Here is a 71,556-nt window from a genome sequence, read left to right as displayed (position 1 = left end):
GGACTGAGAAGTCTTGCTCAGCAAGCCAGCTCACTGAATACTCGTGAGCTCCCTTGGAGATTCCCCCGCACATGCGCTTTCTGCCCTGTCCCACTTCAGATCCGTGGGGTACCCTGTCCAGTCTTTGCCCCATAACTACCTCCCAGGAATGTGGCTAGCAGAGGTGGCTGCGGTCCAGTCTATTAGTGCAAATAAGGAAAAGAAGGGACAGCTTCTCTTCTCACCCTGCAGGGTGAGTCTCTGGAGAAGGCGCAGCTGTGGAAGGGTCCCTGTGTGACACCTGTGTTCTCTGTCCTAGCAATGCTCAGTTATGTGCAGGAAATGAATGCAAGAAGGAAAACTCAGGAACTGAAAATAACCTGGATAATCTTGCAGAATCCTTTGGTCATTAATTTTAATCACTAGTCATTTTTAAGTAGATGGACTAAAAATGGATGTTTTCTGAGAGTGTAAGTGATCAATTTTGAGATTTTATTTGGTTTCATTTTCTCCATGTTGTAGAATCCAGTTTCTATGACAAGTAGTATAGCCCAAAGCCATATCGAGGAATAGAGGGAAATAAAGCTGTCTGGGCTATTCCAGTGAGCCTGATACCTCCTGACAGGTGGAGAGCTGGCGGGGTCAAGGCAGCAGTTTGCCTGTCCGTATTCCCCACTCTGGGATCTGTGCTGTCACACTGAGAGGTCGAGTACATTGGTGGTTCCTAAAATTACTGATGATGACCATGCCACCATGTCACAAGGGTCCTGTGCAGCTGTGGTGAGGCATTGAGTGCAGTGGGGTGAGTCCAGGGCCATCTTCTTTTTCCTGCCGGGTCACCCTAAAGACATCAAGATCCTTCATGACATGTCATGGGAGTCTCAGCCCTCACTCAAAATGAACACTGTTTGTTGCATGTGAATGAACAGTAATTGAGACTTTGTTTTATAGCCTGGAATCTTTCCTGTATGGTCTCCACACCCTCTTCAAAGGTGACTTCAGAATAGCAGCACAGGATGAGTGGGTGTTTGCTGACATGGACCTACTGCATAAAGTTGTTGCTCCCGCCATCAGGATGTCCCTGAAGCTTCACCAGGTAAACACCCATTTTTAAAAGTATCAGCCTGAAACATTAAGAAAGAAAATCAGCTTTAAGAAATATGGTCCCCTTCCCTGGCATGACATTTATGAGTAGGTTTATTAAGTCAGTGGTCCCCAACCCCCGGGCCGCAGACTGGTACCGGTCCATGGGCCATTTGGTATCGGTCCGCAGAGAAAGAATAAATCACTTACATTATTTCCATTTTATTTATATTTAAGTCTGAACAATGTTTTATTTTTTTTTAAAATGCCCATATTCCCTCTGTTACATCCGTCTAAGACTCACTCTTGACGCTTGTCTCATAAGTTTGACAATTATATTAAAAAATACCACAGTTTTACCCGGTCGCATAATTTTATTTTGTGCATTTATCTGTCTCACCCTAAAGGCTGGTCCATGAAAATATTTTCTGACATTAAACCGGTCCATGGCCCAAAAAAGGTTGGGGACCACTGACTTAAGTGACCAGGTATTGAGTCTGTTCAGATAGTCCTGACAATGGCCAGTGGCAATGCGACCTCCAGAGCTTCTGGGAAGTGGTAATACTCCACAATAATGGAAGAGGGGAATTGGCTGAAGAAGATGACCTATCAGAAGTGCCTAAACTGTCATGTAAAGTCCTGAGAACCAAAGCCATGAGCTCTTTCCTGAGCATTGTCCAGTGGTTAGGACAACAGGACAAGGAGGCATCCTCAGAACAGCTCAGGATTCAAAAAAAGAGCAGGGGAGAGTGAGACGTGGAAGCGGACTGAGCCTTGCAGGCTACTAGTCATGTTGCCACCTGCACACTTCCCCCAACCTCAGATCTCGGTCCTCACTTCCTTGCCCAGGACCAGTTCACTTGCCCCGATGAGTATGAAGACCCCGTGGTCCTGTTTGAGGCCATCCAGTCCTTTGAGAAGAAAGTAGTCATCTGCCACGAGGGCGATCCAGCCTGGCGGGGCGCAGTGCTCTCCAACAAGGAGGAGCTACTGACCCTGCGGCACGTGGTGGACGAGGGCACCGATGAGTACAAGGTCATCATGCTCCACAGGAGCTTCCTGAGCTTCAAGGTGATCAAGGTACAGTGGCCAAGATTTCCAGGTTGTCAGGAGTCTTCCACTTGGGGACATGAGAGAAGAAGTAGGATATTTTTATCCACATACTCAAGTCTCTGTGCCAGCGTCATCTGTTCAGAGACTCAGTCTCAGAGGGGCGCTGGGCTACGTTCCCCAGCCAGGGCCAGTTCCCGCCTCCAAGAACTTGTAAGTAGGTGAGGGCTTTGGCAAAAAGTCCTGGTAGACACATTGTCTAGGTGGAGGTCCCCATCCACTGATTTGTAAAGACTTTCTAATTCTCTCAAATTCCAGACCTTTCTCTAATAACCTATTCCTAGACCTGAGAACTTTCTTCCCAATGGTTGTCTTTTCATGAGCTGCCAACCACTGGGCTAACACAAAAACTTACATCCTTTCTGTGTACTTTATGTTCCCCATGAAAATGGCACCATGCCCTCCCGTAGGCCTGCCACTTAGCTTCACTGCAAAAAGAGCTTCCAGCCAAGGGCTGCCGTCACGGGTAATCAAACCCAGTGCCCTGCTCATTCGCTGCAGGTTAAATCCAGCTTATGGAACACACATGCCATCTGCTTTTCTCCCCCATTCCTTCTGACCTGTAGGTCAACAAAGAATGTGTTCGAGGACTTTGGGCTGGACAGCAGCAGGAGCTCATATTCCTTCGTAACCGCAACCCGGAGCGTGGCAGCATTCAGAACAATAAGCAGGTCCTCCGAAACCTGATTAATTCCTCCTGTGATCAGCCCCTGGGGTACCCCATGTATGTCTCCCCGCTCATCACGTCCTATCAAGGGACCCACAGGCAGCTAAAGAACGTCTGGTGTGGACTTGTCACTTTGGATGGTGTTAGGACATGGTTCCCAACCAAGTGGTTAAGGTAGGTCTCAACACCACAGCCTTTGTCTGGATGCTGGGGATGAGTGGCGGCTTGGAGAGCTCTGGGTTTCTGGTTGGGGTTTCCCTGGCCATTGCTACTCTCATATGATTAAAGCCCCCATGTGTCATCTAAAAGATTGCTTGTTTCAACCAGTAGTTGCAGGGGAGATTCAGCATTTTTTTGCCTCACCCACCCACCCATAGTCTGAGCACCTGGCTTAGTTCTCACAGAGCTGAAGAGGTTCTGGGTCTTTAGAACCAGATGTTCCACTTCTCTCCCAGGGAACCTGGAACTCCCCCTGCTCCTCTCTCAACCACAAGTCATCTTTCCTGGTTGCAGTTGTGCATCTGGGTAGTTGGAGTGAATTCTAGGAAGTTCTATGTGAACGCGGCATAGCTCAGGCCTCAGTGCTGAGGGTCCTTATGGAAGGTTGAGACTGGAGCTTATTCACCCTGGTGCAGAGTTTTCATCTGTTAGATGCTGAGATTTGGGGACCAGAGCCCCTCTCTCCATCTGTACCCCAGGTATGCAGCTCACCTGTAGTGTGACTGCATCCCAGCTTAGATGTGGGTTTGAGGGTGTTAGGGGTGTCAGGAGTGCCCTGGCATGAATACCGGCAGCGTTTCTCCCTCACAGGATGCGGAAGGACTGCAACACCAGCCAGCACAGCGGAGGCAACATTGAGGATGTGGACGGAGGGGCGGCCCCATTTGCAGGGGGCAGCAGTGCCCCAAGTGGGGACAGCCAGGAGAGCAACACAGAGCATCCCAGAAAAGTGGGGACCCAGCACTGGTCACCCCAAGAAGGGGCATGGAGCACAGGTGGGTGCAGTAAGCCCTCATGGTTGCTGATAAAGACTCCTGTGGTCCCAGTGACCAACACCATGACTTGTGTTGTCATGGTAACCTCTGAGGGCTCTTTCTTAGAAGAAACATTAGCATTGGGATAAAGAATGCCCCCAATTCACTGAGTCTTACAGGTTTTTCTCAGAAAAAAACTATGAGGTGCAGCTTTTATCCTTTCTCTTCTGTCTATTCATACCTCCATCTGTCTGTCCATCCAGCAGTCACTCCTTCCTCTCACTGCTCATTCATTCATGAGTTTCACCGCATGCCTCTTGATCACGATGCTGTTTTCATCTTCCTGTAAGTGGACTCCACTGCTCTCCATGTCTGCGGTAGCACAGACAGGCCCCTGCCCTCCTTCCCGCCTCTCTTTGGTTCTCACACCTGACATTTCAGAGGATAAGGAAAGGGGGGGAAAGTGCCTGCAGAATGGAATCAGAAGGTACCTTAGCCCAAGTTGGGGCTGAATTTAAAGTTTAAAATCACACTGAAACTAAGTCTAGCTGGCCCTGGCCAGTTGGCTCAGTGGATGGAGCCCTGTGCACGAATGTCCCAAGTCTGATCCCGTCAAGGCACATGTGAAAAGTGACCATCTACTTCTCTCCCACTCCATCTCTCCCTTCTCTCTCTTCTCCCGCAGACAGTGGCTAGACTGGTTTGAGTGTCGGCCCAGACTCTAAGGATAGCTCAGCTGGACCAAGCATCAGCCCATCTAGTCAGGCGCATGTGGGAGTTGGTCTCTCTATCTCCCCTTTTCTCACTTTAAAAAAAAAGAAAAGAAACTCAGGCTGGCCTAGCTTGGCTTGAGCAGTGGAAGAGGTTCCTAGCTCCACCGGGAGGAGGGGGCAGAGATGGGTTAGAGAAGGCGGCCAAGGGCTTCTGATGACATGTCAGAGATGCTTGGCCTGGTCTCCATTAGCACATCGCACTTGGCCTGCCCTTCAAAGCCGTCCTTGGTTCCATCCTCTGACCTCAGTGCTTCCTCACATCCAGAAGCATCTGCGCAGTGCTCTACCTGCGGGAGACCCGCCAGCGCCACACCTGTGAGTCAGCACGGTCAGTCCTTGCTCCTGGCAGTGCTTGCCACCAGGCTGGGCAGTTAGCCAAACTAGTAATGATTTGTATAAATGGGGGTGTGATGGTAGGTAGGTGGGCAGATGATAGATGATAAATAGGGAGATACAAACACATGACAGATGGTAAATAGATAAATAGACAAGGAAGAAAGGGGGGAGGAAAATAGGAAGAGGGAAACGGAGAGGTGTGTAAGTAGATAGGTAGATGGGCTGCTTAGAGGGAAAAGGGCCCCCTTCCCTGGGCCCAGTGGCATCTGCCTGACCCTGAGCAGAGTGTCTGCCCAGCCGGGGCTCTCTCATTGTTTAGTAGTTAACAGTCATAATCACAGGAGAAACCACACAAGGGTCTTTTACAGATGGAAACTGGGCGTTTGCCTGTTCTATCCAGGTGGCTTCTCTGAACCAGACCGAGGCTGGGTCACAGGTGGTCTGGCGGAGGGAAGCTGGGTCACGGCGCGGTGGCAGCTGGATCACGGCACGATGGTCCAGTGGAGGGGCAGCTGGGTCATGGCGCGGTGGTGTGGCAGAGGGACAGCTGGGTCAAGGGCGGTCTGGCGGAGGGAGGCTGGGTCACGGTGCGGTGGCAGCTGGATCACGGCACGATGGTCCAGTGGAGGGGCAGCTGGGTCATGACGCAGTGGTGTGGCAGAGGGACAGCTGGGTCACGGGCGGTCTGGCAGAGGGAGGCTGGGTCACGGCAGTCCAGCAGATGGGTAGCTGGATCGCAGCAGTCCGGCAGAGGGAGGCTGGGTCACGGGCGGTCATAGCGCCGGAGGGAGGGATGGCACTCTAGTCGGTTCAGTTCAGGCTGGGTCACGGGTGGTCCAGCAGAGGGAGGCTGGGTCACGGTGGTCCAGCAGATGGGCAGCTGGATCGCAGCGGTTCGGCAAAGGGAGGCTGGGTCACGGCAGTCCCACAGAGGGAGGCTGGGTCACGGGTGCTCCAGCGGAGGGGCAGAACATTTTAGAGTTGGAGACAGACATGCTAGAGCAGCCTCGACTTAGTGAGAGGCTTCAGCTCTTTCTGATGAGTAAGACAGCAAGCAAAAGAAAATTTCTTCTCTGAATCCAGTGTTGGTAGTGACCGCCCCTGCACTTACTGCTGAGACCCCTGGCCTGGAGCATCACAGACTCATGCAGACGTCAGAGCAGGACCTTCCAGAGCCCAGCTGTTAATTTTTCATTAGTGCTTCTTAAAACTGTTAGCGGGGCAGTCTGGCTTTCCGTGCTTCTCAAGGTCAGGAGGCATGCCTGGCAACTCGCCTGGGCACCAGCCCTCATGATTGGGCCTCAGGCTCAGAGGCCATGTCTTTCTGCTTGGGGACTTTAGGAAGCCCCTTGCTGCTCCCACTCTTTGTGAGCCCAGCTTGTCTGCATGGCAGCCTGGCCACAAGTGAGAAAATGTAGTAACAGCACCCGTACCCCCCCATGCCCATTGCCCCCCTCCCCGTCCCGCCTTGTGCTCAACGTGCCAAACACCACCCTGAGCATTTATATGGCGTCACTCCATCCTCGCTGTGAGGCTAAAAGACGGGCACTCTCTTATCCTCACCTTGCAGCTGAAGAAACTGGGCACAAGACGTTATGTCAGTGCTCAGAGTCACCCAGCTGGTACGTGGCTCACCTAGGATTTGGACGCAGGCAGGATTAACCATGAACTTGTGATCCCAACCACACATGGTCCTGTCACCCTGTCCAGGGATGCTGCCCTTCCTCTTCAAGAGCTGCCTTTGTCCCTGAGCTGGGGATTCACAGAGGGGCCACCACGCTTCCTCGATCTGCCTGCCTGGCTGTATCCTGTCCCCTTGCTGGCAAGGGCTCCTCTTACAACTGGTCTTCCTTCTGGCCCACAGCAGGCAAAGCTGATTGACGCCCAGTTCTCCCTGAAGCAGTCAGCAAGATTCCATTATGCCTGTTGTGGGCAGTGGTAGGGACAGGGACAAGGGGCAGCCACAGGGCCCTCTCCTTGCTCAACAAGCTGATATGCCTGTGGGAAGAAGGCACTACCCTTGGGAGTTACCTTGAGACCATCAGCAGGGGGCAGAGAGTGGGGAGGGGAGAGGGAGGAGACGAAGCCCACCACTCCCTCCCACTTCAAACAGAGGAGAAACCAGACTGTGTCTCTGTCCTGCTTCTGCAGCCCTGACAGTGGGCAGAATCATACCCTCTGCCCACATAGCGCCGGAGGGAGGGATGGCACTCCAGTCGGTTCAGCTCATTCTTCTGATGGGAAGGGAGGTGGCCCCCGGAAGTCTGCAGTAAGGGCGGGGCTTCCTAACCTGGGCCATGAGAACCACTGGGAAAGCTAATATGGCCTCCAGGCTGAGATACTGTGGAGCCAGAGCCTGAAAGGTGAGTCCCCCTGTTGATCCAGCTCTGCAGTTGGTCCCTCATGTCCCTAACTTGTCAATCAATGTGCTGTGTGCTGAGCCTGTGGACATGGTCTAGCCATCATTTGTCACTTCAGAGAGGCAGAGCTAAGGGCGACAGCACCACGGACTGCCACGTGAGCCAGCAGTTAGGGCGGGTGTGCCAAGTGCGGTGCGGTGCGGGGGTCTGGAGGCCTAAGGGGAGACCTGACTCTGGGCAGGACACAACCCAGGCACAGTGACTGAGCGGGTCTGAAAGATGAAAGGGAACGACATTGTAAGAACAGGAGTCTTGTTTCACTCATGGTGCCCAAGGCTTAATTCCCACAACTGGGTTCCCAACTGCTCCCTCCTTTGGTCCCTGCTGAGTGCCAGACTGTAACAGGACTGGGGTCCCCCACCTATAGTGAAACACGTGTGTGTGCTGCTCCCCTGTGCCCAGCGGCTCACTGTCCCCAGTTCTGAGGAAGCTTTCCCTAGAAGCTCTCATACTTTGATAATGAAGTAATTTAAAGTTAAAATTATGAAACAGTGATTCTGAGCAGCACAGATATATTTAGCATGGTTTGCTCACTTGTTTCATTTGCAAAATTAATCAAGAGCAACAAAAGCAATAAGAAAACCTGCAGCAATGATATGGGGAGGGGAGGAGGTGGCCTCATCCTGCAGAGAACATGGACCTTCCCGTTTGTCACACAGACGGGCCTTTGTCCCTTTCTTTCTGGAATGTGCGGGGACATTCCCCACCAAGCTGGGTGGTCCTCTATCCAGCATCAAATCACGGGCCTGTGGGTGATTGTGGAGCATTTCTGGGCAGCAGTCAGCATCACAGTATAAATAACAAGCAGATGCTTGGCCTTGCAGAACTCTGAATAAACTAACAAGTCACCAACCATCGCTGTTCCTAATTCTCATTCACCAGGGTCCCTCTTTGCTGTCTTTTTCCCCTTCTATCAGAATAACTTATTCAACTACTCAGCAGGGGCCATTCAGATGGACCTGGCTCCCTGTAAGATCCCCATGAAGAGATCAGCCCTCACCCCAGGAAGGGTGGCACCAGGCTTGTGGGCTGAGCAGCACTGTAGGCTGCACCCCTTTTTCTCAGCAGCTGGGCAGGAGAGGGCCCAGTAGAACAGCAGTGTCCGCAAACGGGTACCACCATCACAGTGGCCCCAGGACACTACCCATCCAGCCAAGTAAGCCGCTGTGGCAGGAGTAGGGCTGGAGGGGCCCCTGGGATCTCCATGTTAATTCTTTTTTTTTTTTTTTTTTTTTTTTCCATTTTTCTGAAGCTGGAAACAGGGAGAGACAGTCAGACAGACTCCCGCATGCGCCCGACCGGGATCCACCCGGCACGCCCACCAGGGGCGACGCTCTGCCCACCAGGGGGCGATGCTCTGCCCATCCTGGGCGTCGCCATGTTGCGACCAGAGCCACTCTAGCGCCTGGGGCAGAGGCCACAGAGCCATCCCCAGCGCCCGGGCCATCTTTGCTCCAATGGAGCCTTGGCTGCGGGAGGGGAAGAGAGAGACAGAGAGGAAAGCGCGGCGGAGGGGTGGAGAAGCAAATGGGCGCTTCTCCTGTGTGCCCTGGCCGGGAATCGAACCCTGGTCCTCCGCACGCTAGGCCGACGCTCTACCGCTGAGCCAACCGGCCAGGGCTCCATGTTAATTCTTGAAGGAGCTCATGTCTCTTCTCAGAGGGTTCTCCTAACGACGTGCATAAGTTTTAGAATGACCAAATGCACAGTCGGTGATGTGGGCATTTGGGTGAGGCGGAATGCGGGAAAATGCCATGCGGTCCTGGGCACTAGCCCCGCCCCTCTATTTTGAGGGACAGAAGGCCTAATCGCAGAAACTTCAAGAGACACCGACAAGGCAGACAGTAGCACTGTGGTGTCACTAGCTGCTCCCTTCAAAATAATACTATATTTTAAAATTACACCCTTGTAATCATTGATGTTTATGTGAACCAATTCAGTATTTGGGGAGCGTAAGTGTCCTCCTAGCTGCTCAGTCTAGATCAGCGATTTTCACGCAGTGTGCCACAGGAATTTTTAAAACATGTTATACCTGACTATTTAGTCAGGGGCACTGACCTCTTTTCCCTTAGATTGTTAAATAAAAAAATGAAAACAGCCAACACAACAATAGCCATCCATGTGAATAAATCAAAATTGTACCTATTTTTTTGTGTGTGTCAGATCAGCAAAAAATATATATTTTTGGTGTGCTGCAGAATTTTAGTAAGTAGTTTATATGTGCCATGGATAGAAAAGGTTGAAAGCCACTGGTCTGTAGAGCTGCATGGGTCAGTCAGGCATGGACATGCAGTTTATGGTGTCCTTCTAAAGACGTGGACAGGACCAAATCTGTGGTGCTGTCCATCCCCTTAAACAAAATGGCCTTGTCTTGACAAGTGTCAGCAAGAGCTGCGGCCACAAGGAAGCCCGAGGGGAGGGACAGCTGGCACAGGGAGGGAGAGCCACACCAGGCAATGGTGGGGTCAGCGGAGTCAGGGGTGGCAAGGGACCCTGCCTGCACATGGGGACCTGGGAGGCCTCCTCACAGAGACCTGCTCTTAAGGGAAAAGTTCTAGAAAACAAAAGCCACAGCATGTGGCTCAACCCTGTATTTTCCTTTTCTTTTAAGGCAACAAAAGTGGTAAAAAAAACAAAACAACTAGCATGTTTTCCCATTATCACTGCATACGAGATGAGCACAGGGACTCTGGTCCTGAAGCAGGAACAGAGGAATAGCTCGAGGGGGGCCAGTCCTGATGCTGGTATCATCCTGCTTCTTCTGGGACCAGGGCTCCCAGGAATGTGGGATGTTAGTGTCAAGGTCAGGAAAGTCCTGAGTCAACAGGACAAGTCCATCACCCTGGTGCCTGGGGCCACTGGCCCTGAAGCTCTTGGCCCGACCTTGATGGCGGTGGGCCCACCAGGTCTCAGGCCCAGGCAGCGCTAGCCGCCTCTCTCTCTGGGAAAACACTGATGTTGGTGACCACCTGCTATGTCAATCTGTTCTGCTTTCTTTTAAAGGCAGGAAGAAGGGCAGGAGTCAGTCTGTACAGGCACACAGGGCGTTTAGCCAAAGGCCACCCATCTTGAGCTCATCAGGCCCGATCTTAGAAAGCCACCAGGCCTTCCTGCAGACGTCCACATCGGTCCACGGGTTGGCCCCAAGGCTCTCGGGCAGCCAGCTCTCCTTGCACACCTCGGATGTGTCCCTGCACTCCCAGCCCCCACCTGCCACCACCACCGGCCACCTGAGCGTCCGCGAGCGGGCCGAGGCACTGATCAGATCCAGCCTGGGCTCGTCCACCAGCTCCACCCTCAGCTTCCTGTTCGGCAAGCGGAGCTTCTCCAGCGCTCTTGTCATCTCGGGACTGTCTGCCGCGGAGGGGAGCAACACCAGTGACACCCAGTCGTCCAGCAGCGTCAACATCGTGATGGGCCCCTCAGCTAGGGCTGCCAGCCAGGCCACACGGGTAAGGGGCTAGATAGGGTGCATGTGGGATCCTGGTCTGATGACCACCCACCTGCCTGCAGACCCCTGCCACCCTCTCCGTAGTGACAGACAGGAGGTGGTCTGAGCCTGCTCTGACACTGACAAATAGGCAGCACACGCCCTGAAGGTAACAGGCACAGACAGGTATGGGGAGAGTTCAGTGGAGGCGCTGTCCTCAGCCCTGAGCTGGGATGGGGGTGGGGACGTCCTCATTCGTGCACACAGTGGGGGCACGTGTCCCTTCATTCTCTTTTCACATCACTCTGCCTGAGGAACAGGGAAGACACACGTCAGCACAGCAGGTCCCATCACCGATTCCAGGCCACAGGTGTGATTTCAAAGCTGCCGCTATGGCTGCCTACTTCTGTTTTGAAATATTAGAAAAAGAGAATTTTGAGGACTTCACTCAAATAGTCTGTCCCTCCTCCTGAGGCCCAGGCTAGCTGAAGAGAGGAACACTGAGAACCCGTTTGAACAGTAGGGGGAGCATTGGGCACACGGGAGACGTCCAGGCAGACGTCGCTGTCAGACGGGACCTCTCCCGTGCCTGTTCAGAATGTTCACAACTGCTCTGGTTCCCGTGCAGTTACTGGTGGTGAGAGGGGCTCTGCCTTTCTGCTGCTCCCAGGGGCCAGGCCTCTAAGAGGACGCTTCCCCAAGGAGAAGCAATGGCAGCGCCCTCGGCCACCTGGGACCGGGCTGGCAGGAGCCACCATGAGCAGGGTGTGGGTACAGCAGCCCCTCCTTCCGGCGTGGCACTGAGGCTTCCTGGGGACCTGGAGCCACACCAGCCAAGAACAAGGAGCCTGCTTACTCAGGATTGTAACTAAATTTAGTTAGATATATAGCCAGACTTCTCTTTCTCATTTCCTCAATAACAATGAACAGAATATGACACCTTTCTCCCATCCCCAGTCTGTGGTTAAGAACAATCTGTGGGTAAAGTTCTGGGATTCTGGCCAGTTCTCTCTCCCTCTCTCCTTAGGACCATTGCATCCAAAACAAAGAGGCCTCTGGATTCCTGTCCAGGGTTAAACCTCAGGACTTGGCATTTGTGACAGGGCCTACATGTCTATGAACCTGGGACATCCAGACACACAAACACCCTTCACCTGAGGTCACCTTTCTCCAGCCTGTCCAAATTACCTGAGAAAAGGTCCCCCATGTTAGAGGCCCTCCAGACCCCCAAGCTGCATCCTGTCCTCCCTTTCAGCCTCCATAATCTGAGCTCACACCCCTGCAGACAGTGGTTAGTTGGGGGTAGTCAGAAGTGGTCACACCTGTCTGCTGAACCGTTTGCTTCTCTCTTCTCTCCCAAAGCACTTCTCCGAGCCATGCGAGCCCACCGAAGAGGCCGAGCAAGGGCAGGCTCTCGGCCGCCGTCTGGCCGAGGTCATGGCGGAGGGCCTCAGGGTGGTCTGCAGGAGAGCCAGCCAGGAGGACATGGGCCTGGACGACACGGCCTCCCAGCAGAGCACCTCAGATGAGCAGTAGGATTGGAGGGGGGGGGGGCTCAGTCGGGAGAAACTGATTCCCCACGGCTTCACCCTCCTTTGCCTCCCTTCTGCTCCCCCAAAACTAACTGTCATCCCCACGAGGCCCTTTCTTGGACAAATGAGAGCTCTTGGAGAAAACGGAATAGCTTTATCTCAGGTTCTTGACAAATGTCTCACATGATGGGGAAAAAGAACAACTGGACGCCAGGCCTCCCGCCGCCCTCGGACCCGGGCACGAGGGAGGCACAAAGCACTTTCCAGAATGTGAAGCCTCAGACAAAAGCCATGTGACATCTTAAAACAACTACAGTAGAGCACATAACTAACTCTGCCCTGATGGGAATAAGACAATTGCATGTTAATACATTCCTGTCACCGTGGAAAAGCAATGAGCACCAATGATGCCATCCACGGGCCAGCCCAGTGCACTAAGGTTACGTCCACGCATAAAGACAATCTCACCGCTTTATCATATCTGCGCCATTAGGTAACTAGAAACTTGAGACAGCTTCACTGTGGGAAACGTGATGGTGCATGCAGTCGTCGTGCCTAGTGCCCTGTGACAGCCACAGAACCCGGCAGGCGAGCGAGGCCAGCTCACCCAGGTGGCCCGATGCCTTCTCCATGGCATCTGGGCGGCTTCCCTCACGCCCAGCCTGGTCTTCCCAGGACGCATGCTGGCTCCCCGGGCCAAGTGGGCCTGCCGGTCGCAGAACACCTGCACACGCCTTTCCTTTGGGAATTAAAATGTTTATAGTTATTTGTGTCCATTCTTTGTGTTCTGCTGAAACTTGTCATTTCCCAAAAAAAAGTAGGAGACAGAATCCTTTACTGTGATAACATCTGGGCACATTCTAAGACTTTTCCCATCTCAAGTTTCCCAATGGGTAGACCTGCAGGCTGGATTCTCTTCTGGCTAACGGAAGGCAGGGGAGGGGTCCCGGGACACAGTCCACAAGGAATATAAATATAGACCAGTGGGCTGTCCCTTTTTAAGAGACAACAGTAAGAAATACTTAATTGGAAACAGTTGTACAAATCACTTCAAGGTCTCTAGGATTTGAAAGTGTGGAGAGGGATAGATAATACAGAAAATTCCCTTGGAAGTAAAGGGCAATGCTTTTTAAATTTTTATTTATTTATTTATTTATTTAGGTAAAAAAAGAATTAGCAAGTAATAATAAGCGAGCTCCATAGTCAAAGACACAGCACATTCTTCTCAGTCGGAACGCCTGGAGACAGAGACTTGGTTGTTTCCGACTCACACACAGGTGTTTGTTCAGTGAGAAGCTGGTACGACCTTGATGCAGTGCTGAGTTGGCCAGACCACGTTTTGGCTGGAGCTCCTGAAATCCTCTTGGGCAGCATTACAGCCAAGCCCAGAGGACCCCATGGCAGCCCCGAGCTGTGAGGGAGGCCTCCCATGAAGTGTTCTCCAATTCAGAGAACAGTGACGTACGACTGACCATACTTGGGCATCACAAAGTAAGAAACAGAAAGCCACCATTTCCAGAGAGTGCAATCCAAAAGGGCTAATGACAGTGAGCATGCCAGTGAGGAGGGCAAGTACCCTGGGGCGCCTGCACCTCCTTCTGCTGCCACAGTTCCTGAGCTTCCCCAGCTGCTGCCTCTGCTTCTTATCCTGGTTCTCAGTGCAGCCTTCGGTGGCCAGGGGGAGAAAGAAGCTGAGCGTTCAGCAACAGCAGACAGAAAGTGACTGCATCTCTATGAAACAGTAGACTAGCGTACGTGTGCTGTGAGCTGCCTGCATGCCCACGCTTCCCTCCACGGTGCGCGTGCCTGGAATGGGAGATTGCTATTGGACTCACTCCACAGCTCTTCGTGACTGTCAATGATGCAGTCACATTTTTAAAAATTGTGAACTTTTATATTTACAGCTCATGAACTTGTTAACCTGGTCTTCAGCCAGTCAGCTGTTCATCATAGTCCTTGAAAAACACCACGTTATTAGCCCCCATTTGAAAAGGATCCTAAGGTGACTTTTCTTGCTGGAGTTGTTCACATGTCCTACCAGCCTACAGCTGAAGAGCATTTTCTGCATTTGGATATGGACAAATTCTCTCTGAAGATAAGAAAACGTCTCTAGTGCTTGGTTTTATGTCATGTGGCTTTCTGGCATTGATTCTTGATTTTGCACTGGATGTCGAAACCGTCTGTATCTGGCACATTCTTTTCTAAAATCACTCACTGCTCCAACTTCTCTTTGCTCATAAAATGTGCAATATGATGCCTGTTTACTTAGCCCTCTCCACTCGAGCCTCCTCCACCTTTCCCATTTAGTCCCAGGTCACTGAGCTTCAAGGACATGAGGGTCTGCCATCAGCACACAAACGTCACCTTCCCAGATACAACCAACCTTTTATGAACACAAACACAGAAAGAGAAAGAAGGGGCAAGGCCCGTTCCACTTCTGGAAAGCCATCACCCCCACCCTGCTTGATTTAAGGTCTGGGATGGATTGACTGAACTGCAAATTTACTGGGGACCTCTTCCTGCCAGCCAGTGTAATCAGAGATCATAGTCTATGTATTTTAAAAGACGTGTCCATCCTCCTACATTCAGAGGTGAAAAGAAACAGGTTTTATAATACTGTATTGGAGGTCCAATCTAGGGAGGAGGGGAAGGGACTTAGGAAACTCCCTCTCCAAATCAGTTCTGCTTAGTCCCGTCCAGCTCTGTTGTTGTTCTAGCTTAAATGCCTCATACAAGTAACACATGTCAACCTGTGCTTTTCAAAGTGAATTCTTCCCTGAAGGCTGGACTCCTACCCAGCAGTCTGTTAGGTATCTGGATTGGAACAACATGCATTTCAAACTCAGGTAGGACAGAGGATTCCCAAGCTCCACCTGCCCCACACTGCACCCTACCTCTCGAGAAGACCTCCACTCAGCTGGTGGCACCAGCGTGGACACAATGCTCAGCCTCCCCTGCACTAGGAGGAGTGGACCGCAAATGGTTGGGGAGTGGACCGCAAATGGTGTTCTGCTTGGGTGCCTCTTCCTGACCGCCCACTGTCACCTCTTCCTCCTCTAAACCTCAGCAAAATGCTGCTGCTGTGTATGTTTGGTCCCGAGATAGTTGTGAATTCAAGATTTCAACATATGAATTTGGGGGGACACAAACATTCAGCAGTAACATTATCCTTTAAATTTCATTTCTTAAAATACACAACTACACCTGACACCTTCCCACGTGCTCTCTATGTCTGTTGCAAAGTGATACAATAATTATTTCAGGACCTCACCACAGCCACACTAAACACTCTTTGGGGTCCACAGCAGCTTCAGTGTATCAGAGCTAACAGTCACCTGAGATCGGGGGGCACATGACACTGAAAAGGAGCGACAGTCTTGGGCTGCAGAGCCATACAGACTGGGGTTCAAGGCCTGCATCTCCCAGGACAGCCTGTTTCTTGACCACTGAAGAGAAAGTGGACAGAAGCTCCCAGCGCCATACAAATGCCAGGGCCGGCTGGAGTCTCTTCCACTCACTCCCAAGGGCAGCCACTGTGACACTTTCCCTCCAGAAACACATTTGGCTTCAGCTCTAAGTGCCCTCAGACTAGCTATTTTACCTGCTCTGAATGTCTTTGCTTTCCTTCTCATTTAAGACAAAGTATACTAAACAGTTATGGCTGAAAACATTGCACTCAGGACAAACAGCAGAATTCCTTCCCATGGCAGAGGGACGTGAGCCCAGAGTGCTCCCAGAGACAGAGCCCTGAGACTGGGCGACCAGACTCATCAGGCCTGGGCATGGGGCTGTACTCAGGGTGCTTCCCCAGCCACCTCCCTTTCTCAGTTCTCCTGGGGCTGAGTGGGGTCCCTCTGGGCTGTGGGAGTCAGATGAGTGGATTTATTTTAGGGTGGGGTTCCCAGGCATCGCAGTGGCCCACCCAGCACACTTAAGCTGGCACACACCTGTCCTCCTGTCCCATGAATGTGGCTAAAGTCACACCCCACCTGTCAGACCTCGTGAGCTCGGCCCCCTGAATAACCCAGCAGGGCAGAGACAGTGAGTCGGTGACACCCTCTTCCTCAGACTGAACAAGGCACCATTTGAAAGGACTAGCACATAACCTACCAGGCTTCTGGTGTGGTCCCTCAAAGGCTCGGCAGGTAAGGGCCCCCAGACTGCAAACCGTGGGCTCGGGGTAAACATGCATGCGTCCTGCTCTGCCCAGTGCCCGTGGCCAGCTCACCAGACCCCTGCTCCCACACACGCCAGCATTGGTCTGTGCTTACAGACGGGTACACTCAGCATTAACACCAGCCAGGTTTGTAGCTAATGCTAGTCGCTAAAAATTTCTGAAAATTCATAGATCTTCACCAGAAATGACCTAAAAACACCGAACTGTGCATCACTTCAGTACATCAACCACTTAAGGGCAGTTTCGGCCTCTGAGTTCTGGAATGTCGGTGGTGATCTCCGCCCTGGCATGGCTGCCCCTCGCCTGTCCACCAACAGCACAGCCCCCCCCCCCCACCAGCAGCCGTGCGGGGGGGGCGGGGGGCTGATGGTGGTGCCTCCCACAGTGCACCACAGCCTTCCTGTGATGACACTCATTTCCCCAGTGTTCTGGACGGGAAGCGAGACACAGAAAGGTTGAGAACTTGGCCAAAGTGGAGCTCTGCTCTGACCCCACCACCCACACCTGCAAGCACATGAGGCACCCCCATTCCTAAACTGAGAACCCCTCCACAGAAGGACTAGTGTGTCTGCATCCATCATGTTAATTTCTATTGTATCAAGTAATAAGCAAACAGAGAGAAATGGGTGGGGGGAGGGCCTGAAATGTTTTTCTTTCGAAATAATAATTTTTAAAAATCCAGGAACTGTCATCACTGGAAGTGGCACCTGGGAAGGGAGTTATTGCTCATGACATGCTGAACTAATGGGGCGCCGAGCTCCCCTCTTCTCCCCTCCCTCAAATACATTTATAAATTTCAATGGGGACAAATCCCATCTGGTACTCAGAGAACTGTGTCTCATTTCATACTTTACCCGAATCATACCTACAACTGCAAGAGGAACTAAACAGAGACCCTTGGCATAAATGAGCCACAGTGGATGATTATCTTGTAGTCAATCCAGCACTGAGGTGAATTTGATCTTTTAAACACTTTATGGCAGTGGTTCTCAACCCGTGGGTTTAAAAATGTATTGTATAATAAATATGTATTTCCAATGGCTTTAGGTGACCTCTGTGTTTTGGTCGTTTGACCCCCGCCAGGGTCGCGACCCACAGGTTGAGAACGGCTGCTTTATGGAAAACACCTGTCAGGCATCCGTGGAGCAGGCCACAGGCTCCGGAAGCCCACAGGCACGGGCCCAACAGCAGGGTGCTGATCTGCTGCTGCGGGATGGCCATGTGTCCTCGCGCAGGGAAGTGGGGACACAAGTCCCTTCACTGACAGCTGCTCTGCACATACGCCACAACATCCAGCAGGAGGTGGTTTCTGTTTTCCTTGGTGACCTGCGGGGAGAAGAGAGGGCCATCATGTCCTTCCTCTCATGATCACCTGACAGGTGACACTCAAGGACAGGTGACACCCAGGACAGGTGACAATCGAGAACAGGTGACACTCAAGGACAGGTAACACTGGAGGACAGGTGACACTCGAGGACAGGTGACACTCGAGGACAGGTGACACTTGAGGACCGGTGACACCCAAGGACAGGTAACACTCTGGGGGAGCCAGAAGGTCACAGAGTGAGGCACCTGGGAAGCCCGAGATGGGCCACCCGGAGCTAGCTCTCAGTAGTGACACCACTGGGCTGCTGACCCCACCACCGGACTTTGCACAGGCTTATGACTGAGGGTGCAGACCATGAAAGGATCTCAGAATTAAGCCCCATGAGAGGTGCCCTGGAATGAACAATGGGAATGCAGGAGGGGACACGGCCCAACTGTGATCAGGCCTGACCAGAAGGAACTGCCTGAGTGAAGCCAGGAGAACTCGCCTAAGGGTGGGCCTGCTGGGAGCAGTGTCACCCCTGGAATTCTGGGTGGCCCAAAGACCAGTCACCCAGTCATCTCACCATAGCCTTAGAAAGTGTCACCAGGAGCCCCTGACAGCAATCAGCCCCACATCTGAAAGATGAGGAGGCTGGAGCCCAGAGAAATCAGAGGTTTTCCTGAGCTCTGAGCTGGTGGGGGACGCAATGCAGACCACACTCAGGTCTTGGACCCCAGTGGGCCTGCTCTCTAATTGACACCATTACAAACACAAAAGTAACAACCTTGATTCAAGCTTTACTTGACCCATTTTTTACTTCTTTCAAAAACACAGTCCAGTGAACACCACCAAAGCACTCAGACCCCACCGGGGAGTTGGATGGGGGGCTGCTGTCCCCCAGCAGGGCGGGGCCATCACTTCTCCCTTCACCAGCGCCTTCTTGTTCTGCCCCTACAACATTCACCCATTCAACACTGATGGGTGCCGGTCACAAAGGGGGCAAGGTTCTGGGGTCAGAGGAGTTACTCTGGTAGGTCATCCTCATGGAGCTTGCAGACCAGAACCTAGGGACAGGCATAAACAGCAGCCAGAGCAATGAATGAAGGAACAAATGAACAAAAGAACAAATGAAAGGTGAGACCCAAAATTGGAGAGGCTTCCACAGGCAGGCATGCCTGGCCTTAGTTTTCACAGGGGGACAATGACAGAGGGGCCCCCAGACAGAGAGATGACCTGAGTGCACCTGGAGAACCCAAGTGGGTGAAGTATGGGTGGACCCTGCAAGGAGGGACGTGCCTGATCCCCTGCAGATTGCACACCCCGTGTCTGCAGAGGCCGGGCACGCAGTAGGTGCTAAATAAATGTCTGATGAGGAAATGCAGAAGTCTTCCTCCCCTTGGGCTCTGCAGCACCCAGACTGCAGTCGACACTAGTCTACGAACGAGCATCAGTCCAAGAGTGCAAGCTGGGCCCGGGATGCCTTCCTGTGAACCTGAATCCTGAAAGCCATGAGCCAAGCAGCAAATGCTACAGCCAATGCCCTGACCTGACAGTAGTCTCCAGGAACACTATCCACTAGGGCAGCTCTGGCTCCAATGAAATGAGGGCCACAGGCTGAGCCTACGGTTGAAGGGAAACCACACAGGCCTTACAAGGCTCATTGCTGTCTTCCCTTAATTAACCAAAGGCCATAATTATGGCTCTTAATTCAGAACAGTAAAACAGATTCGAGTTACAGTAACATTTTCATAAAGTAGAAAACCAAAATAATTTCTAGGAATCTGAGGTTTTATCACCAAATCATCTGACTCATCCCTGAACGGGAGGGTCACAGTCCAGCAGGGCTATCCCATTGCTCAGGCTTTGGAGTCAGGCTGACTGACGTGTAAGTCCCAGCTCTGCCACCTACTCAGTGACCCTGGACAGGGATGTGACCTTCTCTGATTAGAGATGATATAATATTCCTCAGCAGGTCACTGATGTCCCTAAAGCGCCAAGCACACACCCAGCGTCAGGTGCTCCGTGACTGGTGGCCAGCCTGATCTCTCAATCAATTCTTGGTAACCTCTAGGCATCACCTCTCCCTGTGCCCTCAGCAGACGACATTCTCCCCCATTTCCATCAAGAAAATATTTCAAAGGAAATGAAATGAAATATGCTTCCTAAATGCCAGTGAAATGAAAAAACTCTTATTTTTTTTCCTTGTTGTAAGAAGTGACTAGCAGGGATAAGAATATTGCCTTCGGGTTGGTAATTACAGAACTATGAAAGAGTACACATGACTCTTTCTAGTGACCTTGACCCGTTAAGGTCTTCCTCAACTGCCTCTACAACACTGACATTATCATTAAATGTTTTTGACAATTAGCCTCAGATAACCAAATATTGAAATAATAAAAAACATTTTACAGTGGCTATGCTTAGCAATAAACTCCAGAAGACATGAGAAAACAATTTAAGCAAACTTGGGGAAGGGAAACATGAAGGCCACTGTACCCAAACCTGCACCATGACAGAAGTTCCTCCTACATTACCAAGAACATCCTCCAAGGACATGAATGTCAGATCCATAACAGCCGCCAACGGAGGGACTGTGACCCTCCCGTTCAGGGATGAGTCAGATGATTTGGTGATAAAACCTCAGATTCCTAGAAATTATTTTGGTTTTCTACTTTATGAAAATGTTACTGTAACTCGAATCTGTTTTACTGTTCTGAATTAAGAGCCATAATTATGGCCTTTGGTTAATTAAGGGAAGACAGCCGCCCTGAGGCTGTATTCTTTGTGTTTGTTCTTGGTCTGCTCTTTGTCCAGCAATTCCTACTGTTCAGCCTCCAGTTCACAGATTCTTTCCTCTGTCCTCTCCATTCTGCTGGTGAGTTCATCCAGAGACCTTTCTATTTGGTTATAGAATTTTACAGTTCTAAACTTTTCAACTGATTCTTTCTTCATCTTCCATATATTTGCTGACACCTAATTTCTTAGCTGAAACTATTTTTCATTTGTTTCAATCATGCTTGTAATTTATTGCTGAAGTGTTTTTAAGGACTGCTGCTTCAAACATCTACTATATCATCTTGATTGGCTTGTAATGTATTTTTCTCATTCAAGTTGATTTTCTTGGTTCATGGTATGACAGGTGATTTTCAACTGTGTCTGTCCTGTTGTTCCTTGGGTCCTGAGGTCCCTAGCCAGTGTGCCTGCTTATCTCCACCATTCAGGTCTTCATATGGTTGCTTTATATGTAAGGTCCAAGGTTTTCACTGTACATCATAGGCAGAATCAGGAAAAGTGCATCTATTCCACCTTGTCTAGAACTGGAATTGTTCTCAGGTGTTCTGAAAAGTAATGCTGTTTGCCTGACACTATTGAGATCAGTGAGTCTAGATAATAAATAACTTTGAGTGGAATAATTCCCCCACATCATGAGTTCAGTACCACCTGCACAGGCCTGACATGCTCACCTGTCAGCAAAGAGAGGCTGCCCTCCATACTGCACACACCTATTTTCTCACCTGCAGTGCTCTCCCTCCATTTCCCCTCTTCCTCCTTCAAAAACCCACACAGGCCCATTTTCCTCAGACACCTCTCCCCACACCTTCTGCTCATACAAATCTCTCCCTTTCCTGCCCCTAGACTTGGACTGTCCCATGGTCGATTTTTCTTAGACAGGAACATGCCTCACATGTGCCTGCAACATGGATTACATGTTAGAGGCAAAGGATGTTCTCAAAAATGGACTCAAATGGCTTTACCATGTATCAACAAGAAAGAGGACCCAAGAAATATCTAGTCTAACCTCTACGTTTGCAGAAATGAAAAAGAGAAAGAAATAAGAGTTTTCACTTATACACTAGGAACAGAAAGACTACTCAAGCCCCAAAGGAACAGAGAAAGACAAGAATACCGAGACTGTCAGCACCCCCTCTTACACAATTAACCAAAAGATAATGTTCATTTACACATTGTTAGGAGCAATGATTATTTTGTCTCGAGAATAACATGCTATTATCTTAAGACTTTTTTTCTGGACATTAACAGTCATTTCTCCTCAATCCTATAGACTTCTAGATTAGTTTTGCAGTCAGCCAATCCTTCGGGTTGCACTAGCCTAGAAGCTCTCTGGCCTGAAAACGATTGTTTTTCATATTTCACTATTCATTGCCTCTATTTCCACAGAAACCCCAGAACTACAACCCAGAACTCAAGAATGAAAGCCACATAAAGTAACAGGTAGGGAAGGCAACATAAAACATCACCAAGAGCCTGACCAGGTGGTGGCGCAGTGGATAGAGCATGGGACTGGGATACAGAGGACCCAGGTTTGAGACCCCGAGGTCATCAGCTTGAGCGTGGGCTCATCTGGTTTGAGCAAAGCTCTCCAGCTTGGACCCAACGTCACTGATTCGAGCAAGAGGTTACTTGGTCTGCTGAAGGCCCACATTCAAGGCACATATGAGAAAGCAATCAATGAACAACTAAGGTGTCACAACAAAAATTGATGATTGATACTTCTCATCTCTCTCCGTTCCTGTCTGTCCCTGTCTATCCCTCTCTCTCTCTCTCTCTGTCTCTGAGGAAAAAAAACAAAAACAACAACAACAACAAAAAACATCACCAAGAATGTGACCCTGTGTGGTTCTCAGGGCTGGGCTCCCATCTGCTCCTTAGAGTCCTTTTCTGACCACTGCCTCCCTCCCCCATCTCAAGCCCCAAACTGCCATAGTGCCTATTTTCTTTTCATTTATCACTACCTAAAATAGCCTAATTATTTGCTCATATTTTTCTTATCTATCTCCTCCATTAATGTCAGCTCCGTGAGAGCAGTGACTCAGTCAGCACTGTTCATCACCAAGACCGAGAATGATGCCTAGCACAGAGCGGGAGGGAGGGAGGGAACAATTACTCCAGGTCCAACTGGTCCAACCCTAATGGGTGTTGTTACTCCGCATGTACCCCAGGATACAGTAGGTGGATATCCCCCTCAGGCCAGCTGACCATAGAGACACTTTGCCAGTGATATAAGGTGCTCTTTGGTCCTCGGCAGCTAGAACTTGCTCTCCATTCTCCCTGAAGCGTGTGGCCCTGTGGACTGACTGATTACTTGGCACCTGCAGCCCCAAACTGGGGCTAGAGACAGTGGGGTGTGGGCAGATTCCAGCCCAGAATGTGGCGATCACTGACACAAAGACACCTGGGGCAGCAGAGCAAGGCACTATTGGACTAAGGGGGACACGGAGAGACAAAAGGGAAAGAAAGGCAAGGATGCAGACCAGTGCCAGCAGTCCTATCAGAGTCCTTTGCACCTGCCTCAGACCCTGCCACTGATGACTATACCAGCTACTCATCTCTCCCTGTGCCCCCTGCGACCCTCCCCTACTGCAGGGGCCTACGAGCCGGTTACAACAGACTGCTGGACCCATGGCCCAGGGCCTCGGGAGTCCAGTCCATCAGCTTGGAGAAAGCCCTAGAAGGCCATGTCTCGCCAGCTCGCTGGTGGTGCGCACCTGCGGGACTGCAGACCTCACTTTGCAGAGCAGGCCTCCACAGCTGTGCTGTTTGTGTGGCTAAGTGACCGAGGGACTGAAGAGCGACGTGTGGTGCTGGCCACTGCCCTGGGCAGTGCTGGCAGCACCTGCCACCATCACAGGACTCCCACTGGGCAGCACCCTCCACAGCGTCTGCAGGCTGTGCTCTTCTCCACAGCCTCCTCTTCCCCAGTGGGTCAGGGCAAAAGGAAACCTTCACGTGAAACAGCACTTACCAGCTTCTGCATCCCAACCTGACCACTGGCCCGGGAAGAGAGACACGCAGGCACTGCCGGTACTGGAGAGGTCCTGTGTCTGGGGGGGGGGGGAGGAAGCCCACGGCCACAGCAGCTGAGACAGGCTGCCCCATTGGCAGGTGTGTTTTTACATGGAATAAAGGTATTATTTAAGTTCTATAAATTCCTAGAAAAGAAGACTCACCGGCACTCCATCATAAGAGAAAAAAGATAGAAACGCAAAGCCAAAGGGATACTTTAGAGCAGCGGTTCTCAACCTGTGGGTCGCGACCCCGGTGGGGGTCAAACGACCAAAACACAGGAGTCGCCTAAAGCCATCGGAAATACATATTTTATTTAAAAATGTATTGTATAATAAATATGTATTTTCCACAGGTTGAGAACCGCTGCTTTAGAGCCACCTGCTATTTTAGGCCAACTGCCCCATCTGCAGAAACAGAGGGCCAGCAGTACTTACACTGAACACCTGAACGTCGGATCTGTTTCGTACTTCTTCCACAAGGGCCAGCGGTTTTCCTTTCCGGACTGGGATCGTGCCCAGGACGACAGTCCCGGGGGTGGACAGAGTCTGCCGAACGGCCTGAATGAAAGGCTGGCTGAAGAGCTCCATTTTCCCAATCTCATCAATGATACACACTCTTGGCTCCGGGCCGCTGCTGGAACCTGCCTGAGGGTGACAGAGACAGTAACTGGGACACCAGAGGCACAGTAAGCAGGGGTCTCACTCCACACTCACTCACCAGCCAACAGTTACACCAGTGAGTCCAGAGAGTCAACTATAGTTTGGAAGACAGCTCGCATGGTCCACATGGATAATTAACAGCAAACTAATCTCCCCTGGAGACTGTCCCACCCAGAAAATTCAATCCCTAGCCTCCATTTTTTCTGGCAAATTTCACTCCTGCAGAACAGGCCCAGCAATAACGAAGCTCTACATGGATAGACACCTAGAAAACAAGCAGGACCCAGATGCATCGGGTTTAGAAGAAATGAAACAGGTCTGGCAGCCTTTAAAATAATACTGACTCTGTTTTTTATTTTGATCTGAATGAGATTCCATCTGCCAAGAGAAGGTAAGTGCTTCAGGCAAATGTCTATATATTCCATAATCTGCAGTATGAGGGTTAGTGGAAAGAAGTAAAAATGAAAATAAAAGGCATCTTGGTTAAAAGAAAAGAGTGAGCAGGGCTGTGCCCTTTAAATCTCAGATTCCCTTTCTAATGACTTTACACCTTCATGTCCATCACTTATTGTACTTCCTTGAAAACCACACTAGGAACAGGTGCAGGCCCAGGAGTCCTAATGGCTCCCAGCTCCTGGGATTTGCACCCTTGTGAAGCACCCCACCCCCACACACGCAGGACCAGGGCTGGTCTGTGTGACCATGAGTACTGCAGAAGGCATATGTCACTTCTGAGATAGGTAACAGAGACTACATTTTGGGTCTTGTTTCAATCTCTCTGCTCCTATCTCTCCCCTTTCTCTCATTCTCTCTCTCTGGTCGCTCTGGGGAAGACAGCTGCCATGTTATAAAGACATTCCAATACCCGATGACAAGAAAAGGGACTGAGTCCTCCCAACAACCATGAACAAGTGAGCCTGGAGGCAGATCCCTTAATGGTCAAGCCTCAGATGACTCGGCCCCCACCGACAGCTTGACTAAAACTCATGTGACACCCTTAGTCTGAGTCCCAGCTCAGCTGCTCCTGGATTCTGACCCAGAGAAACCCTGTGAGATAGTGTTTGTTGTTTTAAACTTAAATTTGGGGGGCATTTCGTACATAACAGGTAATATACATGTCCTCTCTAGAAAGCTGATATGACTTTGAATAGTTCTTCCACAATGGGCACATAATAACACTTCAGTGACTTCAGACTGACATTTATAATTTTTATATAAATCACTGCCCTGAAAACTATATGTAAAGCTGATTTACAAAGTACTTCTCACTGAAGGTCTCTGACTCCATAAATCATGATATCAACATAGTCTCGGAATGGATGTTACCCTGCATCCTGCTCAAATTCCAAATACCAAAGGTATGGCCCAGTGGGGCTGCTGGTAAGGCGTGTGGCAGCCAGTGACAGGCAGGTTGAGGGGCAGATTCTGAAGTTCTAAATGTTGCACAGAGGGGTGGGGACTTTGTCCAACACCTGAGAGATTCTAAGCCAGGGACAGTCACAAGTCATGCTAGAAAGGCTGCTTGCTAGCTACATGGCGTCAGGAAAAGACGCTGAGACTGCACGGTCTGAGCTGTGCAGTGAGTGGTGGGAAGCATGAGAGCTAGGGTTTTCAACTTTTAAGTGAGAGTCTTTTTGTTTCTCCACCTAGTACCCTACATATAGTTTATTTCCCAATCATTTTATTAGCAGAAAGAACAGGAAGTCTTTGTGATCACCCAAGAGAGTCTAAACAATCACACTCCTGTGTTTCTAATGCACTTTATTTTTATCTTTCAATTTAGCTATTTGCATGTAGCACGCACACACATGTGCACACACACAAGGCTGTATTCTTTCTTTCCTATGGACTTGAATGAGGCTACAAAGCTGAACCGAAGGAGCCACGCTGCCCTCCATAGGGGAAGGTGCGGGAAGAAGGATAGTGTTTGTTGAATAAGGCATTATTTATTCCAAACTTATTCTTCAAAACTGAATAGCAAATTTGGGAGAAATAAGACAGCTGCCAACAACCTGGTTGTGAGTGTAAAAACAGACAGTCCCTGAGAGCAAGCCATTCCAATGGACCAGACACTATCAGGAAGACTTGGGGGACTCTGCCATCCAGAGACAAGGAATAACTGTGTATGTCATCTGCCCAGAGGCTGCCACCTAAAAGCTAAGCAGAACCCTAATGTGGTACATCAAAATAACAGTTTTGAAAGCAGTCAGTTCAGACAAAGAAAAGCAATCTGAAAGAATGTGTGTGCCATGTATGTGTCTATTTATTGGGTTCATATCTGTAGGTAGTCAAATGCAAGAGGGCGTCTGTGTAAATACACACGAGCAGGTACACAGACAAAGCATGTGCTCACCACTCTCCTGCCATTCTACAACCTCACCATGACAGCTCACCGACACCATCTGAACTTCTGCACAGGTATCTGGATACACAATACATATGTTATTTTCTACCAACTGGAAGTACTCATTTTAAAACCCTGGCTCACCTAAAATCCTTGTTCTGTCTAGAATGAGAGACTTCTGTTATCTAGGAACTGTATGACTCTCAAAAATAAGTCTTGGATTTTAATGAGAAGTGGAAGTTATTCATTTTCACTTGAGACAAAGGTTAGGTGCTAATCCACCCAGAAGCCTATAAATACTCAGCTTGCTTTTCTAAACAACACATGAACATACATAATAAACGAATCACTACTGTGTTCAAAATTGTTTTGTCTATATAAATTCAAGCAACTTTAGCTGAAAACAAAAAAGCCAGTGAACAAACAATACCCTGATTACATTGTTCTAAACTATTCTGAGCTGATCAAGACACAGTCTGTTTACCGCACTGGGGCCCAGGTTTGAAAACCATCAGGAGCCTTGGCACTTCCGGGAATGGGAGACCTTGAGAGCTCCTGCAATAACTACACTCGGAGGCATTTTCCAGGTTACAAGCACCATCCTGGGACTGAAACAGCAGCTACTGGCTGAGTTACCCCAATGGATGGGGAACCCGGCCTCCTCCTGTGACCCCAGCACCCTGGGACCAGCCTGGACACCCAAGCTCATGGGTCTCTATGGTAGATGGACAGCCAGGATCTGACCCCCAGCTTCCTGGCAGACACAAATCAGAGTGATGTGGGGCTCCTCCCAGGGTACAGCATCTTTCACCTCACTCAGCTCAAGAAAAACCAGCAGACTATCTTAAGTTTCGCGCCTGCCAGCAGCCAGGGACTGATGCACTCTACAGACACAATAACTCCATGCAGCAGGTGTCAGCGTCTCTGCTCTGCAGGAGAGGAGAGGAAACGGGGTAATTCATGCAGTTGCTCAGCTCCCACCTGCTGCCAACACTCCCTGCCACACCCCGGTGCAATTCCACCTGCACTTGCAGCATGAAACAAGGAAAAATGCAGATCTCAGAAATCCATCTGACCATGAAGAAACTATCTTCTTTTCAATGGGAAGCCATACGCTTTAGTTTCTAGGGGCCGAGAGAGGCAGAGCCACAAAACCTCTAATTCTTTTTTTGGAATAATCATATTAACTTCAAGGCTCAAAAAGAACTACATATTTGGGGGTCTCAGAATAATTACTATCAGCAGCATCACTTCATCAAGTAGAGAATGGTCCCCTGTGGTGGGTGTGACCTGCATATGACAGGACCTCAGCCTCCACCAGGAGCCCAGGCCTCTACTCACAGAAGAGAGGTGACCAGCTCTCCGAAACGGTTCACTCCTGTCCCTTCTCAACAGCTGACACTGTTTATAATAACTAACCTTTTTTATTTTTTTTTATTTTTTTATTTTTTTTTTCATTTTTCTGAAGCTGGAAACAGGGAGAGACAGTCAGACAGACTCCCGCATGCGCCCGACCGGGATCCACCCGGCACGCCCACCAGGGGCGGTGCTCTGCCCCCCAGGGGGCGATGCTCTGCCCATCCTGGGCGTCGCCATGTTGCGACCAGAGCCACTCTAGCGCCTGAGGCAGAGGCCACAGAGCCATGCCCAGCGCCCGGGCCATCTCTGCTCCAATGGAGCCTTGGCTGCGGGAGGGGAAGAGAGAGACAGAGAGGAAAGCGCGGCGGAGGGGTGGAGAAGCAAATGGGCGCTTCTCCTGTGTGCCCTGGCCGGGAATCGAACCCGGGTCCTCCGCACGCTAGGCCGACGCTCTACCGCTGAGCCAACCGGCCAGGGCAACTAACCTTTTTTAAATGTCTCTTGCTTAATAAAAGTTTTAGTCAATATTTAAACTTTTCATAAAAGTTTGGTATCTTGTATGCCTAATGTCCTTTTATTAGAAATTGCTTGAGGCCCTGGCCGGTTGGCTCAGTGGTAGAGTGTCTGCCTGGCGTGCGGGGGACCCGGGTTTGATTCCCGGCCAGGGCACATAGGAGAGGCGCCCATTTGCTTCTCCACCCCCCCTCCTTCCTCTCTGTCTCTCTCTTCCCCTCCCGCAGCCGAGGCTCCATTGGAGCAAGGATGGCCCAGGCGCTGGGGATGGTTCCTTGGCCTCTGCCCCAGGCGCTAGAGTCGCGGCAGAGCGACGCCCCGGAGGGGCAGAGCATCGCCCCCTGGTGGGCAGAGCATCGCCCCTGGTGGGGGTGCCGGGTGGATCCCGGTCGGGCGCATGCGGGAGTCTGTCTGACTGTCTCTCCCCGTTTCCAGCTTCAGAAAAATACAAAAAAAAAAAAAAAGAAAGAAAGAAAAAAAAAGAAATTGCTTGAAGTTGATTGTTTCTGCTACAGTAAAATAGTGATGATGTTTTTTCTAACTAATGAGGTAACTCGATACAAATATAGGAGTACAGCTTAGATTAATTAAAAAATCAACTATTGTGGCTTTTAAAGTTCAACACTTGAATGTACAGTGATTTTATGTTAATAAGTGCTCACCTTGTTACAGAAAATATTTCAAAGGCAGTAGTTAAATTTGATTTCCAGTTGAAGCCTCAAGAGAAAGTTATTTTTATCTTAAGCTAAACTGATTTTTTTTTTTTTTTTTGTATTTTTCTGAAGTTGGAAACGGGGAGAGACAGTCAGACAGACTCCCGCATGCGCCCAACTGGGATCCACCCGGCACGCCCACCAGGGGCGACGCTCTGCCCACTAGGAGGCGTCACTCTGTTACGACCAGAGCCACTCTAGCACCTGGGGCAGAGGCCAAGGAGCCATCCCCAGCGGCCGGGCCATCTTTGCTCCAATGGAGCCTCGGCTGCCGGAGGGGAAGAGAGAGACAGAGAGGAAGGAGAGGGGGAGTGGTGGAGAAGCAGATGGGCGCTTCTCCTGTGTGCCCTGGCCGGGAATCGACCCGGGACTTCTGCACGCCAGGCCGACGCTCTACCACTGAGCCAACTGGCCAGGGCCTAAACTGATTATTTTAAAAATTCAAATTAACAAGGAGAAGTTTTGATGAGGAGGATGTGCATGGTCCTAAAGTATCTCCCCACTCACTGTTTATTAGCTTCAAATGAAAAAGTAGCAAATACACAGTGGACAGAATGGGCAATTCCTTGCTCCGTAATCAAAATCAGGAGCCTCCAGATGAAATGCCCGAGAAGATGCACCACCATTTATGTAGCATTCTGGCTGAATCTAAACGCGAGAAACATCAGACAGAACCTTAAAGAGGAATGTCCAATCAAAAATCATCAACAAACATCAGGAGCCTCCAGATGAAATGCCTGAGAAAGATGCACCACCATTTATGTAGCATTCTGGCTGAATCTAAACGCGAGAAACATCAGACATACCCTCAAAGAGGAATATCCAATCAAAAATGTTAATGTCGTAAAAGAATGACCAGAAATATTCCACATGAAGGGAGCTAAGGAAATACTATAACTGACCCTGGTAGGAGGAAAAGAAATGTTACAAAGAACACTATGAAGTTAATCGACAAAATGGTACAGGGATGGTAGATTATTAGATCAAAGTATTTTCTTAGTATAGAAATTACTGAGATTGATGACTATACCAATTATATGAGTATATCCTTGTTCTACGGAAAACTATGTGAAAATTTTCATAGGAGTTAAGTAAAATGGTGATTGCAACATACTTTAAAATGGTTCCCCTGCAAATTTATATATTTACACATATACATACACACACTCAGAGAGAGTGAACAAACAGGGCAAATGTTAAAAATAGTTGATTCTGGATAACAAGTATACTGGTGATGTTACACTGTCCTTATTCTTGTAATTTTCTCTAAGTAAAATTTTATCCAAATAGAATTTTAAAAAATTAGAAACAATATAAAAAAAGAAAACATGTACACATTCAGAGTATCAGAGTCCAGAAGAGAACCAATGTATCAACGTGAATTTCCATCGAAGGCTGCAGGACTTCAGACTGACGCATGGGAGGAGGGAGCCAGAGAGAGTCCTGGGAATAGAACCAAGTGGATGAAGAAAAGAGACATAATTGATAAAAATTCCACCACCCCCCATGTTATTTGGGCGTGGGTTGCAAAAGAATTGCACAAAGGTATGGAAACCCAAGGTGGGAGCCTGCTCCACATCTCAGCCACAGAACTTCACGGGGGCCAGCAAGGGAAGACAAGACAGTGACATCCCAGACCTACCCTAGAATCAGATTTCCAAGAAGTGTGGCCATGAGCCAATCTTAGACCAAACTCTCAGTTCATCTATTTTGATTCACAACAGATATGTTTTTATAGACGTTTAAATCAATTTTTGTTTGCACCAGATAACTTTGGATTTCCCTGGCTGGCCTTGCGATGTATGTATATATATGACGGAGAAGTACAGGAACAGAGAGGAGGAGGACTAGAGCCACAAAGGTCAGTTTGCCAATAATAAGCTAAAGCAATGCTCTGGCTCCTAACAACCTTTCAAGAATGAGTCCAGACTGGATGGAACTTGTTTTTTCTAAATTCTATCTAAAAGCCTAGTGGCCTGAAAAGCTTAAGCGGCACTTCCAGGTCAAGTGATAAAAATAATAATAACCTTTCCTAGACAGGAGTTCTCTCACCTGAAAATGAAGTTTCAAAGATTTGAAGCAGTTTCAAAAAAGAAAAAAAGAATCAAAAGCAGATCCTGCTCTCAAAAACAAACATGTACTGAAACCCTTATTTTGATCAAAATTGGAAATGCCAGGTTCAAACTCTGTGATTTTCATTGGGCGTTCTGGTTCTAGGTTACCACTCCTTCCACGTATCTTAATTAAAAATGATGCTGTTGAGCCTAAAAAATAGGCTTGCAGTAGGGGTCCTTTGTTCTTTAAAACATTATAATCTATTGTTATCTTTTTTGTGTGAGGAGGAGACATAATGGGAACCAACAAAAGTTAAAGCCTACATTACATCAGATTCTAATAAAACACTGTGTGGCTGTCAAAAAGGCCACTGAGGAAAAGGCCGGTGTTCTCCTACAGCCTTAATCACCAGAACGAAGAAAAACAATCCTAAATTACAGCAGCGTCAGAAAGTAGAAGAGACCTAGGAATGACCTTACCAAAAATAATGTTAAGCAAGAAATAAAGAGAGATTATGATCTTGACTGTGGAGGATGAAAGTTGTCTAAAATATTAAGATATTCTTTATATCTAAATAACTATAATTTTGTATCATTCAAATCATTCCATGTAAGACTTTATAATGGATAATAAAATCTTGATTCTACAGTTTGTGCCAGCTCTTCCTTACAAGCTGTGTATTCCCTGAGCAGGTTAGTTTCTATGCTATGTCTCAGTTTCTTCCTCTGTAAAAAAGGAATATAGAGACAGAGCTATTCTGAGAGTTAAATGAATCAGTGACTACCACACAACTTGCATTCAGTAACTATTCACCAGCAATACTACAGCCATCCACTACTACTATAATTTGGAGAAATGAACAAACAAGAAAGGGTAAGACAATTTTATGAAGAATAATGTAACTACTTATTATGATAATTAAAATAGTATGCTACTGGTGCAACAATGAGATCAATGGAACAGAGCAGATAACCCTAAACATTATATACAGACACACATTTGTAATATAATTAATCAAACAGAAAAAACTTATGAGAAATAGGTTATTTACAAACTTTTTTTGGTAAACTGGCTAAGTATTTGGAAGAAAATTAATTGAGAGTGTGATTGTATGTTATATTCAAAATCCAGATGGATCAAAATCATAAAGGTTAAAAAAAAAGTAGGTACACCGAAAAAGAAACATATTTTATAGTAACTTGGAATATGGACATTCTCAATGTTAAAAAAAAAAAGGAGAGAAAGAAAGAAATCACCAAACTGACAACTGAGAAAAATAAAATCAATCAATATGAAAAAGATATTTGCCTTATAAAAGATTTCTTTTAAGTGTAGAAAAAGGAATCAGAAAAGAAATGAAAGATTAAAAAAATACCCCCCAAAATAACTGAAAAACATTTAACTTCACTACTATAAAAATGCAAATCAAAGCAAAGAAGTTTAGTATCGAAAATCAGTACAGAGCTCAGTGTTGGCCCACGTGCAAGACGAATGCTCAAGCATGGGTGGGGTGCAATGACACAGCCTCACGGGAACCCCATCAGCACATGGCCAAACCCTGACCATCCACATGCGCCACCTAGAGCCTCCACCTTCAGACACTTCCTAGAGCAGAGGTCAGGAACCTATGCCTCATGAGATGTGGCTCTTTTGATGGCTGCATTTGGCTCGCAGACAAATCTTTAATTAAAAAAATGTTAAAAATATAAAACATTCTCATGTATTATAATCCATTCATTTCCTACCGCTCATGTTCATGGTTGCGGGTGGCTGGAGCCAATCACAGCTGTCCTCCAGGACAACACCAAAATTTTATTGGATAATGTGTAATGTACACGAGTCGTTGTGAGGTCAGGAAGTAAACTTCCCTCCTTTTTAAATCAAGTAGTCAGCTAGCTAATTGCAGAAACCCTTTTGATGAAGATGGCTAAAAGAAAAAAAGATGAGGAGTATCGTTCTTTTCAGCAGGAATGGACAGAGGAATTCGCCTTTGTGGAGAGAGCAGGTTCTGCAGTGTGTTTAATATGCAATGATAAAATTGCATCGATGAAACGGTCAAATAGAAAGCAGCATTTCGACACACGCCATACTACATTTGCATCGAAATATCCAGCAGGGGACAGCAGGAAGAAAGCATGTCAAGAGCTACTGTGCAGAGTGCAAGCCAGTCAGCAGCAATTCCATGTTTGGACCCAACAAGGTGGCTGGAATTCGGCTAGCTTTGCTGGTGCTTTAGCAATTGTGAGAAACAGAAAGCCATTAAGATGGGGAGTATGCCAAAACATCCATGCTTGATGTTGCCAATGAACTTTTTGACGACTTTTCGGATAAAGACAAGATAATCAAAGGAATAAAAGACATGCCTCTGTCGGCAAGAACTGTTCACGATCGTACCATCATGATGGCAAATCAAATTGAGGCGACACAAGTGAAGGACATAAATGCAGCACCATTCTTTCCTCTCGCTTTGGATGAGTCAACAGATGTAAGCCATTTATCCCAGTTCAGCAAAGTTGCAAGTTATGCTGTTGGTGACACACTATGTGAGGAAAGTCTTGCTGTTTTGCCTATGAAAGAGACAACAAGAGGGGAGGATTTATTCAAGTCTTTCACTGAGTTAACTAAAGGAAAAAATCTACTAATGGATAAACTTATTTGGGTGTGTACTGATGGTACTCCGTGCATGGTGGAAAAAAACAGGATTCGTAGCGCTTCTTTGTGAACATGAAAAGAGACCCAACCTAAGTTTTCACTGCATCCTACATCAGGAGGCGCTTTGTGCTCAGATGTGTGGTGAGCAGCTTGGTGAGGTGATGTTGTTGGTCATTCAGGTGGTCAACTTTATTGTTGCCCAAGCTTTAAATGATCGCCAGTTTAAAACACTGCTGGATGAAGTTGGGAATAATTATCCTGGTCTGCTTCTGCACAGCAATGTCCGTTGGTTGTCAAGAGGGAAGGTGCTCAGCTGTTTCGCGGCCTGTCTGAGCGAAATCTGGACTCTTCTTGAAATGAAAAACATCGAGTATCCTCAGCTAACACTGAGTGGCTCCTGAAGTTCTACTATCTTGTGGACATGACTGAACATCTGAACCAGCTCAATGTGAAAATGCAAGGCATTGGAAATACAGTCTTATCCCTTCAACAAGCAGTGTTTGCATTTGAAAACAAGCTGGAACTCTTCATCGCTGACATTGCAACAGGTCATTTACTACACTCTGAAATACTGGGAGAGTTTAAAGATGCATGCACAGCAAGTGACCCTGCTCAACATCTTGACTTCCAGCAGCTAGCGGGCTTCACATCTAATCTCCTGCAGTCATTCAAAGTGCGCTTTGGTGAATTTCATGAGTGCACTTGTCTTTTTAAGTTCATCACTCATCCACACGAGTGTGCAGTGGACAGCGCTGATCTGAGTTACATCCTGGTGTCTCCGTCAGAGATTTTGAGCTACGAACTGCTGACCTGAAGGCCTCAGACATGTGGGTGAATAAGTTCAAGTCACTGAATGAAGATTTGGAAAGACTTGCACAACAGCAAGCAGAGTTGGCAAGCAAACACAAGTGGGGAGAAATGAACATTAAGACCAACCTACAATCGCGTTTAACAGATGGAAGTCTCAACGCCTGCATGAAGCTTAACCTCACCACATATCAACCAGACTACAAAGCCATCAGCAAAACCATGCAGCATCAGAAGTTGCATTAATGGTAAGAAGTACTTTATTCATCATTGGTTAGCAACAGCATAACAATGTTATTAAAAAGAAATCAGAGGCTTATTGTACTTTAAAAGTGTTGGTCTTACATAAAATGCACACATTTACTTGTATTTAGTGTTAAACATATTGTATGGATCTCACGGAATTACATTTTAAAATATGCGGCGTTCAGGCTCTCAGCCAAAAAGGTTCCCGACCCCTGTCCTAGAGCCACGCTCACGGCTGGGGAAAGACTCATGCAATGGGTGTGTGCAAAAGGTTCTCTGAAATATTCTGAATGTCCCACACTGGAGAAATGATGGCTAAACCAAAGATGAAAACCCACACCATAAAATCATATGCAAACATTAAAATATCACAGTGTGAAGACTATCACGTTGTAAGACCATTCCTGTATCACTGAACCCTATTCTGGGGAACAACTCAAGCCTCTATATCCATACACATCATCTTCCCAATTTCGGATGACTGAACAAATACACTGGGCACAGAAAATGGGGAAAAACAAAATATGCTTACAGTGGTTAAATTCGGTTACTCATATTCTCTTTTTTATTAATATTTCATTTTTTAAAAATTCCCTACCTTGAATATGTATAACTTAAATATTCAAGAAGACAAACGTTGTCAAATAAGGAAAGATGCCACCCATGGGATGCAAAAAAATCACAACCGTCAACCCTACAAAGGACTGCATCTAGAATGTTTCTGGTCTTACTCAATTTTTTTCGTATTTTCCCACATGTGCCCACGATGGTCTGTGGGACCGCATCCTGCTATGGAAAGGAGGCTCCAGCAGCAGGACAGGGAGGACGGGAGGGGTTGTGCCTGAAGCCCCAGGCCTGTGCTGTTCCAGCCACCCCACATACTTCCACCCCAGCACATAGCGCGCATGCCCCTGCTAGCCCAATGCACCATTTTTCTGTCGTTCATACAGGAGACACTTAATAGGTATTTCTTGACTTGTCAGGTTTCCTGTTCCTATGTCCCTGGCACTGTACACTAGCATGCCATCAGTCTATAGCCAGTGTTCCTGCCTGAATGTGCTGTCTACAGTTCACACTAGCTGGTCATTCCAAAAGCAGATGACAGAAGTTGTCTCTTTCTAGACCCCTATGTTTTTTGCCTAGTTACTTTAACTTCTCTCTCTCTCTCTTTAGTATAAAGACGAAACACTCATTCTTTCTTTTTTCTTAATCTTAATAAAATAATGAGAAAGGACAAGAATCTCTGCTTCAGAAAAGAAACCCAGCCCTGGCTGGTTGGCTCAGTGGTAGAGCATCAGCTCGGCATGTGAAAGTCCTGGGTTCAATTCCCAGGGCACACAGGAGAAACATCCCTCTGCTTCTCCACCCCTCCCCCTCTCCTTCCTCTCTGTCTCTCTCTTCCCCTCCTGCAGCCAAGGCTCCATTGGAGCAGTTTGCCCGGGCACTGAGGACAGCTCTGTGGCCTCTGCCTCAGGCGCTAGAATGGCTCCGATTACAGCAGAGCAACGCCCCAGAGGGGCTGAGCATCACCCCCTGGTGGGCATGCTAGGTGGATCCCGGTGGGGCATATGCAGGAGTCTGTTTGTCTGCCACCCCGTCACTTCTCACTTCAAAAAAGAAAGAAACCCGTGACCTGGTTAAGACACCATAGCCTGGGAAATTTTCCTGCCTAGAATATGAATGGTGGGTTTGGTTATCAAAGCATAAACAAATGGGAGAAGTTGGCTTCATTTTTTAATTAAGAAAGAGATTCAATTCTTATTCCAGCAGCACACAATTCCCTGTGGAATCCTGCAGGCAGACACTCAGCACACGTGCACCATGCTCTCCCAGGATTCAGTCTGCTCTGAGCAAGGCAAGTAAAAATCAATCCTTTGTACTGATCCAGTGCCAAAGCCAGAGCCTTCACCTGAAGTTTCATTTGCAGTACCTCACTTGTTCTTGAACATTTAAGTAGAGAAGTATATATCTACTGGGAAAAGAATTAAGAGAAAAACACCAGGTTCTGTGACTGTTCCCATGAAACACAATGTCCACGACAGTCCCCAGCATCGGGAGTAAAGGGAGTAAGGGGATGTCCCAAGAGGAAGGAGCTGGGAAAGGGGCAGGTGGGAGGAGCAGGCAAGAGGAAGGGAGCAAAAGAGAAAGTGGGCTCCGAGGAGCAGCAACCCCCCCACCAAATGAAGCGCACGACACTTCCAGCCCTCTGACTCGGAGACTGTCCTCAGCAGGCTACAGCTAACATTCTCTGTAGCCTTGAGAAACTGTGGGATACTACAAGTGGCAAAGCCTTTGTAAGTTCAAGTCTTAGCAAAACACTAAGTTCTCCCCCCCACACCTCCATATTGGCTCTAAAGCTGAGTATTTGCACTCATCCCAACCCCCCCACTTCACTTGCTTGCTTAAGTTGCTAGAAGCAATTTACATGGCCTTCCTCTTACCCTTTATTTGTTCAGATGTTGGTTGATTTCACTTATGCATGGTGGGGGGATTCCTGTTCACACCTTAAATGGTTTACTGTTCATGCCTTAAAAGAATTCCTGTTTCTACTTCTGATGTGTGACTTTGTATCTAAGACTTCCTTTTTTGCATATGGCTATATAATAAAGCAAACCAGGCACTGTTTTGCTCTGACTTGCCAGCAGCTTGCAGAGGCCTCCTGATCCAATCCTTTTTCTCTCTTGAGTTTATTTCCTTCTTTCCACATCGTTCTCCCTCAGGGACTTGGAACTACTAGCCGTGCTGGTTCGCAGCAAGAAACTACTAAAGTCCTCACATTTTAGCTGAGCCCTGAATGTCAAAAAAGAGCAGAGATCAAAGATCTGAGAGGTATGCCAACCAAAGAAAATGGCAAGCACCAAGGGCCAAAGCTGGCACAGCCCTGGCAGGTACGGGGCACATGCCTGAGTCAGTACGGCGGGACGATGGTGAGAACAGTCAGCGGTTACTAGGGCTAGACAGCACAGGGCCTTCCAGGCCAGAACCTTGGAATTTATTGTTGATGCAACAGAAACTTCTGGAAGGTTTGAAATGGCCTCTTAAGATAGATCTGCACCATTCAATGTTCACAAAAGTAAATCAAAGTCATAAGTCTATACCAGAGTAAATAACACCCATACTCTATATGGTCCATAGGCCCTGCATCACGTGGCCTCAGCCACCTCGCCAACCCTCCCTCCCCTGTCCACTCCTGCCCCAGGACTCTGGGCCTCTGTGGATCTGCTCCTACCAGCTAGATTATCTTCCTGCGCCCCCACCCCACACTGATATTCTCTCTGAGTGACAGTGGTTTCTCATCTTCTCACTTCAGTTTAAATGTTCCTCAGAGCTCTCAATGGGCATGGGTATATTTTTGGAATGATAAAATGTTGTGCAATTAGACCTGTGAATATACTTGGAAAAATCAAATTCTACATTTTAAATGGGTGAACTGTATGGTATGTGAATTATATCTCAACCTGTTTTAATAACAACAAAAAATAGGTAATACAGTGAGTGATATAATGTGTTAGGTGCTTACCATTATGTTCATATAATGACTCTTCCTTCCTAACTGTTTATTTTTTACACTGTGAAAACTGGATTGAAATATAACTAAGGGAAAAGAGAGGAAAGACTTATGTTTGGGGATGTTGGTAGCTGGGCACAGAGCCCTCCCACTATAAAATCTTTCTATGTGCTGAATTTACGTGACAAGGAATTTACTTGAGCTCAGAGTGATAGCAAACTACACTGCACATCCTTAGTAAAGGCCAATCACTTGAAGATTAAACTATAAAATGCAAAACTGCCCTCTCCCTAAGAGCAAAAGCCACTCTGTTCCAAGGTCACAGTTCCCACAATGCACTGGCAGCACATGAGCTCCAGGAGCAGAAACCATACTCACGTTCAAGACCGGAAGCGCCAACTGCTCAAAGGCCGCCAGATCCACCATGTACTGCCCGACTTGGCATTCCTGCTTTCCAGGTGGGGACCCTGACCTGGAACGATAGTGAGTTCTTGTTGAAAGACCCCTGTATTGGTTTCTGGTGGTGACTCCACTGACCCTCTGGCCTTCCACTTCTGCTAAATCATCCTTAAAAACCACCTACATGAAAAGCAGGAGTGTGTGAAGCTGATCTCAGTCCATGTCCTCCCTGAGAGCAGGGCTACTACTGTACCCACCCCCCCAACGGTCTGGCGGGAACCTTGGTGGGGCCGACCCCGAAGCTCCTGGAAGCCACTGCACCAACTAGCACTGAAATGCAGCATGAGAAATGGGGCTATGAGTAAAACTGATTAGTCAATGAAATATGCTTTAAGTGAAATACGATATTTTTACACTTTGCTTTTCATGACTTTAATCTCCGTTTTCTTTCTCTAAAAATTCCAAAGGCCTAAGATCCTTCAAGATGGTAGACAGTATATGGCTAATCCTGTGCCCAGAGAGAATAAAACACCACAAAAATAAAATCTCAGTACCCAACTCTAGATAAAGGTCCCCGCAGGCCAGAAAGCGTGACCACGTCAAAGCCTATTCTTTTCCCTCCCTGCCGAACTTCTTCTGTGTAAAATCCATCGACAGGCACCCCAGAGGACTTTAAAATCTCACTGGCTTTCTGGATCAAAGTTGTTTTTCCAATTCCTAAAAAGGAAAAGAAAATCCAATTAGGAGCTGTTCCTTTGCTAGGGCACAGCGAGGCCCTGCCGCCAGAGAGCACCACATCGGGGAAACACAGGCTACAAAGACTGTATGAAGTCACTGCACTTTCATTCTGATGGTGCCAGGTGGCAGAACGTTCTAATTCCAAGGAGAAACACACATAATAAAAATAGGAATGGTATCTTCAAGTTTAGTTTGAAATTCTGAAACATTATTGTTACATACACAATCCTAGAACCAACTGAGCAGCTTCCTGATGACAGTGTCAGGTGGGACATTTCTTGCGGGTTGACTCCCCTCTTTGGTGGCCACACTCTTTCACCATGCTTGGAGCAAAGGCTGGGCACCTTGGGATTTCAACCTTCAGGGCACTTGAGGCCCACATTAAGAGTGGGGAGACCCCCTCCCTGCTCCATTGACTTGTATTGCTACAGCTCCTGAATATCTGTCCTTACCATTAAAAAGAACAGTGTCTACATGTTGTCACATGACTGTCCTATTAGGTTGGCAACCCCTTCTATCACCTCCTCCAGTGCCCCTAAGCATTGCTTTGGTTGACCCAACCCCTCCCCACATTATAACCAACATACCACCAGCCCCCTCCCCTCCCCTCTGACCTCTCTTTTCCTCCCACCTGGTCTGTGGACTTTGATGAACTTGTCTTCAGAGGCATCGGCTGGTGCTACCTAACATGACACTAACCACTGCTGCACGAAGCCAGGCCCTGTTCTCACATGCTCCAGAATTCTCTCAGTTAAATCCCCACACCACATTCTGGGGCAGTTACCATTCTTGCCCTTATTTTACAGATAACGAAACTGAGGCCCAGAAAGGTAAGGTAACTTACCCAGTACCTAATAAGGACCATACATTTTAACAGGGGCCTTTACCTGTCACCATGGTTTTGTTTATGTGAGCCTTGTTCACATATCAACTTAAGTCAGTGGCATCATAATCACCCAAAAAAATGGAAGAAAAAAAAAACAAAAAAACTTCTAGCAGGTTTGCAATAGAGCTATTTTAAAATACCACAGGGTTGAGAATCATATGGTTATGGCTGCCCACACAGTCATCAGGAGTCCTTAAGGACACCTTTAAGTTTCCTTGCAATAAAATATAATCCTTGACCCTGGCAGGTTGGCTCAGCGGTAGAGCGTCGGTCTGGCGTGTGGGGGACCCAGGTTCAATTCCCGGCCAGGGCACATAGGAGAAGCGCCCATTTGCTTCTCCACCCCCTCCTCCTTCCTCTCTGTCTCTCTCTTCCCCTCCTGCAGCCAAGGCTCCATTGGAGCAAAGATGGCCTGGGCGCTGGGGATAGCTCTTTGGCCTCTGCCCCAGGCGCTAGAGTGGCTCTGGTCGTGGCAGAGCGACGCCCCGGAGGGGCAGAGCATCGCCCCCTGGTGGGCAGAGCGTCACCCCTGGTGGGCGTGCCAGGTAGATCCCGGTCAGGCGCATGCGGGAGTCTGTCTGTATCTCCCTGTTTCCAGCTTCAGAAAAATACAAAATAAATATATATATATTTTATATATTTTATATATAAAATATATATATTCCTTTATTCTTATTTAAGTACCTCCCTTAACTGCTGCTTTAGGAAAGTCACTGAGGAATCTGTGTAATACAGGCAAGTGACATTGGTGGATGGGTAAATTGGTACTTCTCTGAAGGGTAATTTCAACGTGCCTACACAGTACACAGTAATTCTATGGTTAGGAATGATCCTCAGTGCGGAATCTAACAACAGGTACAAAGATATTTATTAGCATGGAAAACAAGCCACAATAGATGAAAATAATATACAAAGAAAAACCAAGTTAAGAAATAGCAGACATACCTAGTATTTCTCCGTTATTATTATTATTTTTAATTCGCTGTGTTGGACCTCATGGGATGTCACATACTTCCTTGATTTTTTTTTTTTTTTGTCTTATAATGGGCATTACTCAATGTAAGAAAAAGCAAAGCTATTTACATTTTGCAAAAGAGAAAATGGTGCAGCAGCTATAGTAAAATGGACATACGGCGTGTCCTATTGTCCTGTGTGTTAGGCAGAACACAATAAAGCAAGAGGCACTGGGCTCAAGTCCCTATCCTTTTCAGCTCTACAAATTTTCCTTCAGTTAGCTTTTCACTTCCATTCATTAAGCTGCTAGCCAAGACCTGTGTATCCTGGCTAAAATGTGAGCTGTACTGAGGACCCAAGATGACAGCCCCACGCCACACACAGACAGGCAATAAGCACGGGTAAGAAAGCTCCAGAATTATTTTGGTTCTGGTTCTCCCATCAAGCCTATCCTGAGATAAAGATTCAAGTACAGGTAGTTTAATTTGGGAAGTGACCCCAAGACACGCTGGTAGGGAGATAACTGCATTACCAAGCAAGTTGCTATTGTGGGCAGCTGGAGCCCAGTTCCACTGCGGAATCCAGGGAGACAGGTTTGGACACACGGTTTAGTTATCCTGTATAAGGTGTAAGGAAGTAGGGAGCCTACTTCAATCTACCATGGATTTAAGGCCATGCCTGGGGGACAGGACGCCTCTGGCCTGCCACACCTGCCCTGTGCACAAGCAGAGTGGGCTTCAGAGACCAGAAAAAGCCCTTCAAGGTAGGTCACAGGTGGGACAGCTGAAAGTGGGCAAAATGCTAAGTGCCAAGGAGGTGTGTGGGGCACTGACAGCACGCACAAAAAGTGCACTCTTTAAGAAGACAGATTTCCGGCTGGTCAGAACACACAGAGATTTAGCCAACAGGCAGAATTTGGGATTGAGTTAGTGACAGAAAGAAACTAAGTGAATGAAAAAAAACAACAGATAATAACTCCAGAGGGGAAACAAAGTTGCGCATAAAAGATAAAGAAATTATAGATTACTACATGGCCCTTGGGTGATATAGTAAAATAGCACAAACAGTGCCTACTGAGCTAATCAAAACATTATACTTGCAGTAGGAAGACTGATAGAGAAGGTGAGTGCGTTGAGGACACCCTCCAGAGAGCTACACTGTAGACTCTTTCAACTATTGAATACATGTATGTAAAACTTTTATAAAGAAGGACACAGGGCCCTGGCCAGTTTGCTCAATGAACAGAGCATCCGCCTGATGTGTGGACGTCCTGGGTTCTATCCCTGGTCAGGGAACACAGGAAAAGCAACCATCTGCTTCTCTTCGCCTCCCTCTCCTTCTATTCCTCTTTTTCTCACACAGCAGTGGCTCAATTGGTTCGAGTGTAGGCCCAAGGTGCAGAGTATACCTTGGTTGGTCCAAGCATTGGCACCAGATGGAGGTTGCCAGGTGGATGCCGGTCAGGGCACGTGTGGGTGTCTGTCTCTCTATCTCCCATCCTCTCACTTAAAATAAAAGGAAACAGAAAGACCAGTGCCAGCCTTGCCAGCCTCTGTCCCCAGCCACCTCCAGGACTCAGGCAGATACAGTCACAATTACCAGGTCACCAGTTAGTAAACACAGAGGTGTCTTGGGGCCAGCATGCAGGAAAACCACATTCTAGATCTCAAAGCACTGACCAATCAACTCTCAGGAGACAGCCCTTTTCAGTATTTGGGAGTACCTTTGGATATTGGAGAGTTCTCAAACTACCCTCCTCCTCTCTGCTCCTCTGTTGCTTTGTAAAAATAAAATTCCCAAGTCTGCACTATTAAGTGTAGCCTTTGCTACTTAAGGCTAAGCATAATCATTACAATGAAGGGACAGAGAATTGTAGGCCCAAAGTAACAATCTACTTCACCTGAACGCATGGTTAACTTGAACACTGGACCGCCTTGCAAAGGAGCTGAAGAATCATTTTCTCTGCTTTTAGCCCACCTTTCTCTGAGGTCCACACCTCACTGCCTCTTCTTTCCCGCATGCCACTGGTTTCAAAGGCGCCTCCTCCTCTAGTCTATTATTTGACCTCACACTGTCCCATTCAGGGGCCAGAGCTCCGCAACCCACAGCACTGAGGGACCTGCCCAGCGACAGGCATCAGAGCAGCAGGCAGAAGCACAGTCTGAGAGGGGGTCCTGTGGGTACCAAGGCCTGCAGTCTCGTTCGTGGGGGGAATTCAGGAGTCAGTGAATTCAGACTGGAATAAAGGTTACACACCTACTACCACCACGCTTCCACTGACCCTACTTGCTTCCATTACAAAAGTGGGTCACGCGGGCAGCAGGGTGACTCTCCAAAGAAGTTGGGCCCCTTCCCACCAATCACAGCGGGGACAGGTATCCCCAAGCATTCTTCTCGCACATCACCACTGCAAGGCCACCGTCGTTGTCACGGCGGCCACGGGGCCAGGCTGTTTACTACCCTAAGAAAGCCCCAGACCCCTACATCACCCCAGTGGGCTCCATCTCCAATCCTATCTCAGGTACTCAAAACCCCGCCTTCCGGGAAAGGGTGCGCACGCTCCAGAATACCATGCTTGTACAATCATGTACATCAAGGCCCGCAGCCAGAGCCAGGAGCCCGCCGCCGCTCCCCGCGCGCCCCCGCGCCAACTGCTCGGCCTCCCGGAGGCGGAACCCCGCAGGGTTACCTGGGGGCCCCGTCAGAAACACGTGCCGTGCCATACAGTAGGCAGGAGTAGGGGTCACAACCAGGTCGGAATCAGGAACCGAATCCCGGGACGGTCAGGCCTAAGTCCCGCCCACCGTGCGCACGCCACAACTCCGCAGGTTGGACGCCCCCGCCCCCACGCCGCGCGTGCGCCTCAGCGCTTGGCCGCGGGCCGCGCATGCGCCCTCAACCCCGGCTTCGATGTCCGCATTCGCCGTCAGCCCCGGCCTCGGTGTTTGCATGAGCCCTCTGTTTTAGGGTTCGTTCCGCGCCAGCGGCGCCTGGGACTGTGGTGGTCCGGTTCTGGGCTTATGTGGGGTGTTTGCAGGGAGAAGGGCGTGAGGAGTTCAGTTGCTAAAGCAGCGCTGCTTCCCTGAGCGCCGTCGCCCGAGTCCTGCCCTGGGATCGGACCTGCGAACTGAATCCCTCGGTAGCCCAGCCAACCCCGCTGCAGGAGGTGTGGCTCCCCGCCTCCTTCCTCAGAGGAGGGGACCTTGCCGCGGGTTCGAACTGTGTGCCCGGCGTTGCCAATGCGGCTGCAGAGAAGAGTGACCTGTGAACCTGCTTGGTGCCTGGGCTCCATCTGCACAGGTTCAGAGTCTTTGGTCTTGGCAGAGCCCTAAGCACCTGGTCTCCTGTTTAAAATTACCCTGTAAGAGGGGTAGGGGGATGGGCAGATTAATGAAAAAGGTCAAGGGATGAAGAAATACAAATTGGTAGCTGCAGAATAGCCATGGGGATGTGAAGTTCAGCAGAGAGATTATGCCCAATAATATTGTAAGAACTGAATGGTGCCAAGTGGGCACTAGACTCATGGGGGAATCACTTCGCAAAGTATGTAAATGTCTAATCACTGTGCTGTACACCTGAAACTAATATAGTGAAGGTAAATTGTAATTGAAAAAAACATTTTTTTTAAAAACTGGTAGTTTCTAATGTCCACGGGGTTGAAAACCCTCACTAGGCAAATGTCCCCTCTTGTGCTCTGCATCTGATGACCAGTTTCCCCTTCTTGCCTGAGCGTTAGACAAATGCAAGACCGAGCTGGGGGGTTCGCCCTGTGTGAAGAATTAAGTGGCTTGCCCCCTCAGCCACTTGACACGTGTCAGCCAGGGAAATGAAGTGGCCAGGGCCTTGGTCCAGATTTACCTGTAAACTCTTTCAGCCAAACGTGTCGAGTTTGACTTGTGATCAATCATTCTCCATCCTGGCTGAGAAAGCAATTTCAGTGACAGCTCAACTTAATTGGTTTTGTGCCCACATGGAACCTCCAGGGCTCCCTTTGGCCTGCTATGTACACCCGTTAAATGGCCTCTGTTTCTTGCTGTTTAAAAAGGAATTATCTAAAAATATTTAGACTTGTACAGTGTAACTACAGCATCATTATTGCAACATTTATAACACATCGCTGGTAATGCAGGGCTTTCTACCTATGGTTTATCTTTTACCTCCGTGCAAACTGAAATCAAGAACAGCCAGTGTAGCCTGACCTGTGGTGGTGCAGTGGATAAAGCGTCGACCTGGAAATGCTGAGGTCGCCGGTTCGAAACCCTGGGCTTGCCTGGTCAAGGCACATATGGGAGTTGATGCTTCCAGCTCCTCCCCCCCTTCTCTCTCTCTGTCTCTCCTCTCTCTCTCTCTCTCTCTCTCTCTCTCCCTCCCCTCTCTAAAATGAATAAAAAAAAAAACAACTAAGAAATAAAGCTGTCTTTGTTTAAAAAAAAAAAAAAAAAAAAAGAACAGCCAGTGTAGCCAAATGAACCCATAGAAGTAGTTTCCAATATATAGAAAGGAACATGTATACAATCATGTGTACACTCTTGCTATTTTTTTTATCAAAAACAGTTTAAAATGCTAATGTGCAATATTTTTTATCACTGATAATAAAGTGACCAATTGTCCTCTTTTACGGAGGACAGTTCTTTTGTAAGTTCCATCCTCCCTCAAAAAGTTTCCTCCTGCATGTTCTCCTTTTTGATACTGGAAGATTAATTTGTAAATGTCCGTGTTCAATTGATGCAGAGTCGATTCATTGCATGTGATGTGACATATTTGTATTTGACGTGATGATTCGCAAGACACAATTGTGAGACGCATGCGCTCCGCACAGGAGACCTCGAGAAAGTGAGATACACTGAGCGCACAAATGGCTTTGATGGCTTTGTGTACGTGTGTGTGTGTGTGTGTGTGTGTGTGCGCGTGTGTGTGTGTGTGTATTTTTCCGAAGTTAGAAGCAGGGAGGCAGTCAGACAGACTCCTGCATGCACCTGACTGGGATCCACCCAGCTTGCCTACCAGAGGGCGATGCTCTGCCCATCTGGGGCATTGCTCTGTTGCAGCTAGAGCCATTTTAGCACCTGAGGCAGAGGCCATGGAGCCTTCCTCAGCCCACAGGACAACTTTGCTCCAATGGAGCCTTGGCTGTGGGAAGGGAAGAGAGAGACAGAGAGGAAGGAGGGGGGAAGAGTGGAGAAGCAGATGGGCGCTTCTCCTGTGTGCCCTGGCCGGGAATCAAACCCAGGACTTCCACACGCCGGGCCGATGCTCTACCACTGAGCCAACCAGCAAGGGCCAGCCTTGTGTACTTCTTACTGAAACATGACACATACAACATTGTAGACTCATGATTATTTCTTTCTCAGTGAATATTCAATCATAGACAGGTAAGCACAATTCATATTTTATTAATTCATTATTTAATAATTTCCAAATACGTATAATTTTATTTACAAGTATTTTCCCAAAATTTGTTTGTTTTTTTTTTTTTTGCTATTTTCTGAAGCTGGAAACAGGGAGAGACAGTCAGACAGACTCCCGCATACGCCCGACCGGGATCCACCCGGCATGCCCACCAGGGGCGATGCTCTGCCCACCAGGGGGCGATGCTCTGCCCATCCTGGGTGTCGCCATGTTGTGACCAGAGCCACTCTAACGCCTGGGGCAGAGGCCAAGGAGCCATCCCCAGCGCCCGGGCCATCTTTGCTCCAATGGAGCCTTGGCTGCGGGAGGGGAAGCGAGAGACAGAGAGGAAGGCGCTGCGGAGGGGTGGAGAAGCAAATGGGCGCTTCTCCTGTGTGCCCTGGCCGGGAATCGAACCCGGGTCCTCTGCCCAAAATTTGTTTTAAAGTGAAAATCTAACCTCAAACCGTATCTATTAATAATGCATTTTTATTAAATAGTTGCATAAAAAACAGATGCTTTTTAATTAGAAAATCATACATACACCCGAATATCACTCCAAATTAGTGGTTTTGTTTGATATTTAGTTTTATTAATTTAGCTTCTGGAAAATTTGCCTACCATGATGTAACATTTTCAGTTCCTAATGTGCTTGCATCGTTCATGTAGCTCTATATTTTATTTTTAATTTTAAATTTCATTTAAGGGATGGAAAAATAAAAAAATAGAAAATGCCATTTCAATGATAAATTGAAAAAGGAATTTCCAATCCTCATATCAGAGGAAGATACCATTGTTTTCTGCAATATTTGCAGCGCAGAACTTTGTATTGCAGTTGGGGGTGGAGCAGCGATAACGAAACACTTGACCACCAACAAATATAAGCAATCATTAGATGCATCAGCTTCCAGTTGTAAAGTAACAAGTTTTTTAAAACTTCAAATTATTCTGAAGATGAAAAACAGTTGGCTGCAATGGAGGGAACATTTGCATTTCATACCGTAATTCATAATCAAAATTTTTGTAGTATGGGTTGTACAACTAAAGTATTGAAAAAGTTTCATAATGCAAAATTTTCATGTGCCAGGACTAAATGTGAGGCTATTTTGAAATCAGTATTTAAAAATTACTGTGACAAAATATTTGCAGAGGACTTGGAAACTGCAGCATTTGTAACAATTTTATCTGATGCATCAAATCATAATGAAATTAAATTGTATCCAATAATAGTAATATTTTAATGTTACCAAGGGCATTCAAGTAAATATTTTAAATTTAGAATCCATTGAGGGCAAAATTTCTGAAATTTTGTCAAACCATCTATACAGAGTAATAAATGAAAACAATTTGAAATCCAAACTTGTTGCACTAACAGCTGATAATACAAATACAAATTTTGGTGGGTGAAGACGCAAAGGGGTGAATAATGTGTATGTTAAATTACAAGAGTTAGTCTGACCTGTGGTGGCTCACTGGGTAAAGTGTCGGCCTGGAATGCTAAGGTTGCCGGTTTGAAACCTGGGCCTGCCTGGTCAAGGCACATATGGGAATTGATGCTTCCTGCTCCTCCCCACCTTCTCTCTCTCTCTCTCCTCACTAAGATAAATAAAAAATTTTAAAAAATAAATTACAAGAGGTACTCCAAAAGAAAATACTAAGAATAGGTTGTAATGCACATATTTTGTCAAATGCAATCAACATAGCATCATGTGCTATGCCGATTGATGCAGAAGTAATAATAACTACAATTTATTTGCATTTTAGTCATTTTACCATTCGTGTTGCTACCTTAAAACAATTTTGTGAAGAAGCAAATGTTGAATATAAAATCTTTTAGGATATTCAAAAGTTAGTGGCTTGCTCTAACACCTGCTTTAGAGCGTGTTCTACAATTATTTGAGCCTCTCTATTCATATTTTTTAAGATTAGACAAATGTCCTAAAATCCTGGAATCGTTTTTCAATAATAAAATATCTGAGATATTAATGTATTTTGTACATAATCAAGCATCTATTTTTCACAAAATGATTCAAAAGATTGAAGGTGAACACATTTCAACTACAAAAGTTAGTCTTATTTTGAATGACTTTTTCCTTCAATATAAATCTCGTTTTGAAGAAAATTTTTTTCCTTTAATTATAAAAAGAAAATTGTCAGACTTAGAGAAATCAAATCTGGGCATAACATAAAAGTTTATCAAAAAAGTGCAGAATTTTTACCAGACATGTTTTCAATATATCAAAGAATGGTCTGAAACAAACATCACGGGACATAACAGTTTTCAATGGTGTTTTTCTACTGCATCACAAGTATATTGGACAGGTATTGAATCTTGTTTTGAGTTTTTACCTAAAGAAATCCCAGACATTAAAATAGATGACAGTTATCTCCTTGAAGAAATTAGAAGACTGAATGTATATTTAAATTCTAAAAAATGAATACAATGGGAAAATGAAGACGTCAAAATTGATAAAAGATGGGAGGAAATATTCAGCCGTTTCAAAAATGAACATATTCATTGTGAAAATGTATTCTTGTTCAATTTACATTGTGCTGCCCTGGAACAAATGCAGCAGTTGAAAGAGTTTTTTCAATTACTAATGATTTTTGGACAAGTGAGAAATCGAAATTGAATGTTGATACTCTAGCTGCAGCACTTGCCGTAAAATTCAATATGAAGAATATTTCTTGTTCAGATATTTCCAATATATTGTTACAAAATGATACATTGACAAAAAATATTCAAGGGAAAAGTACTCATTTAGATAATATATTTTATATATTTTTTGCAATTATTATTAAAAATTAATAGACATAAGTGTAATTACAGTATAACATATTACAAATGTTTTTATTATGCATTAATCATATTATAGTGTATTATTGTTGCAATGAATAAAATGTTTCTTTTATTAACAATATTGTTTTCTTCGATTTATTTTTGTCCTCCTTTTCATTGTAAAAAAGTTGGTAACCTTACTGAAAAGCAGTTTGTATTTACAAGCTCACCAGAAGTTGGACTATTTTCTTTTGACACTTTACCTGGAATTCTGGGAGCTACTAGCAGGCTATGTTTAGGTAGCCCAAGAAACATAGAGATTCCAGGTGTGCAGAACTGATGTCACAGAGAACAAAAAGAAAATTCTTCCATAGTTGGATGTGCTTTTTCTATTAAACAGTATTTCTTTGGGTCGTGATTTATATAGGTGTCTTCACTTTATGGTAATTCATTAATGTGAGCCTTTTGATTTCTATAGTTTTCTCCATGGGTTTCACATCAATAACAAAGATGAAATACCTTATATTAGAGCTTAACAACAAAAGAGAGGGAGATATAATTAGAAACACATTTTTTAAATAAATAGGTTATTAAAGTACTGTGCTAAATCTAACTTTTGCTTACTATCCAACCAAGGTAGAATTACCTAAAGAACAGGTGATCCTAATTATTTCTTCCTATAGCACCTGGGTGCAGGCTCACTTTAATAGGTTGCAGTACTTTTTTTTTTTTTAGTCAAAGCAGGCTGTAGTACAGGTCTAAAGTCTTTATAATCTCCAAAGTCCTAGAAATTAGGTTTTTCTGTTTGTTTTCATATCTCAGTTTTCCAGGGCTGTCCTAGTTTTAAACCTGTAAGTTCCATGTCTTTGGAAGGTCTCCTCAATTTCAACTAAACCTAGGTGATCACTTTATACATAGTTAAAGGACAGAGGAACATTTGAAAAGCAAAGCAAAGAACTTTATATAGATTAATATACAAATGATATAGATTGAACATTTGTATCCCCTCCAAATTAATATGCTGAAAACCTAACACCCAAGGTGTTGTTATTAAGAGGTGGTATGTAGGAAATCATTAGGTCATGAAGTCAGAGCCCTCATGGTGGTGCCTTTACAAAAGCAATCCCAGGAGATTCTTAGTCCCTATCTCCACAGGAGGATACACTAAAAAGTCCACATCCCAGGAGAGCACTCTTACTCCATCATGTTGGCACCCTGATCTCACACTTCCAGTCACTAGAACTGTAGGAAGTAAATTTCTGTTATTCATAAGCCATCCAGTCTTGGTATTTTGTTATAGCAGCTCGAACAAACTGAAACAGTAAACAAGCAGTTTCTTTCTAACAATAGGTCAGTATAATCTGGTTCTGAATATGGGACTTTTTCCTGAAGAAATCATGTTGTCAGTGGTGTAATGATAACTAAAAAGCCTATTTAACACAGTCTGTCAATACTCTGGGCCCTCCTTGATCACTGCGTAGAAGTAGGGACAACTCTATAACCTCATTCCCCATGTCCTACATGGCACGCCTGGATGCCCCCTGCCATACTACACAACACATGCCCTCTCTTGGTGTCCAGTGGTATCTCCCCAGCCTGGACAGAGAACAAGGATTCCAACACGTAGTTAGGATAAGCCCTGAGGGCAGGAAAACAGAACAGAACAAAGGGTGTGGCTACTGAGAATGTGAAAATATCAACGTGGGGGAAAAAGACACCGGAATGTGGTTCTTGGCTAGCCAGCATTCATTTTACCCTGTGAAATTAGCACTTAAATTCTCCCTTTGGGAACATACCTCCCCAGGCCCAGTGTTTATATTGAAAGGTATGGATCCCCCTGCCCTTCTCCAGGGGAGCAGGTGACCCAACTCAGGTCAATGAGATTGGTTCACCTGCCTGGCTCAGTGATTGGCCCCAGAAAGCACATGACCCAAGCTAGGTCATCAGCACAGAAACCCAAGACTTATCCAACTTTCCTCCTCTTTGTCAGTCCCTGCAACTCAGGATGGAGAGAAGACACGAGCCAGTGAGATGAGCAAGAAACAAGGCTTTACCTCCTGCTCTCCCCATCACCTCTTACTCATCCTCCAAGACAGGCTCACTGTCACTGCTCTGGGAAGGCTTTTCTGATTCTTGGGGCCCCTCCCCAATGCTTCCTCAGCACCTCCACAGTTGTGACACTGCAGGCAGTTGTTTACATTTACCTCTTCTCCTGCCATCCAACTCTGAGGCCCTCAAAGAGCAAGGATCTAAAGAGTATTTTCTTATCTGTCTTTTTATACATAACTTGTAGCACATTACTTATAACACATTCACCCACCCACTAAGTGCCAGGAACTTCTAGTCGCTGAGGGTACAGCAACAAAGCAAGCAACATCTGCCCTGGTATAGCTTACATTCTATTGGAGAGAGACGAACAAATAAACAAGTAAAAATATAGGCAGGCCATCGTGGAAGAAAAACAGATGAATGGGGAATGAAAAGGAAGGTGTGGTGTACTTTCTAGAGGGTAATCATGGAAGAAGTCCCTGAGAAGACAGGAGAGTAGAAATGATAGCATTGTTGTGTAAAAGAGCCAGGCCAACCTTGAGTTTCCTGGGGCTTCTGCTTGGTATAGAGGTGATGCACAATGTTCTTGCATGCCCATAGGGATCACAGGGCCTTTGCACACACTCTGTCTTCTGCTTCAGTCTCTCTCCTCCCATTATCTTCCTCTAGCTAACATTTATTCATTATTCCTGACACCCTGGAACATGCCAGGTATCCTTGATCTATGCTTCCTTAGCTTCTTGAGCTTCTAGCTCATTCCATTTACCACAACTGGAATGGAATCATTAGTTATTTAAATTTATTTAATGACTTCTCCTCTGCTAGAATGAAAGCTTTATGAGAGAACTGGGTCAGGTTTATTCACCATTATATTTCCAGCATCTAGGGGTTTGATTAATTGTGGCTAAATAAATAAGTTTGTAACTCAATAGTTTATTTTTCAGTGGAACACTTTTGAAAATTTTCCTCTGTGGTAAAGAAATTTTGGAAAGAAATACAAATGAATAGTAGCATCCTACTGCACTTATCGGCATTGTGAAGAAATACAACTTCGGTGTCATCAGTAGTATTTATTACATCTAGTGCTTACAGTGTGCTTATTAGGCATTCTAAGGTAACAAAGGATGTATATCTAGCTTGGAAACCACAACAATGCACACAGCACAATTATATAGATAATGATACAAGTAAAATCTACATAAAACTCAATACAATAGCTACTGTTGGAAAACTGGCAGAAAATAACAAGTAGAAAATAGTATGGCAGTTTCTCTAAAAATTGGAATTACTATATGATCCAGTGATTCCACTTCTGGGTATTAACTGGAAAGAATTGAAAGCAGGGACTCAAAGGAATATTTATACACCCATGTTCATAACAACATCATTTACGACCAAAAGGTAAAAGCACCCCAAGTGTCCATCAGTGGACGAATGGACAAGCGAACTATAATATATTCATACAATGAAATATTGTTCAGCTTTAAAGAGGAAGGAAATTCTGACTAAGGCTACAACCTAAATGAACCTTGAAGACATTATGCTGTGAAACAAGCCGGATACAAAGAGACAAATACTCTAAGACCCCACTTAACATGAGGTCCCTAGAGTAGTCAGATTTGTAGAGATAGAAAGTAGAATGGTGATTATCAGATGCTGGGGATGGGAAAATGGGAGTTATTGGTTAATGTGGACAGAGTTCAGTTTTGCATGATAAAAAGGCTTCTGGAGATGGATGGTGGTGCATGGCATTTTGAATGTACTTAATGCCAGTGAGTTGTACACTTGTTGGTTCAGTGGTAGAGCGTCGGCCTGGCGTGCGGGAGTCCCGGGTTCGATTCCTGGCCAGGGCACACAGGAGAAGCGCCCATCTGCTTCTCCACCCCTCCCACTCTCCTTCTTCTCTGTCTCTCTCTTCCCCTCCCGCAGCCAAGGCTCCATTGGAGCAGGGTTTGCTCGGGCGCTGAGGATGGCTCTGTGGCCTCTGCCTCAGGCGCTAGAATGGCTCTGGTTGCAACAGAGCGACGCCCCAAGATGGGCAGAGCATCACCCCCTGGTGAACATGCCGGGTGGATCCCGGCTGGGCTCACGTGGAAGTCTGTCTGACTGCCTCCCGGTTTCCAGCTTCAGAAAAGTACAAAAAACAAACAAACAAAAAACCCAGTAAAGATGGTATATTTTGTTACATGTGTTTTACCACAATTAGAATATTTTTTAAAAAACCAATATATGGAAAGTCAAGAAGAAAAAAGATCAATAATGGCTGGATTGGTCAGAGGAGGGGTTTTGGACAAGGCATGGTTTGAGCTGGGCCATGGAGGCTGTGTCACTCGGAAGGTGAAGCTGAGGAGGGGCAGGAGCCAGCTGGGAGGCCAGCAGGGAGGCCCTCGCTGTTGCAGAATGACCAGATGTCCAAGGACGGATCTTCTATCCAGCAGGGTTCTCCTTGGAGCTGGTATCCTGGCAAACTGACTCCTGCAGTTAAGGGCTGGTGAAGATCCTTGATTGGGATGGTTTGGGGGCTCTGATATGGCCCCACAGGCCTAGTTGGGCTAAAGGGCTGTTTGTCCCCTCTTTGTCCCTAGGAAATAACGCCAGCTGCGGACTTCCAGCCCAGGATTGTCCTTGGGCTGTTGTGTGCCTTTCTTGTAGCTCCTGCAAGTCAGATTCTGTCTAATGGTTGACAGATGGATGTGGAGTGCCACACTCCCAATATACAGGCTGGATGGGCGGGGCAGGAAAGGAAAGAGGAACAGCATCAGACCAATGGGTGTGATGGCACTTGTTCCCTAGTGGAAGGAACATTGGGTTGTGTAAATGCTAGACTGATTTCAGGTAATTACACCCAACCCAGTGCACACAAAGCCCACCACCCCGACCCAGGTGCCCAGCCTCTTGCCATACCCCAGACTGACACTTGGTAGTAGTGGGCACTGCCTGTCTTTGCCAAATGGGACTCTCCATACCTGCATAAGCAAGACCAGGGCCTCGCAACCTGGCTTCCCACCCTGCCACAGGTGCACGGATGACAAGTGAGCTTGGCCTCTTTAGATAGAAGAAATATTTAGAAACATAAACGGAACATTGAACTGAGTTCAAGTCGTTGAGCTGAGACTAGCCAGTTATGTTTCCCTAGGCAAGTCATTCAATTTCTCTGATTCTCAGTGTCCATAACTGAAAATTAAAAATAAAATTCCCACCCTGCAAGACTCTCAGGTGTACTGTGAGAATGAAGTGAGATTTTTATGAAGAAGGTCTTAGAAAGTATAGAGTCAACCAGCCGCAGTTATGGTGTTTTCATGCCTAGAAGGGGGACACGATGCCTTCCCTTAGGTATTGCATTCCTCCGAGAAGCACTACTAAGACTTGTTTTTACACTCTAGGTTTTCTTTTTATTTTCCTAAACTCTTATGTAAATTTTCAGATGTGTAAGAGTGTAGGGAGAATATAATAATAATCCCCAAGGACACAGCTTTAGCAGTTACCAGTTCACGGCTGGTCTGCATTCCTCCCCTCCTAAACCCACTCTGGATTTTTTTTCAAGAAAAATATCAGACTTATATCATTTCATTGGTAAATATTTTAATATGCCTCTAAAATATTAGAATACTTTAAAAACACAACCACACCCAAAACATTATTGTTTGATATCATAAAATATCAAGTCTGTTCAATTTTTTCTAATTACCATATTTCCCCATGTATAAGACACTTCCATGTATAAGACACATCTTAATTTTGGGGCCTAAATTTTGAAAAAGGATGTATTACGTAAAGCTACTGAACTCACATTTTATTCATCATAAAATTCATACAACTCCTCATCACTGTCAAAACTCCCATCCCCTGGCTTATCCTCATCTGTGTCTGATGATGAATCACTGTCTTCATATATTGCCTCATTTCAGCTCCATTTATTGCATTTGAAATGCCACAATCACTGTATAAGATGCACCCAGTTTTTAGACCCCAAATTTTTTGAAAAATGATGCGTCTTATACATGGAGAAATACAGTAGCTCATTAATTTTATCAGTTGGCTTGATTAGGATCTATATAAGGTTTGTACGTAGTAATTAGTTGAAGCATCTTCTATTTCTTTGCTATAAAGACCCCTCCCATCTTTTTTTTTCTTATAATTTCTTTATTGAAGAGACTAGTGGTTTGTCTACACAGCCTTTCACAGTCTGGGTTTCATTGAAGTGTCACCATGGTACTGCTGAGCCCACTCATCTGTACCCTGGGTTTCTTGTAGATTACAATTCCATCAAAAGACTTGACCTAATAGCTTGCTTCTAGAATGCTACTTCCTCTTCCTGAGGTGCCTAGATGTAAGTCAAGTCTGCAATATAATCTTCCTCAAGTGATAGCGTCTACTCCCTTCTTTGTCATAATAAACCAGAAAGTGAACTGATCTCACTTCCTGGGTGCCGGGCACTGTGCCAGGGCCCTCCCTCAGCCCTCCACATGTTCACCAGCCCAGAGCAGCTCCTCCTGGGTTTTGAAGGAGGCTTTACTAAGCAGGCATGGTTGATTTAATCATTGACCTTTGGTGACTGAACTCAATCTTCAGTCCCTCTCCCCTTACAGGAGGTCGAGGGGTCAGGGTACTGAAAATTTCAACCTTCTAGTCACATGGGTGGCTCCCTTGGCAGCCAGCCTTTCCTACCATAACATCCTCACTCCAGAGATCAAGGGACCAATGTGGAAGTTTCCCTGTTGCTGAATATGTGTACCCTAATTGTGCATTTCAAGCTGGGGACATTTACAGAGGATGAGTTTGAGACCAACTGGGTCCATCATGAAACTGATTTATGGCAAACCTTAGTTGTCATCTGACCTTCATAAGCCCCTGTTCTGACTAGTAGAGTACAGTGGTATTTGGCTCCAGAAGTTAGTTTCAGTTTAAAGCCAGTGTCCTGTAAGTTTTGACAAGTCTGACCACTTACCTCTCTTCAATACATGACTCCTTGGGTAAATGGCCACAGGTCCTGTTGGAGGAAGATTGACAGTATAAATGTTTGCTGGGTAGCAGGGCCTTTCTTTAAACGGCTTGCCCTCCTTCCACTTAAGGGGCTCTGTTGTCTGGGGCTAGGATGTGGGGGGAGGAGAGGGACTAGTGAACTAAATTAAGGTGATATGCTCACAGTTCTGCCCATGTGATCATCCTGTATTTGCAGAACCCTGAGAGTGAGCACCTTCTTACATTTTGCACCCTACCAGTCTTGCCTGCCTCACTCTTGTCCTGGCCCTGGACTAGACATGGACTGACTCAAATCTGGTAAGAGGTTGAGAGGCTGTAACAGTCCACTGTGGTGACTTGGCTCACACTTCTGTTCCCCAGACATTGAGCTTTTCCACTTCTACAATTAAGACTTTAGAAAGCACCCAACTCTTTCCATTCTAGAGACACCACGACCAACACCAGAGATTGTGCAGGTTGCAGGTCAAACTATTCTAATTACTGAGTAGTCTGATCACTGAATTGCTTTGGCTCTGCTGTCCATTACCACATGTCCTTGTCTGTGACTCAGTGCTTCTGTTTAACCCCAGCATGCTGGGACCCCCAAATCCCCAGTGAATGCAGTTCAATCACGACAGTTTTCATTGTCATTTCTGGCTTAATGGTAATCTCACCATCACATCTTCTCTAACAATCAAGCCTCAAAAATAGTGATTTAATAAGCTTACTACAGAAGAAGTCCAAAAAGGAACAGAAGCATGGTCAACAAACCATAGCGTTTTGTGCAAGTGGAAAGACGACTACTTACTTTGTTTCACAGTCCCCACTTGTAAACCATGTCAAGTTTGCAGCTCAGCGCTATTGACATAATGACACTGACACGAGAAGCTTTGCCTCATTGGTCTGCCCGCTGCCTGCTGGCGCTGCTCTGCTTTGCAGGAGCACAGTCCTTGCTGGCTAGTCAGAGGCGCATCCCCTAGCACCCTCTATGTCAAGTTTACTTAACAAGACAAAGTACCAAGTCGTGCTTGGTTCAGAGCCTGGGGTGGTCTTAGGTACATCTTGGGAGGCCCATTTGTATAAACCCAGGTTAAAAAGCTAGAAAAACAAAGCAAAAGAAGGGACGTAGGCTGACATTGCACAGGGTTCAGAAATAATAGCTCTGTGGATTCATTTCAAAGCACTTTTCAGACTCCTTTTATATCAAGAAACATGGCAGAAACCTACAATTTGCTCTAAATCTCAGTTCTTTTTGGACAGGATAACTACTCTCAAATACCCCTTCCACATTATCAGGCCTGACTTAGTTGCCTCTATGCCAAAGGTCTCTGGATCCAGAGTTTCTAAGCATCTGTGTAGGTTTAAATGGGAATAAATTACTTTTAAGCTACTCATGAACTTTAAGCTTGGACTAAAGAACTTTACTAAACTTCCTCAATAATCTCTTACTGTAATTTTTAAAAAACCTTATAATTAATGCTTTTCTTGCTTTATATTTTGTTAAATTTCAAATTTTGAAATCTGCACATTTTGCCTGTCTACTAGGTCTTACAAACAAGCGGTAGTTTAATTATACAAACAAAGCCATTATTTTAAATTGGAGAGAAAATTAATCTTTCCTTTTCTTTCTTCTTATGTCTTAAAGAGAAGCTATTGTCCTTCTTCCTCTCCTTAATTCATTTCCCTTAAAGCTCTTAGACTTACTTTCGTATTACACCAAGTCTTTGGGACTTAGGGAAAAGTTTTAAACTGATACGTAACTTTTATAATATGTGTTTTCCTCTAGCTCATTATGGTTTCCACTTTGAAACCAGAAGCTTCTAATATAGTGCTCACAAAAATTAGGGGATATTTCAAAATGAATATGAAGTGATAAAATATCCCCTAATTTTTGTGAGTTGTAATACTAGTTCAGAAACTGAGTCTACTGTGTGTTGGACTCAATGTTTAATGGTTTACAGGCATCATCTTATCTAAACAACACTACTGACATGGGTGCTTCTTAAAGGATACACAGCCATAACTGGTTTCGACAAATGCATGACAGGGAGCATTTTTGTCACCCCAGAAAGTTACCTGTGCCCATCCCAGACAATCCCACTGCCCAATATACACCAAACACCCCCTGATTTAATTTCTATCAAAATAGTGCAGCTTTTTCTATTTGGAATGCTCCATAATATATATTTTTGTGGATATTTGTCTTTGTTTATTTTATAACATCTTGTTGGTTCTATGAGTTACAACATGGGGAGAGGAGAATCTTTATAAACTCAGCTACAAAGTTAGAGAAAATGAAGAGGAAGATGGGTCACAGGCTGCTGCTGCACAAGGTACAGAAATAAGTAAGTTTGTGAATTTATTTCAAGGATATTTTATTGATTTCATTTTATTGCTTAAAAAGGTTTTTTTGAGCCTGACCTGTGGTGGCATGGACAAAGTGTTGACCTGGGAAGCTGAGGTCGCCAGTTTGAAACCCTGGGCTTGCCCAGTTAAGACACATATGAGAAGCAACTACTATGAGTTGATGCTTCCTGCTTGTTGCTGCCCCTTCTCTCTCTCTCTCTCTCTCTCTCTCTCTCTCTCTCTCTCTCTTCTCTCTAAAATCAATAAATTAAATATTTTTAAGTGTTCTGTTATAAGGATATACCAGGGTGTGTTTATCTGTTGGTGAACATTTGAGTTGTTCCCAATTTGAGGTTATTACAAAAAAGAAAGATATTATAAATGTTTATGTGTCCATCTCTGTGTGAATATATATTTTCATTAATCTTGGCTAAATACTGAGGAGCACAATGGCTGCACCATACAGTAGGCATATGTGAGCTTTATAAGAAACTGCCAGACAACCGCTATGGTTATAAAATTCACAGTATACTAGTAATGTATGACAGTTCTAGTTGCTCCACATCCTTGGCAACACTTGCTCTTGTCCATTTTTTAAAAATTTTATCCATTAAACAATAGCTTGTGTTTTTAACTTGCACTCTCTGATTAATGACATTGAGCCTCTTCCATAATTGTCCATTTGTATATCTTCTTTTGAAAGTGTCTATTCAATTTGTCCATATTTTATTGGATTGTTTGCTTTTTTGTTATTGAGTTATATATAGTTCTTTATATATGTACTAGATACAAATGCTTTTATAGATAATAATAAATGTTGGCTTTGGCACTTATTAGCTGTGCTAGAATTTAAACAAAGTATTAAGTAGACAGAGTGGAAATTTATAAAAACAGTTATCAATTAAACTTTTATAGACCTGAGATTCCACATTGCAGGTGGGAGGAGTGTAAAACAAGAGTCATATTTACCAGTCCAGACTGTTTCTGTGACTCCTGAGCCCAGGGCTACTGCAATAAAATGTCCCAACTCCTGCCACGTCCATATCAAAGGTAAATTAGCAAGATTATCATGCAAATACATTCTGGTTAAATCTGGAGCAGGGAAAATAGCTATGTAGGAAGGCATAAAGCTCAGAAGGTGGGTTGTTTCTTCCTACATCCCTCAGAGAACAAGCAAAAAGGGGACATCAGCTGGGATAGAGGTGCAACCGCATCTAACATCTGCACTTACAAGAGGTGCTGTGTATGCACATAATGGGTGGGAAACCAAAGGGGGTCGTTCGGGAAAAAACTGTAAAATAAAAGGATATTAAAGGTGGTGGAGAAATCATTGTAAAGGTGCTGACATTACCTAGTCTTCTAATCTAGGAGCTGCTGCCTTTTAAAGAAAATAGTCTTTAAATTGTTGCTGAACTTGGATAGCTCCTAGCCACTGGCAGCTCTCTTGTTTGTATAACAGACTGAACAGATTTTCCGAAATAATTTTCACTATCGAGATTTTATCTCACCCAACTCTGACATTCAGAGTCACTTTTAAAAAAGGGTGAAGTTCCTTCAATCCTTGCTGACTTGGTGGTCCAGGTTTGGTCTAAAGGCAGTCAGAACATGAGGACAGTGACTAGAGACTCGTTAAACTGATACAAGCCATTGAAGAGAACAGTCTTTTAAGTACAGAGTGGCATATTTTTCCTTTCTGTTCTTTTATTACTCAGATCTAACTTCCCAGGAATGAAAAAATATATATATAATTAAAGTACAAATAGCACTGTTTCAAATGAAATATAAAAACTACAATGCTTTTTAAACACCACACTTTTAGCCAAATCACTCTTCACGTGGGATGTTTTGTTCCCTGACATTTGGTCATCTCCTCAGAAATCAGTGCTCTGCCATGTTACATTAACTCACTGATGTTACTTTAACATTACAATAAGCGCACACAGGTATCACATCAGCACCTCTGGGGAATGTTGCTTGAGCAATGAGGCGCCATGTTTGTGTCTATAGGTGTGGCAGAGTGACCTTTCCCAAGACTAGCTTGATTCCATTCTCCTAAAGGTACAGGTATAGCACTGCTAACTTCCTGGGAAGTCTGGTGCTTATGGAAGGTTTTCCTACCACCATGTTCTTCCAACTGGATGCACATATTTTTAAAGGCAAAGGACAACTAACAAATCAAGCACTCACCATACACCAGGACTGCCCTAAGCACTTTGACAGTCTTTAACTCATGCTGTTCTTGTCTCTCATCCTGTGAGGTGGTTGCCACCATCATCTCTTATAGTACAGGAAATAGGCACTGTCTACCTGTCTGTGGTTTTGAATGACTCACCCAGGCTCCTCCATCTGCATTCCCATATATCACAGGTCACTTGTTTCTGTGTCCCTCCCTAGAATTAACACCACCAAGACTGCTGTGGGTCCACCACCAGTGAACTAGAGTCAGCAGAGTGCATTCCACTCTCAAAGTGGCCCTTGCTTTGATTCACTGCCTGGTGACATGGTTCTCATCTGGCTGTAGTTTAGGGGGCAGGATAAGAGATATTTGCAGTGTAATTCCAAACCTTGACCTTCAGTGTCCCAACTTGCACAATATCCAATCCTGATTAAGTTTCAATCAGGAAGTTCAATTTAAAAAATAAAAATCATTTAAAGAATTTATACTGCATATTAGCTTGGTTCTACTTGGACAGTATATTCACTGCACCCTGATCACATTTCCCTCCCCGGCACGGGCTTCCGCTGACTCCTCAGCTTCTCCTTTGGCTCCTGTGCGACCTTGTCCACCCTGTCACCTCCATGTATCTCAGGTTTCCTCACCTGTAAAATGAGGAAACCTCCTGCCTTTCTGAGTACGTGTGAAGGCCTCACTAAAGAGGTGCAGATGTCTGGAAAAGGGAGGATTTTGTTTGTAAGATGCTTTTGGCTTAGACTTGTCCTCTGGCTCTTGTTAAGTGGAAAACTTAGCCATCCATTAAGAAGCCATTTTGTCTCCAGCCTGTAGGGCCAAATTGTTCTCTTGCTTTTCTGGCCTCCCGACTGATGGAGAAGGTGCTGGTCTGTCTTGGTAGGTCATGGAGCATTGTCAAAATGGCCAGTAGGTCTATGTCAGATGTGCTGCTCCTAGTGATGCAGGACGATCTTTGAACAGAACACAGAGCGGGATGTTCAGACCTGGGCTCTGCTCCCTGCATTGCCACAGTGGGTGTTCCTGGGAGAGTCATTACCTGACTGCATGTGATTTTGCCTCTGTAAAAATCAGCAGTGCCACCCAGCAATAGCTGAGGCTCTTCCTAGCCCTAAGGTCTGCTGTTTGCTCTTATATGTGTCTGTGAGCTCAAGAGTTATTATCAAATGTCAACCTCATTCACAGCATCTTGACCTGATGACTATCCATGGAGAGGTAACATCAGGCTGCAGCACTTACCTGGGAAATTTAGTTAATTCATTGTAAATTACCAAAGGGGGTTAATCAGGTTCCACAGTGTATCTTTGCTAGGTCTGAATAATGCGTTTTAATTGTCTGTGTTGGAGACATTCATGAGATATTTACTACATAATTTCCGTGTATGATATGCTTTCTGGGAGACTTCAGGTATAACAGAAGCAGTCGTCACAGAAATGTTAGGTCATTCCAACACTGCAGTTGGTCTTTGAAATCGCATATGAAGCACAACCCAGAAATACAGAAATGAATGAGGCAGAAGAATTTTAGTCCTGTCTGCTCTATCCTTGCTCGTGAAGACACAGCCCTGACCTCCTTCCCCAACACTCTAGGTACTCATGTTACAGGGTTAAATGTGCATCTACATTCCCCAACTAAGGGTGAAAGTGTTTGAGATTTTACCCCTTCCTGAACCCATAGGACCCTTTAATGGCCCACACAGTACCATTTAACAAATAATCCCCATTAACATGGAAGATGGTGGCTTGTGATCACTTCTTAGTCTGCTAGGACAAACTCCAAGACCCAGCCCAATGTCATTGCTTTGGAAGATCCAAATCACAATGTCTGCACTTATAGACACCTGTGAAAGTCTTTGGGACCTAAAGGTGGCACTGAAATGATGTCTTCTTTGCTGCTGTGAGCCCATTCAGATAGCCACGGAGGAATTGTCTATACAACGCCTACTTCCTCCCTCCTTTCTGAACTATGTTGGCTCAGGAATTAAAGGTGATTTTCCTTACCAAACAGCTTGCAGGAACTGAATTGGTAACTACACCCCTGCCCACAGAGGGAAGGAAAGAAAGGGCAAGACGATATACCTTCGAGTTGGTCTCTGATAAACTCTAACCTCATGGATGTCTAACATCACATCTATGCCTGACTTAACAAGTGACACCAATTAATGTCACAGAATTTTGTCCAGCTGTCAGACGCTGTCCCTCTTTTGGAAGAATATTCTTCCACCTTTACTTCAGCCTCACAATAAATGCCATCTGCCTTTTGTTCCCAGTAACAATGGAGAAAGAGGGAGTAGCTTATTCAACTCAGTAACCCTTAGGTGGGGGAAGAGGGTAGGAACGTTCCCTTTGCCCCAAGCTTGATGGCATGTCCGTAGTCTCAGCAGATGATCAAACCTGAGTGATTCAGGTTCTGCCCTGGACCCAATGGACCTAAGTCACAATTTTCCAAACGGGACAGAAGAGTTGTCTGCGACCACTAATGAGTATCTACCATTGCTTGACTTCCTTCCTGACTCAGTGTTCCATACCTGGGGAATCTGACCCAAGACTTGTCAAGTGCTTCACAAAGCACATTTTAAAGCTCCCCAGGGTCCACTTATTACAGAGAAAGACGCCCATTTTCAAGAAAGGAGAACAAGTACTCTTGGAGCATGATCCACTAGTGGAAAACACAAATAGAATACATGATCTATCATTGGATTGGTAGAATTTTCCATCATTGTGCCAAAATACAAATTCATTTGATCAATGAAGTCTATAACTAATCAAGTTAGAAAATGTAAAAGTCAGTTAAACCTTTTCCTTGATTAAGTCATCAGGCAAATTTATTCAAAACAATCAAATTACTGCTCCTGAATGGACACATACAAGATGCCTTTTGAGAATTCAATACATCATACTTCAATATCTCTAGTAAAATTCTAAACTCTTAGAGCCAGAGTCTGTATGCTTTGCTTAGTTTTTAATCTCTACATCTTCTAGCTGAGTGTGAGGTGTTCAGTAAGTTATCACAAATAGCTTTTTACATCCTAAAAATTAAATGATTAATCCCAAAATTTTACCATAACATTTTATATCCAGGAAGGGACTCTAAAACTGTACCTGGGTTTTATTATAAGTAATAGTTGTAGCAAGTTTACTAAGAAGCAAATACCTTCAGATATTCACCACCTCACCATTTGTTTCTTTCAACTTTGTGAATATAAAAATAATTCTCCTCTTTGCTAGTTTCTTATGCTTTTATAATAAGCAGGATTATTTCACAGTCTAATTGATGGCTTCATTGGAAACATAGTATTTTTTCTCAAAAAATGAATAGCTTTCATAATGGAACCAAAAACATTGTGACATGAACATCCCTCTTCTCCCTTTCCTGGTGTCAGGCAGCCTGAAGGGAAAGTGAACATGAGTTATCACATTGTGTCTTATAACACGCATTTTCTCTTTCTGTTTCTCTTCCAATGGGAAAACAATTCTTGTAGTCTTGACATTTCACAATAAGATGTAAGTCGGCCAACTCCAGACATAAATCACAGAAACAACTGCCTTGAGCAACAGTCAACCCTTTATTCACACTTATGCTAACATTGTAGGAGGATCATTGTACAGGGGGACCAGTCGGTCAGTCTATTATTTATAGAAGTGACAACACCCCCAGCCTCAAACACTAACATGGCTAAGGAAGTGGTTTCAAAATCAAGCTCCTCAAGTTTTTAAGATGGCAGTGAGCATCTTGGGGCACTTGTGATGCTAGCTCCCCTTCAAGCCCAGGAAAGATGTTACAGCCGGGTCCCTTTTCCTTCAACTCTAAGAGCTCCTCAGAACATAAGAATGCTCCAAGCTGCCACAGATATTTGATCCCATCTGGTTTGTGAATCCAAGTCTCTCTGTCCTCTCTTCCCTATGTGTATATAAAACTCTTTTTGGTAAAGGAAATCAATAGATTTTCTAGCTTACCTTTAAAAATAACCACTAACCTGCTACAAATGAAGGTGTTAATTTTACTAATGGATGAAACTGAGGCTCCAGAACATAGACAACTTTTTTTGTTTGTGCAAAGGTCTTACAGCTTCTAGCTGATTGCCCAGCACATAGTAGGTGCACACAATTATTTACAGAATAAATGAAAGCAGAATTGTATTTACCAACCAGAGCTAATGATGGCAATAACCAATTATAAGCCCCAGTTTTATTCATCAGTAGCACAGACAGCCATGGATATGACACATGCATTAGTCAACATTCTCCAGAGAAAAGGAGCCAACAATACAAACATTGGTTTACTTTAAGGAATTGGCTCACATGGTTGTAGGGACCAGCAAGTCTAAAATCTGCAACACAAAGCCACTAGCTAGAGCCCCAGGGGAAGGGCTGATGTTGCAGCTTGAGTCTGAAGGCAGAGCAAAGGCAGAATTTCTTCTTTCTATGGTGATCTCAGTCTTTTCTCTTCCAGCTTTCTGGATGAGGCCGACCCACATCCATCTGCTTTACTCAACACAGATAAATCATTTACTGATTAAAATCTACTGATTGAAAAAGTAATCTTATCTTTAAAAATAAAAACAATAACACCTTCACCTCAACATTGAAAGTGTTACTTAACCAAACATCTGGACACCAGGCCTGGCCACGTTACAACTGGAGTTGACCATCAGAATGTAGTTTGACTCCCATAGGAGGTTTCACGACCAAAGTGAGGAATCTCTTTCTACCAGTGACCAGAAGTGAACCTTTCAAGCAAGGGTTCAAACTTTGTTTGTTTGTTTTGGAAACAGCAACAACAAAGGGCTTTTTGAAAGAATATTGAAAAGCCTGCAGTCACAATGGCAGGCAGGCGGAGGCAGATTTAATAGCAGGCACACTGGGCGTGTGCCCTGAACCCCGACTTCTGAAGGCCCCCGCAAAACTCCAACTTTACACTTTTCTCTAATGACACCAAGTTTGGTTTCATATGTGCAATTTTAACATTAATAGTACATAATATTTTTTATTTATTTAAAAATATTATTAACATGTATTTTTATTTTCCCTCTATTTTTTTTAAGGGGCCCAATATTTTCTTCTGTGCCCAGGGCCTCAACTGACCTTAATCCACCTCTGGAGGCAGGAGACAAGGCTAGGACACAGAAAGGGACTAGGGTAGAAACAACATGAGCTTAGAGCACTGCTGTTTGCGTGGGTGACCCCATCATGTGCATTGTCTTGGCATCATGCTGCTTAATTAAGATCAAAGGTAGACTGACAAGGCGGTGACACAGTGGATAGAGTGTTGGATTGGGATGCAGAGGACCCAGGTTCAAAACCCCGAGGTCACCAGCTTGAGCACGAGGTCTCTGGCTTGAGTATGGGATCATAGACATGACCCATGGTCACTGGTTTGAGCAAAGGCTCACTCACTTTTCTGTAGTCCCCCCCCCTTCCTGGTCAAGGCACATAAGAGAAATCATCAATGAACAACTAAGGTGCCGTAATGAAGAATTCATGCTTCTCATCTCTCCCCCTTCCTGTCTGTCTGTCCCTATCTGTCCCTCTCTCTGTCTCTGTTGAAAAAAAAAATCAAAGGTGCTAGAATTTACAGCTCAATTATCTTTATTTAGGTCGCATGCTGCCCTCTCTAACTTTAAACAAGAGTGGGGCAGAAGGAGCCTTGATGAACCCTTTTGATTTCCATTGTGGGAAGTCACCTGATCCCTTGTATGACTTCAGATAGCAGTGACTGCTCCATGTAACAACAGCACACAGTCTCCTGCCCTCTGCTTTGGAGCATGAGAAGGTGGTGTTGCACCTTCTGTTTACATCAACTCACCACCTTCCTCCAGCTTTCATCCTCTTGATTCTTTCCTTTATCTTTTTTTTTATAATTGATCTATTTGGGTACAGGTTTTAGATGTGCAACTCAATAAAACTTCATCTGCACATTGCATCATGCACTCATTGTCACACTTCAATGTGCACAAGAATCGCCAGGAAAGTATCATGAAAATGCGATTTTTGGCCCCTCTAGGAAAATCCTCCTCAGTAGCTCATAGGTGGACTCCAGGCATTTAAGCATTCTAGGTAACTTTTTTAAAAATTATTTTTATTTATTTATTCATTTTAGAAAAGAGAGATGGAGAGAGAGAGAGAGAGAGAAGGAAGGAGGAGCAGGAAGCATCAACTCCTGTATGTGCCTTGACCAGGCAAGCCCAGGGTTTTGAACCAGCGAACTCAGTGTTCCAGGTCGATGCTTGATCCACTGCACCACCCCAGGTCAGGCTCTAGGTAACTTTAATAAAGACACTTCCGCAAGGTATACTCTGCACAATGCCACATTATAAAGTCATTATTTGTTATCTTAGTGACTCTTTAATATTCATAAACTTCTTATTAAATTCAAGCAGTAAACTAAAGCCACATCATATTTCTTGTTGTCTGTAATAAGGGAAAAGCAAAACTTTGCTGCCTTAGTTAGCTAGGGAAGCCTTAAGAAAGTACATCAAACTGGAGGCAGGGGACCTTAAACAACAGAAATGTATTGTGTTATAGTTCTGGAGGCCAGATGTTCAAGATCAAGGTGTCAGCAGGGTTGGTTCCTTCAGAGGCTGAGAAGGAAGAAGTGGTCCCATCCTCTCCCCTAACTTCTAGCCATTTTTGACATGCGTTAGCTGTTAGAAACATTACTCCCATTTCTGTCTTCATCCCCACATGACCTTCTCCTTGTACATATGTCTCTATGTCCAAATGTTCTCCTTTTATAAGGACACCAGTCATATCTGATTAGGGTCTACCCTAATAACCTCATCTTACTTAATTATATCCACAACAACACTATTTCCAAATAAGGTAATAATCTGAGGTACCGGGGGTTAGGACTTTAGTATATGAATTTTGGGGGGCACAATCCAACCCCTAAAAATTGTGTTGTACAAGTTTTCCTAAGCTACACTGACAAATATTTGGATGCTGTGTGAAGATCACACGTGTAGATGGTTCAAAGAGAGATTGTGTATCTTACATGGTACGGGGGGTGTGGGTGGGAGCCTTCTGTCTCTAGTTTCCTTGTTGGAATTTATTTCCTTGACATCTTGAGCTTCTCCAAGGTAGATTCACTAGGAAAACCCACACCTTTCCCTAAATCCTTCTCTAGAGATTTCCCCCCAAAATGTCTAGACTGTGTAGACAAGGCCAGTTTGCTCTACACCTCAGAGAGAAACATTTTTCTAGAAACATGCTTCCTAAGGTTTGCCTTGTTTCATCAACAAGTCTGCAAATAGAGGTAGAGAAAAGTGCCAATATGGTCTGGAAGTCCTTGGCAGTGCAAAAGGAATAAGAATAAAATAAATAAGTTTAGAATGAAGGAAACAAACCAATGGGTTATTATTTGCAGGGGAGATGATTGTGCATGTAGAGAATCCAAAGGCAACTACAGAAAAAATACTAGAATTGAAAGACAACTTATCAAGGGCAGTGACTACAATATCAGTTGTATTTCTATACAATTGTAATGAACAATCAGAAAATAAAACGGGAGCTCCAAGGTGGTGGTGAACTAAGTGCATGTTACACTCACCTCTTCCTAGGACCAAACTGGAGTGATAACTAAATTTCAGAACACTCATCCTGAAATCCAACTCAAAACCAAAAGAAGAGGAGTCTTATAACCAAGGATTCACAGAAGCCACATCAAGACTGGCATGAAGGGTGAAGAGGTGAAAAGGTGGCCCTGCTCCTATAGAGGCTGGGATTCCAGAGGGACTCTCAGCTGTAGGGAGGTTAACCTTGAGAAGTAAGGGGCCTAGACCCCAACCTGGGCTCTTCAGCCCAGAGCACCAGGACTGAGAAGAGGTGATCACATAGCACTCTGCTATGAAAAGCAGAAAGGTTTCTGTCTGCCAGAAAGAGATAGTAGTCTTCAGAGACACAGCATCCTCTTAAAGGACCAATGCACAAAATCGCATTCACAGCCACTTACCTGAGGCTGTGGTGGAGGGAGGGCTGAGCAGACTAGAGATGTGTGAGAAGAGTCTGGGGTTAGCAACTCTGGAGAGGGACATAGTGGGGGACAGCCATGAGGACCTCTGTGCTGAGTCATTCCCCAATACCACAGTCACCATATTTCTTGGGCAGAGCAGTCCCCTCTGTGAGGCATCAACCTGGGGGAAAGCATCTGCCCACCTCAGGAATCTCTCTCAACCCACCCTGTAGAGAGTAGACCCTCCTGAGGAGTCATGGGTCTTGGCTGGGGAGTGGAAGTCTGGGTAGACTTCAGGAGTGACAGTGACTTGGGTATCTGGCTTTGAGGTGGGAGCAGTTCCCCTCACTTTCCTGAGAAACAGACTGGCGTGTGTCCTCCACAAGGGAAATTCAGGAGAATCACTGTCCTGTTGGCAGGCCAGATCTCTAGGATACACAGGCCTTGTCTGCCCAATTCCTGGTGGCTTCACCCTGCTAAGATTGGGGGGAAATCCAGGACAGATTGTTACCTGTGGCTTTGGGGTGGGGGCCACACCCACACCTTTCCTGAAGCCTGATAGGCACCTTCCCCACAGGGGAGATCCCCTAAGCCAGGGGTCACCAAACTTTTTACACAGGGGGCCAGTTCATTGTCCCTCAGACAGTTGGAGGGCCACCACATACAGTGCTCTTCTCACTGACCACCAATGAAAGAGGTGCCTCTTCTGGAAGTGCAGCGGGGGCTGGATAAATGGCTTCAGGGTACTGCATGCGGCCCGCAGGCCATAGTTTGGGGATGCCTGCCCTAAGCACACCCTCCCAACCCCACCAGAGGCTCTTTCAATGGTCAAGCCTAACAAGCAGTGACAGATGGAGGTAGATGGAGGTGAATCTCAGGGTACCTTGGGTCTTTTGCTGACCTACCACTGGCCCAGTGTTGGTAAGAGCCAGCCTTGGTGTGCAGCTTGGTCTTTCCCCATGCACCCCATGAGCCCAGCAGAGTCTGTCACAAACTATGGATCACGTATAGCTCCAAACAAGATGCTGAGGGACAGTCACAAGCAGTGTCTTACACTGGCCTGCACCAGATTTCCTCCTAAGAGGCTCAGAAGCAACACACCTAGTGACCAGCTTCAGACAACATCAGAGCAGGATCAATTAGCTTTACAAGCACCATATCAAAAGGGAGAGCTAGTCAGGCACCAAACCCAGCTGAGGTGAATTCTGCTTCCTGTGGTCAGCACCTGCACTGCAGCTTATACACATTGGTCAAGGCAAAGTCTCAAAGTCAGCCAGCCTGAGGGTCAATAACATCACAACAGGCCAATAGCAATCAAGATTCAATTACAAAAGAAGGGCCCACATAACACATACAAGGGATATTCCTGGAGCACCCAGCTCAGGCGATCAAAGAGACTACACCACTGGATCAAACGGGACACCCTCAACACAAGCCCATCACAAAAAGACTGGGAATCATAGCAGATCTATCTAATACATAGAAACAAACACAGAGAGGCAGCAAAATTGGAGGGAAAGTAGACAGGCCCCAAATGACAGAACAAGAGAAATCTCCAGAAAAAAGGCTAGCTGTAACGAGATACGACACTGAAGAAAGAAATTGAAGAAGATACAAACAGTAGAAACATATACCATGTTCAATGGTAGCCTAGGCAATCTTCCTCCTGGGCTGATCACCTCTGCAATAGTCCCAGAACACAAATGTCCCATTTTTGCATATTATAGGTCAGCATCTGGGATCCCCCACCCAAAGAAGTTTATTTCTCTTTGTAGGAAGTTCCAGGCCACATTGTATCAAAGGGTGCCCAAGCATGATTTCCTTCTATACCTGCTCACACTGAGGGCATAGTTGTCTGTTTCCTCCTCTGAGTAGCACCCAATCATCCTTTAATAACACTCTTCACAGTGTTGACCATGTTCTTCCCTGGGGCTGATGCCGCACCCACATCGAATTCTTTCATGGTGGTGGCATAGTCATTGTTTTCCTTGTGGAGGGGGAGAGGAGTGTGTTGATTGAGCTGCTATTTCGTATTACATCATTTTGTCATGAATTCATTTTTATGAATGAATACTACTACGAAGCCCTACTGTTGAGCAGAACCCCTGCTCACTACCTGTGTGACCTAGGGTAATCCACCCAACATCTTGGTTTTTTGAGTCTTCAGTTCTAAAAACACAGGGGTTCTATGAAATGACATTTGAGGCAGAACAAGGTCAAGAGAGCTTGTCCTTGCTTTTACTCCTCCTGACTGGAATGCCTTCCCTCCACTTTCTAGACTCCAAATCTTCCTCTTCCTTCAGGCCACCACCATGGAGCCTTCCTTGATTACCCAGTTCACACAAATCTCTTCCTCTCCAACTGTTTGGCCCTTAGGGTCAGTGCCATAAACTGACTGACTTGGCTAATCTTAGTTCTCATGCTCATCTCAGAATGGAGATTCTCTTGCCTCCCTGTGGTCCC

General features: G+C 45.9%; 2 protein-coding genes across 3 annotated transcripts; one reads left to right on the top strand and one right to left on the bottom strand.

Moving 5' to 3' along the window:
* Positions 1 to 883: 883 nt before the first annotated feature.
* LOC136308649 (pecanex-like protein 2) lies at positions 884 to 14,328 on the top strand. Its single transcript, XM_066236212.1, has 6 exons — positions 884 to 1,075; positions 1,912 to 2,142; positions 2,739 to 3,013; positions 3,650 to 3,834; positions 10,346 to 10,794; positions 12,135 to 14,328. Exons 1-6 carry the CDS (start codon positions 1,016 to 1,018, stop codon positions 12,306 to 12,308), a joined length of 1,374 nt encoding a protein of 457 aa, XP_066092309.1. The 5' UTR covers positions 884 to 1,015; the 3' UTR covers positions 12,309 to 14,328.
* Positions 14,329 to 17,454: 3,126 nt separating this feature from the next.
* NTPCR (nucleoside-triphosphatase, cancer-related) lies at positions 17,455 to 44,260 on the bottom strand. Of its 2 annotated transcripts, none has more exons than XM_066236235.1 (5): positions 44,121 to 44,260; positions 39,408 to 39,570; positions 38,833 to 38,926; positions 24,033 to 24,242; positions 17,455 to 17,807 (listed from the first exon to the last, which is right to left on the bottom strand). In XM_066236235.1, the coding sequence occupies exons 1-5, from the start codon at positions 44,152 to 44,154 to the stop codon at positions 17,739 to 17,741; spliced, it is 570 nt and encodes a 189-aa protein (XP_066092332.1). In that variant the 5' UTR covers positions 44,155 to 44,260; the 3' UTR covers positions 17,455 to 17,738. The 2 variants fall into 2 exon arrangements, with proteins under 2 accessions (XP_066092332.1, XP_066092324.1); XM_066236227.1 differs by having other exon boundaries at positions 24,033 to 24,238.
* Between the last annotated feature and the right edge of the window lie 27,296 nt (positions 44,261 to 71,556).

Source organism: Saccopteryx bilineata, chromosome 1 (genome assembly GCF_036850765.1).
Source record: "Saccopteryx bilineata isolate mSacBil1 chromosome 1, mSacBil1_pri_phased_curated, whole genome shotgun sequence".
NCBI lineage: Eukaryota > Metazoa > Chordata > Mammalia > Chiroptera > Emballonuridae > Saccopteryx > Saccopteryx bilineata.
Note: the sequence above shows the minus strand (reverse complement) of the source record. Positions and strands in the feature narration are given on the sequence as shown.

What these genes read in the sequence shown, in the direction of transcription:
- LOC136308649 (XM_066236212.1), top strand. Translation starts at nt 1,016, where the DNA reads ATGGACCTACTGCATAAAGTTGTTGCTCCCGCCATCAGGATGTCCCTG. An exon ending in TGAGCTTCAAGGTGATCAAG is followed by an intron (nt 2,143 to 2,738) that starts GTACAGTGGCCA and finishes TCTGACCTGTAG; the next exon opens with GTCAACAAAGAATGTGTTCG. An exon ending in CTGCCAGCCAGGCCACACGG is followed by an intron (nt 10,795 to 12,134) that starts GTAAGGGGCTAG and finishes TCTCTCCCAAAG; the next exon opens with CACTTCTCCGAGCCATGCGA.
- NTPCR (XM_066236227.1), bottom strand. Translation starts at nt 44,154, where the DNA reads ATGGCACGGCACGTGTTTCTGACGGGGCCCCCAG. An exon ending in GGACCTTTATCTAGAGTTGG is followed by an intron (nt 38,927 to 39,407) that starts GTACTGAGATTT and finishes CTATCGTTCCAG; the next exon opens with GTCAGGGTCCCCACCTGGAA. An exon ending in CCGACGTTCAGGTGTTCAGT is followed by an intron (nt 17,808 to 24,032) that starts GTAAGTACTGCT and finishes TTCTCCCCGCAG; the next exon opens with GTCACCAAGGAAAACAGAAA.